Below are 72089 nucleotides of genomic sequence, written 5' to 3' on the forward strand. Positions count from 1 at the left end.
TTACAGTGAATTAGCCGTCTCGCATAATAACGCGTCGCACTTCCTACTCCCAAAGTCCCGCGTACTGACTAAGAGTGGCACGCTCAGGGACTGCAACGAGCTTTTGCCCACAATGTACAGATAGACGACGCGTGGTTCAAGTTAACGCCGCGCCCGGTAGAAGCACTACCCCCACCAACGATCCAGCCTCTAAGCAAACCGCAGTGGAAATATGTGAATCCAGCCAACCTCGCCACAAGCGGCATATACTCCACACAGGATCTTGATCGCCTCCGCAACCATATAATGTTCCCATCGAGAAGCCAGCAATGATCACACACTGGTACAAGGAGGCGATGGGCCGCAACATCCCACGCGGAACTGTTTCGCTGTACAACTTAATGGACGAGGAATCGCTAGAGAAGATTGCGGAAAATACCGGACAGCAACTGTGGAATGGGTTCGTCACATTCGGCTCAGCAAGTGCCGGAGTATTGGCTATTATCCTCCTATTCCGATTGGCCAAGCTGATAATCGACTCGATCATCAGAGGCTATGCGCTCCACTTCCGTCTACGGCTGGAGCATGCACCTCCTGGGAGCAGTGTGGAGCTCCGTCACCCACCTACTCCTGCATCTCAGCAGCAGGACGCCCACCACCGAAGACACCGACCCGGAGGCACCACCTGCCGAGATGACCACACTAGTCACCACAAAGGAGGAACCCAGCACGAGCCACGGCAGCGTCAAGGAAAATGGATTACGGCGAGCTCAGAAAATACCTACACGGTAGTAAATAGTTACGAAGTAAATATAACCTTACTAATAAGACGATCGTACTTTAAAAACTTGTAAGATATCCCAAAGCAAAATGTTGGAACAATGTCCAACATTTTAAATAAGGAGGGAGGTGTTACGTCCACCCCCCACCACACTCCGGGAAAATTTAAAACATTTCTTTATAAGAACAAATACCAGATAAGCTGGGACCTGACCAAACCGCGTCCCGGATCTGGCATCTTAACAGTAGATAGACTATATGAGTTCTAGGCCACTAACGAAAAGTTACCATTTACCATAAGTAGAAGTTACCACTTACCGACAGTAGAAGTTATCATAACTAAAAGTTACCATTTACCATAAGTAGAAGTTACCATAACTAAAAGTTACCATTTACCATAAGTAGAAGTTACCACTTACCGACAGTAGAAGTTATCATAACTAAAAGTTACCATTTACCATAAGTAGAAGTTACCATAACTAAAAGTTACCATTTACCATAAGTAGAAGTTACCACTTACCGACAATAGAAGTTACCATAACCAAAAGTTACCATTTACCATAAGTAGAAGTTACCACTTAACCGACAGTAGAAGTTACCATAACTAAAAGTTACCATTTACCATAAGTAAAAGATATCATAGATAAAAGTTACCATAGAGTAGAAGTAAGACCGCGTAAGTAAGATCACTTATCATCAACCATCGACTACCCACCAATAGATGTACACGGTAGATTTAACATAAACAATAAGTGTTCACAATATCCTTCTCGAAAATCCACCATAAGTATCTAACTCCCAAATCCCCGTAATCCTTCTTCAGACCCTTCCAGAAAACTCTCGGCTCAACGAGTCATACGACTGCACAAAAGAGAAAGCGAAGGTGGAAGCAAAAAACGCAACCCTTCCCTCGAACACGAAGGAAGACGGAAAACATGACCATATAAGGAGATAAATCAGGGACCGATGACGCAACACGGTCCTTCCATCTCTCAACCCTTCCACTTTACCACCCTCGCCACCGAGGATGGAAAAACATGACCATATAAGGAGAGAAATCAGGGACCGGACCGATGACGCAACGAAGCCCCTCCACTTCTCAACCCTTCCACGCGAGCTTTTCCCGCCGCCAGGAAAATGGAATATAAGGACGAGCATCCCGAGGGACGCTCGCAGTCTTAGTCTCAGTCTCAGTCGCAGTCAGTCAGCCAGTGCTTCTCTCAGTTATCCTTCGGACGCAGATTCGATACTTGTCTCAGTGAGCATTACCACGTTCTTCTATATCCTTCTATATCCGAAAACTTCCATATCCTCCTATATCCGAAGCCTCAAGTATCACGCGTATACTCGATAATGTTAAGTGTCTGATATTGTAACAGTTGTAGAATTATCGTGTGAAACTATAAGAATATACCAGTGTTTAACGAATTTTCGTGTGATCTCTCATCAACCTTAACACGCCCCACTCCCACTGGGTAGCGCTAATTCGTTGGCAGTATTAATTACTTAGTACCAACAAGGTACCACGTCACCGGTCCTCCCCTTGCATTACATCTGCATACGAGGCAGTGCTATACGAGTGGCACGCTATCGTCCGTAGGTGTTCGGAAAGAGGCAGTGCTATACGAGTGGCACGTTTTCTCGCCGTAGCAACAGGGAATAAACCAAAGACGTTTCTTTTCCGCGAATATTTATATTGTTTGGCTAAAGCAAATGCCAAGGTGTCGCCAAGGAGGAATTAAGTGGCGTACCCGCCGATTAAACCGTCTCCTACATACACCTCCCTCTAACACCATACTGGGAGTCGAATTCGCGGAACAACCCGAGTACGAAGCGTATTTCGCCGCGAATTCCGCGCGCAAGGCGGACGAAAAACTCAGTGTTAACCGCGAACACCGGCACGCGAGTGTTAACGATTCCTCAACATACATTCCACTCTCGAAAGAGGAATCCCGAACGAACTACCGTGCGCTTAAAAGGGAGTCTCACCCGAGTTGTCAAGTGAACCTCGAAAGCCGCCCGTACCGGTTGACCTGCATTACGGATGAATCTGACCACCTCCCGTCGGAGGAACTGATTGAGCGCATCAGGAAGGACGACCCCCGCCGGAGCTACTACTCGCGACGCCGCGCGGAGATCCTGTATCTATACGGCGCCGCCACACCTGAGCATTGGGGGACCGCGGACCACCCTCTAGAACTCGAGTAAAGGTAAGTGCCGACGCCCCTAAATTTAATTAACTGACATGAGTGAGCCCCCATCACGACCTGCTACCCGGCGACTCTCCCCCTTAGTCTCTCGAATCACGCGCCGGAATTGGTTATCCCGCGCGATCTGTGTATTTACGTTGGGTTATCAGAATCGGAATAGTAAACATTATCTCTGCGAATCGTGCTACCGCGACTTAACCGCGCAACAGCGCAGTCACTACGAACTCCTGATCCGACATTACATGCACATCGGTTTCCGGTACAGATTGGAAGAGTGCGACGCGTGTGACGTAATAATCGGCGAGATCCGGGAACCCTCGGGGTGTACCACGTGCTCGGAAATATACCTCGACGTGACGCGCTCGGTGACGCACGAGGGAGGGCAGCAACATTTAGATATAGAACCCACTATTATAGCCATCTCCCAAATCAGGCGTTAAGCTCGAGAACGCTATTACCAGTATTCCACGGTCGGTAAATCGAGAACGCTATTACCAGTATTCCACGGTCGGTAATTTGAAAACACTATTACCAATATTCCACGGTCGATAAATTGAAAACGCTATTACCAACATTCCACGGTCGGTAAATCGAGAACGCTATTACCAACATCCCACGGTCGGTAAATCGAGAACGATATTACCAACATTCCACGGTCGGTAAATTAAAAACGCTATTACCAACATTCACACGGTAGGTAAATCAAAAACCGCCCTTACCGACACCCTACGGTCAATAAAGAGATGATCATTGTTATCAATGCACGCTGTTACTGATGTGCCCCAGGCACCCGGTCAGTCGTCGCCCTCCGGGAGTAATATCCCCCCCCTAGTCCGCTCAAAGTTTGGTTAATGAACGGGATTTGTGAATACACGTTGTTCTTCCTAAATAAAACTACCGATACGATTATTTGTGAGGATTGCCTACTTAACAATCACCAAGCCACGCGATCAGAATTCGAAGGCACCCTCTGGCACTACGTACAGTACGGTCCGCGGACGGAATTTAATACGTGTTCCGCCTGCAACAAAACCTTGGCCGACTACCGCCCCGCGCTCGAGTGCCACTATTGTACCGAAGTCGAAGAGATATTCGAACGGTACCTTTTAACATCACGCGAAGAACCGCATAACCAAGCTTCCCCAGTAAGAATTTGAATTGGAGCGACTCGTTGGTAACGGGCCCGGATAGCGAATTACCCCGGTCGCGGGTATCCCCGGGTAGAGCCCCTCGGCTTAGCGACCCGACAAAGCGACCTGCTCCCGTCAGAGATCCGAGTACCGCGCCGCGGCCGCGATCCCTCGGGACGTGACATAAATTTGGTGACAGCGGTGGGATACGAAAATTCGCGATGCCGGAAACCCGTTCCAAAACCGGTGACCCTCCGAGCGAGGAAGAGCTCACAGCGCGCCGAGCCGCTTTGGATCACGAGTTTACATTGCTAGACAAAGAGAAAAAGAAACGGAAAGCAGACGAAACAAGACTGCTCGAAATACAGGCAAGGATTACGCGCGAGGCCGAAGCTCTCGAAAGAGCTAAGCAAGACCTGGAGAGAATAAAAATCGGCATGGACGAAGAGCGCGCCCAGTACGAAAAAACCGGAGCTAGCTCAGACCCCCCTTTGGGACCCTCGCGACTAATGCTTATTTCCCCTTCGCGCCAGCATACACGTTTTTTCGACGCGCAAACATCGGCGATATTTCCCCCCTACGACCCAACAACGGAGAATTATGGGCCTCGCATCTCCTTCAGAGAAGCGCTCGAAACGGTTCCCCATTTCGACGGACGCAATATCCCCGTGTCTCAATTTATACGAGCATGCCGACGTGCCAAAGAGATCCTCCCTCCATCGTCGGAAAGGAATCTAACCCGCCTCCTCCTGACCAAACTTTGCGGAAGAGCCATATGCGCAGTAGAAGACGAGGCTTGCGAAACGATAACTCAACTTTCGGACCTGCTAAGCAGCGCTTTCGGTTCGCCCCGAACAATAGATCAGTACCGCGGAGAACTCAGCACCATATACTTAAAACCGGGAGAACATATCTTAGATTACATAACCCGAGTGAAGGACCTTCGTTCGTCCATCATTGACGAAGAGAGACGCCGCCGCGGGGCCTTGGGCAATACGACGACCGAAGCAGACGCCCTGACCGCGCGTTCTTTTTGCGAAGGGTTGCCCCTCAGCTACCGTATTCAGCTCCACCCAGAGCATTATGCTAACCCGTTCTCAGCATTCTCCCACGTGAAGGCACTAGCAATGAGGCAGGAATTAGACAATTCCCGTTTCGAAAACCCTCGTAGAAACGACAGAGAACGAAGCCTCGAGAGGAACGTTTATAGCGCAGGGCGGCCCTTAGCCCATTCCACACCGACAAAACCCTTTTCCGAACGCGTCGAAACGAACAGATACGGACCGCCTAGAGTAACCTTCCGAGACCAGCCCGACAATCGATACACAACAAATAGGCCGCGCTACGAAAGCACGAGCCCGTCGCGTTACGGGAATCCGGGTAGACCACGTTATGAAGGAACAGAGAGGAACCGTGTCGACAACACGAACAGACCGCGTTACGAAAATGCGGAAAAAGGTCGCGCGGAGTATTCAGGTAGGAACGATAAGGTTTGCCGATACTGTAAGAACCCGGGGCACGAAATAGAGAAATGCCGTAAACGTCAGTACAATAATTCTCGGCAAGCGCAGGGAAACTCCCCGCACCCCCCGAGGACCGCGGACGAACCTCGGGTGGGAACATTTCGGGAAACCAACCGTCCAATAAGAGCGATAGTAGAGACACAAAGCGAACCACCAGAATCGCAATAATGAACCCGCCGGAGTTCTCACACGCGCCTAGCGTAAATCTAGCAATGGAGGGACTAAAGAACGAATCAAAATTCATGATAGACACGGGGGCCGCCCCGAACGTGATAAAAATAGGCCAACTCTCGTCCTTGGGGAATATAGAAACTAACGCGGGAATAACTATCACGGGAATAACTGATGGGAAAATCGACACGCTCGGAGCCATAGAAACCGAATTCTTAGGACACCGGATTAGGTTCCAAATCGTGACCGACGATTTCCCAATCTCGCAGGACGGAATCTTAGGATCAGACTTCCTGCGCGACACCTACGTGATAGACGCTACCCAAAACCTCCTAACGTGGGAGGGAATTCAGATACCGCTAAACAGAAAAGATACCACATCCGCGGTAACCTCGACGTTCCCGGTAACCCAAGTCGACGTGAATCGGTCAAACAAAACCACTGTATTTGACGACAAAACCGCTGTATCCACTGTATCCGACGACAAAACCGCTGTATCCACTGTATCCGACGACAAAACTACTGTATCCGACGACGACAAGATCACCGTACCCACTGTATCCGACGATGATAAAACCGCTGTATCCACCGTATCCGATCGGGCCGACACGAATCAGCCAGCCGAAAACCCCGAGCCCTCCGTAGTCAATAATAAGGAAACCGACAGGGCACGACCCAACGAAACCTTCAAAATACCGGCAAGGACGCGCACCACCTTGCCCCTTCGAATTAATAACCCAGAAATCGAAACGGGTTACGTACCGCGAATACACGTGCACGACGACATCTACTTAGGAGACGCTGTTGTCACGAATCGCGGCGGCATTGCCTACATCGGCATCATTAACACCGGCGAGCGAGATATCGAAATCTCGTTACCGACGGTCGAGCTTCAGGAGATAGAGACTCTACCTCCGGGCCACCTCATACCTCTGTATCCTCCTTTGAATCCGACAAGGGTCATAAAAGAACCCTCCTAACCCCACCTGGCCGTTCCGCTTTAGGGCCGAGAATGACCAGGAGCGACAAAAAGGCTCGCCGAATAATGGCGACATTCCTAAGTAAATCGCGCGCCGACAAGATAAAAGAGTTACTTCGTCTAGACCATCTGAACGACGAAGAGAGAGAACACGTACATAATCTTATCGAAAAGTACAGCGATCTATTCCGCTTGCCCGAAGACAAGCTACATCACACTGACAAAATAACACATAAGATACCGACCACCGACGACATTCCCATAAATACCAAACAGTACAGGTTCCCGCCAATGCACAAGGAAGAAATTGACAGACAGGTCAAGGACCTTCTAGATAACGACGTGATTCAACCGTCAACTTCGCCCTACAACTCTCCCTTGTGGATTGTGCCCAAGAAAGCCGACTCTAAAGGCAACAAAAAATGGCGCATGGTCATAGACTACCGCGCTCTTAATGAAAAAACCGTGGGTGACGCGCACCCTCTCCCTAACATTGTAGAAATACTAGATCAACTAGGAAGCGCGAAATATTTCAGCGTTTTTGATCTCGCCTCGGGGTTCCATCAGATTCGTATGGACGAAACCGACGCACATAAAACGGCATTCTCCACGCCGTACGGCCACTACGAGTTCAAGCGCATGCCATTTGGGCTAAAGAACGCGCCATCGACCTTCCAAAGGTTAATGAACCAAGTACTGAAGGGACTCCAAGGCGTGGAATTGTTTGTATACTTAGATGATATTATCATATACTCTAGCTCGCTGCGGGAGCATCTGATAAAATTCCATAAATTAGCGGAACGCCTTAGAGACGCGGGTTTGCGATTACAACCCGACAAATGCGAATTTCTTTGTAAAGAAGTCACTTACCTCGGCCACGTAATTTCCGAAACAGGAGTAAAACCCGACCCAAAGAAGGTCGAGGCCGTCCGACACTTTCCCCGTCCTCGGAACGCGAAGAACATCAAGCAGTTCCTAGGTCTGGCGGGTTACTATCGCCGGTTTATTCCGAACTTCTCAAAGATCGCGAAACCACTCACGAGCCTTCTAAAGAAAGACGTCGCGTTTATTTGGAGGGAGGAACACGAGACGGCGTTCTCCCACCTGAGGGACCTATTGTGTTCCGACCCTATCCTGCAACACCCCGACTTCACAAAGCCCTTTGTTGTAACCACGGATGCCTCAGGTACCGCGATCGGGGGCATCTTAAGTCAGGGCCCCGTAGGTAAAGACTTACCGATCGCATATACATCGCGACTACTCAATGCCGCCGAACAGAATTACTCAACGATCGAAAAGGAGCTGCTTGCTGTTGTTTATTGTGTAAAACATTTTAGGCCATATTTGTTTGGTCGCAGATTTCAGCTAATTACTGACCATAAACCTTTGATCTGGTTAAACTCAGTGAAAGATCCTTCGTCGCGCCTGGTCCGTTGGAGGTTGAAACTCCTGGAATACGAGTACGACTTTGCTTACAAAGCAGGAAAAATCAACGCGAACGCAGACGCTCTCTCTCGTAACCCCGTCCAACGACAAGTCCTCCCCCTCGCGAAAACCACAGAATCCTCCGACTCCGATGAGTCAATATTCTCCTCCAATCCACGCACGAAACGGAAGCGGCACCATTCCCCCGACGTCAACGAACCAAGCACTTCAGCTCAGAGCATGGAAGCCGCCCCCGCCGCAAACGAAGAAAGGGAGACCACTGAGGAAAACGTATCGGATAACGACAGTAACTCAGACAGAGACGAGGAGCGCGAAGACTCCGATCCAGGGATAGCGCTGACTAGCGACGAAACAGACGCTACCGACAGCACATCCTCCGAAATCTTCGACAACCCGAACGAGCCTTTCGACCCCCACCCCGCAAAGGCCCAGATGACAGAAATCAAAGACCACTTCCTAGCACAAAAGGAATACCTAGTGGTGTTCGTCTCACAACGGGGAGAACCTTGTGATCCCGGCAGCAGGATGCTCGAGAACCATGGAAAACTACCGACAATCGTGGACCCAACGCTCGGCAGAGCCCGGGTGCTAACACGAGGAAAAACAGGAATCATCGCACTCCCAATTAAAACGTGCGTATCGGAAGATACCCAGAGGAAATGGGTGAAGGAAGCCATCTCCTCCCTACTCGTAGCGTGCACCGAAATGGAACTACCCACCGTCGCCATATGTAAGGGAGGCATAGACGGTATGATGTTCCCGACAGTCCGCCGGATATTGGAGGACACGTTCCGGGACAGCCCCACCCGCATCTTAATATGCAAAAACCATATTTCAATGCCATTCGACGCCGAGAAGCCCGACATCCTGAAGGAAGCACACGCTTCAGCAGTCGGAGGACACAAAGGAGTCACCAAGACATACAGAAAACTCAGGGAAAAGTACCACTGGCCGGGGATGAAGGCCGACGTTCAGAAATTCATCCAGAACTGCAGGAGCTGCCAACTAAAGAAGCTAGTCCGTGTAAAAACACGACAACCAATGGTACTCACCGACACGCCAGGAGCAGCCTTCGACAAAATATCCATGGACATCATGGGACCGCTGCCCACCACCACCACGGGGTACTCTTACATCCTCACAATTCAAGACCTCCTAACAAAATATTCCTTAGCCATTCCCCTGAAACAGGCGTCTGCCGTAGACGTAGCCGACGCGTTCGCAAAAGACTTTATCTGCATATACGGAGCCCCCAGAGCTTGGCTCACGAACCAGGGAAGCCACTTCATAAACGCGCTCATGCGCAATATTGCAAAAAAATTCCGAATCACCCAATATAAGACGACAGCCTACAGGCCGCAATCAAACGGCTCCGTCGAACGCTCCCATCACGTGTATGGGAGTACTTAAAACAATTTTGCGAAAAGGATAATTGGGACGAATATCTGAAATTCGCGACCTTTTCATACAACACTAGCGTTCACGAGGGCACGTTATACACACCACACGAGCTGATTTTCGGGAGAACTGCGCGTGCGCCGTCAAACGACCCACCGCTAGACGATGAAATCAGTGAAACTTACACCGACTATTTGAAACAACTATTCGAAAAATTGCATGACACACAAAATCGGGCCCGCGAGAACCTCGACCGCGCCAAAGCACGATCCAAAATCTACTACGATAAGAGAATGAACGTGCGTACTTTTAGAGCGGGAGACCGCGTGTACCTCCTAAAAGAGCCCAGTAGAGGGAAATTGGACGATCAATACGTCGGCCCATATGAAATACTGGAGGTATTAGAGAATAATAATGTAAAAATTAGGCTAGAGAATAAGGACAAAACCGTACATATGGATAAGTTAAAGATAGCTAGAAACTAAGACCCCCCCCCCCGCACGTAGAACTTAAGACCCTTTCCCCCACTATGTATCCATCCCCCACCTTACGTTGTCGTAAAAATCTAGTATATAGTCACGACCCGACGACCACCGGCAACAGTACAGCCCGAACTACCGCACAGTCATGGGGCCTCTCGCTGTATGCATTACCATAATAGCTTTAAGCGGCACCCCAGTATACAGCCTACTAGGCTTCGACTGTAGAGGCAAGGGACTAAACGTCACGACCCTCTCACTCACCGACATCGGGGATTGTGAGCTAGAAGACTTGGAACCAGTCACCGAGGAGACATACCTGCAACTCCTACAATTGAGCGAGTTCGACCATACCGTCGGGATACAATGTAAGATAGAGATCGATCGAGACGTGCAACACTGCGGATGGTCCTCGTACAATTCAGCCGTACAGGGTGGAAAATACGAATATATCCACGAGATCCCAAGCGACGCCTGCCGCAAAATGCAGGACAGTGGAACCATCTACCTGGGCGGAGCAAGCGGGATCATAGCCGGCATTAAGGTAAACGCCACTACCACACGAGCGATCACCCTAGCCGGATCTTTAACCATGGACGGAGATTGCGAGGGAGCACAATACAGCGACCCCATGGGCACCTGGAGCAACGTGTTCGTACAAGCAACGGTGAAGATAACCACGCGCCGGATGGAGCTGCCCGTAAAGCATTCAACGAACAAGGTCACACTCCCCTCCGGCATCCGCTGTCCAGCTATGGAAGGGGAATGCTACGACGCAGATGGAACAATGACCTTCTGGAAGACACTCCCCACCGACACCTGTCAATTTAACAAATATGACGTACTTTACGAGGGGAAGGCCCACCGAGTCTCACCGAAACCAGGCCAGAAGGAAACTCCGGTCATCTATACCCTGACAACAAGAGATATTACCTTCGCCCTGGCCAGAACCACGGAGACGAGCCTCTGCGGTTACAAAATAATCCAAACAGAACACCCGAAACTATTCATCCTCGAGACCCAACCAGGACGGACATTCAAGATACAGACTGGAATCTCGATCGACAATCTCGACATCTTCTCATACGTAAACAGCAAGTTCATCTACGTCGAGAAACATATGAGGACGCAACTGACACAAATGTACCGAGATATAATGAGTCAGAAGTGCGCCCTAGAGAAACAGATATTGGAGAACGCTCTATCCCTCGCCAGCATCGCCCCCGACGAGATGGCATACAGGATTATGAAGTCACCAGGATACACGGCAATCACCGCCGGAGAAGTAATATACATAGTGAAGTGTGTGCCGGTCACGTGTAAAGTGAGACAGACTGAAAATTGTTACAGTGAATTAGCCGTCTCGCATAATAACGCGTCGCACTTCCTACTCCCAAAGTCCCGCGTACTGACTAAGAGTGGCACGCTCAGGGACTGCAACGAGCTTTTGCCCACAATGTACAGAATAGACGACGCGTGGTTCAAGTTAACGCCGCGCCCGGTAGAAGCACTACCCCCACCAACGATCCAGCCTCTAAGCAAACCGCAGTGGAAATATGTGAATCCAGCCAACCTCGCCACAAGCGGCATATACTCCACACAGGATCTTGATCGCCTCCGCAACCATATAATGTTCCCCATCGAGAAGCCAGCAATGATCAACACACTGGTACAAGGAGCGATGGGCCGCAACATCCCACGCGGAACTGTTTCGCTGTACAACTTAATGGACGAGGAATCGCTAGAGAAGATTGCGGAAAATACCGGACAGCAACTGTGGAATGGGTTCGTCACATTCGGCTCAGCAAGTGCCGGAGTATTGGCTATTATCCTCCTATTCCGATTGGCCAAGCTGATAATCGACTCGATCATCAGAGGCTATGCGCTCCACTCCGTCTACGGCTGGAGCATGCACCTCCTGGGAGCAGTGTGGAGCTCCGTCACCCACCTACTCCTGCATCTCAGCAGCAGGACGCCCACCACCGAAGACACCGACCCGGAGGCACCACCTGCCGAGATGACCACACTAGTCACCACAAAGGAGGAACCCAGCACGAGCCACGGCAGCGTCAAGGAAATGGATTACGGTGAGCTCAGAAAATACCTACACGGTAGTAAATAGTTAACGAAGTAAATATAACCTTACTAATAAGACGATCGTACTTTAAAAACTTGTAAGATATCCCAAGCAAAATGTTGGAACAATGTCCAACATTTTTAAATAAGGAGGGAGGTGTTACGTCCACCCCCCACCACACTCCGGGAAAATTTAAAACATTTCTTTATAAGAACAAATACCAGATAAGCTGGGACCTGACCGAACCGCGTCCCGGATCTGGCATCTTAACAGTAGATAGACTATATGAGTTCTAGGCCACTAACGAAAAGTTACCATTTACCATAAGTAGAAGTTACCACTTACCGACAGTAGAAGTTACCATAACTAAAAGTTACCATTTACCATAAGTAGAAGTTACCATAACTAAAAGTTACCATTTACCATAAGTAGAAGTTACCACTTACCGACAGTAGAAGTTACCATAACTAAAAGTTACCATTTACCATAAGTAGAAGTTACCATAACTAAAAGTTACCATTTACCATAAGTAGAAGTTACCACTTACCGACAATAGAAGTTACCATAACCAAAAGTTACCATTTACCATAAGTAGAAGTTACCACTTAACCGACAGTAGAAGTTACCATAACTAAAAGTTACCATTTACCATAAGTAGAAGATATCATAGATAAAAGTTACCATAGAGTAGAAGTAAGACCGCGTAAGTAAGATCACTTATCATCAACCATCGACTACCCACCAATAGATGTACACGGTAGATTTAACATAAACAATAAGTGTTCACAATATCCTTCTCGAAAATCCACCATAAGTATCTAACTCCCAAATCCCCGTAATCCTTCTTCAGACCCTTCCAGAAAACTCTCGGCTCAACGAGTCATACGACTGCACAAAAGAGAAAGCGAAGGTGGAAGCAAAAAACGCAACCCTTCCCTCGAACACGAAGGAAGACGGAAAACATGACCATATAAGGAGAGAAATCAGGGACCGATGACGCAACACGGTCCTTCCATCTCTCAACCCTTCCACTCGACCACCCTCGCCACCGAGGATGGAAAAACATGACCATATAAGGAGAGAAATCAGGGACCGGACCGATGACGCAACGAAGCCCCTCCACTTCTCAACCCTTCCACGCGAGCTTTTCCCGCCGCCAGGAAAATGGAATATAAGGACGAGCATCCCGAGGGACGCTCGCAGTCTTAGTCTCAGTCTCAGTCGCAGTCAGTCAGCCAGTGCTTCTCTCAGTTATCCTTCGGACGCAGATTCGATACTTGTCTCAGTGAGCATTACCACGTTCTTCTATATCCTTCTATATCCGAAAACTTCCATATCCTCCTATATCCGAAGCCTCAAGTATCACGCGTATACTCGATAATGTTAAGTGTCTGATATTGTAACAGTTGTAGAATTATCGTGTGAAACTATAAGAATATACCAGTGTTTAACGAATTTTCGTGTGATCTCTCATCAACCTTAACACGCCCCACTCCCACTGGGTAGCGCTAATTCGTTGGCAGTATTAATTACTTAGTACCAACAAGGTACCACGTCACCGGTCCTCCCCTTGCATTACATCTGCATACGAGGCAGTGCTATACGAGTGGCACGCTATCGTCCGTAGGTGTTCGGAAAGAGGCAGTGCTATACGAGTGGCACGTTTTCTCGCCGTAGCAACAGGGAATCAACCAAAGACGTTTCTTTTCCGCGAATATTTATATTGTTTGGCTAAAGCAAATGCCAAGGTGTCGCCAAGGAGGAATTAAGTGGCGTACCCGCCGATTAAACCGTCTCCTACATACACCTCCCTCTAACACCATACTGGGAGTCGAATTCGCGGAACAACCCGAGTACGAAGCGTATTTCGCCGCGAATTCCGCGCGCAAGGCGGACGAAAAACTCAGTGTTAACCGCAAACACCGGCACGCGAGTGTTAACGATTCCTCAACATACATTCCACTCTCGAAAGAGGAATCCCGAACGAACTACCGTGCGCTTAAAAGGGAGTCTCACCCGAGTTGTCAAGTGAACCTCGAAAGCCGCCCGTACCGGTTGACCTGCATTACGGATGAATCTGACCACCTCCCGTCGGAGGAACTGATTGAGCGCATCAGGAAGGACGACCCCCGCCGGAGCTACTACTCGCGACGCCGCGCGGAGATCCTGTATCTATACGGCGCCGCCACACCTGAGCATTGGGGGACCGCGGACCACCCTCTAGAACTCGAGTAAAGGTAAGTGCCGACGCCCCTAAATTTAATTAACTGACATGAGTGAGCCCCCATTACGACCTGCTACCCGGCGACTCTCCCCCTTAGTCTCTCGAATCACGCGCCGGAATTGGTTATCCCGCGCGATCTGTGTATTTACGTTGGGTTATCAGAATCGGAATAGTAAACATTATCTCTGCGAATCGTGCTACCGCGACTTAACCGCGCAACAGCGCAGTCACTACGAACTCCTGATCCGACATTACATGCACATCGGTTTCCGGTACAGATTGGAAGAGTGCGACGCGTGTGACGTAATAATCGGCGAGATCCGGGAACCCTCGGGGTGTACCACGTGCTCGGAAATATACCTCGACGTGACGCGCTCGGTGACGCACGAGGGAGGGCAGCAACATTTAGATATAGAACCCACTATTATAGCCATCTCCCAAATCAGGCGTTAAGCTCGAGAACGCTATTACCAGTATTCCACGGTCGGTAAATCGAGAACGCTATTACCAGTATTCCACGGTCGGTAATTTGAAAACACTATTACCAATATTCCACGGTCGATAAATTGAAAACGCTATTACCAACATTCCACGGTCGGTAAATCGAGAACGCTATTACCAACATCCCACGGTCGGTAAATCGAGAACGATATTACCAACATTCCACGGTCGGTAAATTAAAAACGCTATTACCAACATTCACACGGTAGGTAAATCAAAAACCGCCCTTACCGACACCCTACGGTCAATAAAGAGATGATCATTGTTATCAATGCACGCTGTTACTGATGTGCCCCAGGCACCCGGTCAGTCGTCGCCCTCCGGGAGTAATATCCCCCCCCTAGTCCGCTCAAAGTTTGGTTAATGAACGGGATTTGTGAATACACGTTGTTCTTCCTAAATAAAACTACCGATACGATTATTTGTGAGGATTGCCTACTTAACAATCACCAAGCCACGCGATCAGAATTCGAAGGCACCCTCTGGCACTACGTACAGTACGGTCCGCGGACGGAATTTAATACGTGTTCCGCCTGCAACAAAACCTTGGCCGACTACCGCCCCGCGCTCGAGTGCCACTATTGTACCGAAGTCGAAGAGATATTCGAACGGTACCTTTTAACATCACGCGAAGAACCGCATAACCAAGCTTCCCCAGTAAGAATTCGAATTGGAGCGACTCGTTGGTAACGGGCCCGGATAGCGAATTACCCCGGTCGCGGGTATCCCCGGGTAGAGCCCCTCGGCTTAGCGACCCGACAAAGCGACCTGCTCCCGTCAGAGATCCGAGTACCGCGCCGCGGCCGCGATCCTTTGGGACGTGACAGTAGTGTTTTATTTTATTCAGTTTAGCAGTTAATGAAGTTATTCTTGATCGTATTTCGCAGTGTGAATTGTGATCACCGCATTGTTGTAATATCGAGTCTAGTTGTTGCTCAAGTTTGACTGACGTGTCCTTAATATCGCGTAAGTCGATGTAGATTATCATTTTCCAAGAATTTTCAGATGTACGCATCTGTCCAACGTCCTCGAAAAATATTCCAGGATTATCTTTTAAACCAGTAATTGTGTACTCTTTTTCCTTCATCCCTGATCTGCAATCCGAGCAGGTTTAGTTCGATCCGTATGTATAATTTTAGTCCTATTTTGCGCAATTAGTATCTTAATATTATTCTTTTCTAAAATTTCTATGACTTGGTATGGTCCTGTATATTCGTCATCAAACTTATTTTTCTTTTTAGGTTTTAATACATATACAAAATCTCCTGCTGTATACGCCTGCGTTTTTAATTTCCTATCGTAATAATGTTTGTAACGTGTTTTAGCTAATCCTAAATTTGATACGGCTAATTTTCTTAAATCGGTTAGTTTATCAATTAGTTCGCTTACATAGTCGTCGTATGTTTCTACCGAATCGTCTATTTTTATTTCAGAAGGTAGTCGCGCAGTTTTACCGAACACCAACTCATAGGGTGTAAATTTCGTACCTTCGTGCACACTAGTATTATATGAAAACATGGCATGCTCGAGCCAATTATCCCAGTCGCGTTCATCTGAGATATAATGTTTTAAATATTCAGTTAGCACGTGATGACTTCTTTCTAATGAACCATTGGATTGAGGATGAAAAGCAGATGTACAATATTGTTTTATTTTGAAGTATTTTGCAAATTTCTTCATCATTGAACTGGTAAAATTTGAACCTTGGTCCGTCAAAATTGCTTTGGGACTTCCAAATTGACAAATAAATCTACGGGTAAATGCTTTTGCAATTTCTTCCGAATTTGCTTGTACGAGAGGTACGGCAATCGAATATTTCGTCAATTGATCCTGTATCGTCAATATATATTCATTACCATTGTCAGTAATAGGTAATGGTCCTACTATATCCATTGCAACTTTATCGAATGCATCTACGGGAGTGTCGGTTATAATCATTGGTTGTTTAGTTTTAACGCGTACTAATTTTTTCTTTTGACAGCTACTACAGGTTTGGATAAATTTTTCGACTTGACTTTTCATATTTTCCCAAAAATATTTATGACGTATCCGCGCCACTGTCTTTGCAATTCCTTTATGTCCTCCGACACTGGATTCGTGGGATTCACGTATGATACGCGGTCTATCTTCGGGCTCGGGTATGCACACTTGGCCCTTACATACTGTAATTCGAATGTCTGTATTCATAAATGTGAGCCTTATAATATTGCGGATTTTGAACCATGGGATTCCTATATTGTTACTGCTTTCGGATATACTTGCGTGAAGAATGTTTAATCGTATCATTTCATTTTTCAATTCTTTGAATCCTTGTACTATGTGTTTTTCTTGAATTTGATCATTTAATTCTTCTTTGATTATTATTCCAAAATTTTTCTTGTTATTATTTTCCGTCATTAATACATGTCCTATTATTCCTTTAAAATTTTTCGGTGCCTGACATATTAATAAGAATTCATCTATTTCATCTACCGGGTCTCCTTTAGTATCTATAAAATATATTATATTATCATTTCTCATCCATATGTGATCTCGGGAATCTACGAGATTAACGGGTATGGTTTCCAATTCACGTATTCTTAGTTTTGACAATTCTTTCGACGGTGTTTTTTCTTTTAAACTTACTTCCTTTATATTAGGTTTTTTATTTACTTTCTTGCTAATTCTTTTATTCGGGGATCTTTTGTTTGGTGATCTTTTATTAGGAGTAACGTTTTTTATTCTTTCAGGTTTTTTATTAATTATCGGTAAAGGTTTAGGAACTGCTTTATACGAAGGAGGTGAAAATATTCTATTCATACGACTTTCGTCTGTTGAGTCGTCGCTTGGTGTCTTTTGTTCACGATATTCTAATGGTCTTTCATTTATTTCATACTCCATTTCGTTATCGGTATCTACTTTCATTTCTTCTAATTCTCGTTTATTTAATGGTATATTTTCTTCTAATATTTCGATAGCATCATCTGGTAATTTCTGTGATTTTTTATTGTCTTTAATCTTTGACTTTGGCATTGTTTGTATTTGTGAGGATGGTTTATGAACATTTGCCTTTATTTCGATATTGGTATGTGCTTGTTGATGATCGCTAGATTGTGGCGCTATATCCATAGCTTCATCTTCTGATTCTTTTTGTTGTTCATGCATTTCTTTTTTGTCATCAAATTTTTTATTATTGATTCGTTTTTTCGGGACACCTGTTGTGTGACTTTCGCTTGGTCTCTTGCGTGAAGCGCATGCGTCGTCCGGAGCGTTTATTTCCTGCGGCATCTCACTGGCGGCGTTGTCATCGCTGAGGCGCTTTTGCGGGCCGCGCCCTTCAGCCTCATTCACTTGTCCTTCAGCTTCATTCACATGTTGTGTTATGTCTTCATTAATGTTGTGGGATTCGTCAATCTCCTCTGGACTAGAATCTTTACGATGCTTCTTTGTTCTTTTATGTTTTCGTTTTCTACGTTTTACATGAGCGGAAGAGCTACTTTCATGTTTCTTTTTTCACCTTTTTGACATATTTCTGAATCGTCGGTATCGTAATCGGTTTCATAATAATATGAAACTGTTCCACTGTCACTGCTACTGTCAAAAGCTTTTAAAAATTTACTTTTCGGTGATATTTCTTTTTCGCTATCTGAATCTATATAAGGAGATAATTCGTCAGGTCTGTTCTTTTTATGTGGCGCTGGATTTCCTGATCCTTCGCTTTCCCATGCTCTTTTGAAACTTGGGTGGAATGTTTTTTGTTTTTTATGTTCTTGTTCCATGGAAGCTTCGCTTGAAGATGATAATGCTCGTTTCGCGTGTAAAGGATATACGTGTTTAATTTCTTCAGTAGGATTTCTAGATAAGGCGTCGGCGTTTTTATTCCTTTTTCCTGGTTTATATTTTATTTGATAATCGTATTCCGCTAATTTTAGTCTCCATCTCATTAATCTTGACGTAGGATCTGATACTGAATTTAACCATTCTAACGGTTTATGATCCATTACTAATGTGAATTTATGTCCATATACATAAGGTCGAAAATGTTTTACGGCATATACCAAAGCTAATAATTGTCTTTCCGTAGGTGAGTATCTTGTTTCTGCATCATTCAAAACTCTTGACGCATAGGCGATAGGCAAATCGCTTCCTATTTTACCTTGACTTAATATTGCACCAATGGCGTATCCTGATGCGTCTGTGGTTATAATAAATGGTTCGTTGAAATTAGGATATTGTAAAATTGGTTCCGAACATAAAGCATGTCTTAATTTATCGAATGCTTCTTGCTGTTCTTGTTTCCATTCGAATGCAATGGTCTGCTTCGTTAGGTCAGAAAGAGGTTTGGCGATTTTCGAAAAGTTTTCTATAAATCTTTGGTAATATCCTGCAAGACCGAGAAATTGCTTAATATTTTTTCGTGTTTTCGGTGTCGGAAAATTCTTCACGGCACTTACCTTTTTTGGATCGGGGCGTACACCATTTTCGGTTATCACGTGTCCAAGATAAGCTACTTCTTTCTTTAAAAATTCGCATTTATCAGGTTGTAAAAATAGATTTGCTTCCTCTAGTCGTTTCATTAGTCGTTGGAATTTAATCTCGTGCTCCTCAAGCGATCTGGCATATATTACAATATCGTCGAGGTATACGAATAATTCAATTCCTTGCAATCCCGTTAATACTGGGTCCATTAGTCTTTGAAAAGTAGCGGGAGCGTTTTTTAATCCAAACGGCATGCGGTTATATTCGAAATGTCCGTACGGTGTTGAAAACGCAGTTTTATGCTTATCAGTCTTGTCCATTAATATCTGGTGAAATCCAGAGGCTAGATCAAATACTGAAAAATATTTCGCGCTGCCAAGCTGATCAAGTATATCGACAATATTGGGCAGTGGATATGCATCACCGATCATTTTTTCATTAAGCGCTCGAAAATTTATTACGAGACGCCATTTTTTATTACCTTTAGAATCATCCTTTTTTGGTACAATCCACAAAGGAGAATTATAAGGCGAGTTTGACGGCTCTATAACACCTTTTGCTAACATTTCGTCAACCTGTCGTTGTATCTCTTCTTTATGAACTTGAGGATATCGATATTGTTTAACGTTGATTGGTCTGTCGTCAGTGGTAAATATTCGATGCTTTGATACGCTGGTTGAGCCTAGCGGTTCTCCTGACAAATGAAATCGTTCCGCATAATTTGTTACTAGTCTAGTGACACTAGTTTTTTCTTCCGCATTTAAATGATCGAGTCGCAACAACTCTAATATTTTATCAATTCGCGTTTTATTACTTACCGCTTCTTCCTCTGTATTATCTGTATTTGTTTCCTCGTTTTTTAATTCTTTGAATGGATATATTTTTACAGTTGGGAACGCTAATTCTATGTCTTCGTCCGATGAGTTAATAACATATAGATGTGCTATCCCATCACGATTTGAGACAACGGCGTTACCTAAGTACACCTGCGGTCCGGCATCTAGTTTTGGAATATATCCGTATTTAATTTCTGGATTGGCTACATGAACAAATATTTGTTTTCGCGTTCTAGCGGGAATAGTAACGATTTCGTCGTTATGGAAATAGTACGGTACTCCGTTTACAACCAGACAAGCCCTCGGGTAGTCAATAGTTGCTTTTTGATTTTTGAAGAATTCCGTGCCTAGTATTCCGTCTGGCTTAATTGGAAAATCATTAGGGACTACATGAAACCATGCATCAGCATCGAGAATGCGTAATTTAGCTACGCCTATCGTGCGAGTTCGTCCTTTAGTTATTCCACTAAGTTCGAATACTATTTTCTTATCAATGGGCACATTCTCATGGAGCGAATTCTCCTTTATCAAATTTATATCGGATCCCGTATCTATCATGAAGCTAGCGCGTCCGTCGAGAAGATTTTTGCTTGGTAGGACTACAGAAGGTTTACCGATAATTTTGTTACAGATTTTTATACTTGCGTTCCCTCTTGGGATTCCTCCGGATTGATTAAGCGCACTCGCGGGCGTTCGTTCAGCGCTGCGCCTGTTCGCTGGGCCCGATCTCGGTTTCCCGGATTCTCTTGGGCTCTATCTCGTCGCACATTTTCTATTGCTCGATTTTCTCTACTAAAATTTTGATTTCCTTGGTTCCGCAAATTATTATTGTATTGTCTCTTTCGACATTGCTCAAGACTGTGACCAGGAATCTTACAGTAACGACAAATTAAACCCACGTTTCGCGGTGTGGCTTGATTTAGGCGATTAAAACGATTATTATTATTAAAATTCATATTTCGCGTAGCAGCATTAAATAAAGTGTTTCGGGTGGTATTCGGAAATGGATTTCGATTTAAGATTCGCGGTTGCTGTTGTAAAGCTCTACACTCCGCACGCGTATGTCCAGAATTTTTGCAGTACGAACATACCTTTGGTTGCCATTGTACGTGAGATACTTGGGCAAGCGGATTAATAGTGCTGCATGAATAAGTATCATGACCATATCCAAGACAATTATTACATCGAATTGATTGCATGAGGCCTTCCGTTATTCTCATACGTTGCGCGTGGTCCTGATATTCCGTTTCAGCTTTTATTGCGGATTCTATCGCAGTGTTTAAGGTAATTGGATCGCGTGGATTTATTCTCGTAAAAATATCATTTTTCAAACCAGTCAGGAAGTTTCTTACGGCATTACCTTCAGCAGAATTTAAAAATTGTATTGCTTGAGCTGGGTTTTCAGTTTGGTAACAAGATTTTAATTGTTGCAAGATCATTGACACTCGGCTACCGTAATCGACTACTGATTCGTCAGGATGTTGAGTTACTTTAGCAAGTTCTCCATGCAATTGTGACGAAGAATAAACAGGTGCAAATCTAGTTCTTAAGACTGCCAATAAAGATTCTATATCATTATATTCTCCACTCAATGCTACCCTCAATGCAGGTCCAACTAATTTATTCTTTATCATTTGAACAAGTCCATATTCCGCGGTAGGAGAAATCATGTTTTTAGCGTGCATGCAACTGTTAGTGAATTGTAAAACTGGCATATTTTTTCCATCGAACGGGAGAATTGTCTCGGCTGCATCTCGCAAACTTATATACGGCGCATTTACAGCTCTACGATTCGCGTTTGTGTCTTCGATAATAATTCCGCCTATTTGTCTAGTTAAGTCGTTCATTTCGTCGACAGCCATTTTTATTTCTTGTTATTGAATATTTATTTATTGAAGAGTATATAATAGTAAGGCTTGCAATATTAATAAGATCGCACTTACATGTATCGCATGGTAAAAAGAAGAAAGGTGAGAGTTATGTATAACTCCATGAACCTTGTCCAAAGGATAAAGGACAGCCTTATCCCCGCAACTGCTTCTCCGGAAAGGATCCTTTTCTCTTTGTAGAGACAGGATACAGTAGAATGAATTCAGCAATCGGCTTCTTCTTCCGCTACTGGCTCGTTCTGCTTCCAGAGAATTGAAGTGTCATCCCAAGGGATGCTTCTCAGAGATGTCAGATGTCCAACTCCTTCAGCTATCCCACGGAGATCACCTTTTTGGCAATCCCACCGCTGCCACCAAAAATTTTCAGCCTGTGACGTCCTGGGTGATGCGACCAAGTCGATCCGGCAAGACGTCCTTTGCTGATGGGTTCTTCTTCGTGCTGGTTAAGGGAGTGAAATCCCAGGATAAGTAACTGCTCCTCATTGACGTAGACTGTGGTTCCTCGAAGTCAGGATATTGGGTAGGTAGTATTCAATAATCCATCCAACTCTTTCTTCAGATATTATTTAGGTTTCGAATATGATGTTTATTGAAGAATTTAGAATACAATTGGTTACTTATGGAAGAGCGGGGCAAGTATAAGATGTGATCTGGCTCTAAGCTTGCTCCATTCTCCGGCTGGAGGTACAAATTCACAAGCTTTTATACATTTCTGGAAATAGTAGTAGGGGTAGTCGATTCTTTGTTACGAATGAGTCATGGGGCGTTGTCTAGGTGTTGCCTAGCGATGTGAGTCTACTTCTACCTGTATGGCTCGCTTGCCAGCTTTCGAATTCATGGAAATAGTATTCGTGGAATGTGTCATAGGGCGTTTCTTTTACGGATGACTATATTTTACTCGCATGAGTCACTTAGTGACCTCGGTTATTTCTATTTCTTATTCTATCAGCGTTTTTGTAATGAGAGCGATACCTTCCTTATTATAGAATTTCATTATAAGGTTTTTATTGAAAGGAATATAAAAGTAATAATTCAATATAATAATTCAAATCTGAAATATGCAAATATATGTTAAATATTATTCAATTTACCTTTAGACATACTTTACATAGAATAGAATGTTCAATTATACAATTAAAATTATCAATAGCATGTCTAAAGTGTGAGATGTATTGCTCTCTTTGTCTTGCGGTTACTAAAGCATATGTATCTCTCCTTCTCTCTCTCCTATGTATCATACGATATTCGCATCTCGCTCAGATTCGTGTTTCTACACGTCGCATAATACGATTCTATCCTTTTCAGGTTTGTGAGTAACGCTTCGGCGCTCATCGCTCGTTAATAACATTAATTTCAAGTAGGTATATATTTGTTTATAACTATGTTAATGAAAGCGTTATTAGTGGTAGTGATAATCATTCTAATATTACGTTAGTGTTATTACGTGTAAGTAGAAACAGTTAGCATTCTCATGAGTACAACTGATCTTCGAAATTAAATTGTTCATATAACAATATCTTGTCATTTTTATATCTCACGAATGGTTAGGAATATGATAGTGGTGTATATGAAAGATTTTGTAGGACTTTTACTAAGGTATAATGTAACGTTGAAAGATCTTATTGTTAATATACGTGTTTGTTAATAACAATTTATTCGTTAAACAATTTGGCATCTTTTAATTCTTATTTTGATGTTGTTTAGGTTTGACTTAATTACGCGGTTTCGATTCTATGATGGAGTTATTTGTTTTTTGTATCATTTATTTTATTGTTATAAATATTTTGTGAATAAACAATTGGAGAAATAAAAGTTATTACTGTTTCTTGTAGGTGTACTGATGCAGAATATTCGTGCGTGGTTGAACTGAGTGTTTACCAGAACGGATTTTATTGTTATACAAGCAGTTCGATCTGCGTTGCCAGATTGGGGAAAAAAACTATCTTTTCTCGTTGTATTTTGTCATCCGACTGTACCTTCCTTTGGAATTTTCTGTAGGCTTTATTAATAGAGTAACGAGGTTTTCCTTTATATAAAAATTGTTGGGCATGATCTGGAGTATGGTTTAAAATTACTTATTAACATGATTAATTATTTGTTTATTATTGTTTATAATAATATCTCTTGGGAATGATAATAAAGTAATTATTATTTTAATGTGATAATGTTCTTTAAACATTGGGGAATATGTTTTTATAATTATTTTATCTCCATCTATTTGTCCTTATTTTAATTTTAATTTATTACGATTCTATATGACTGTCCTTGTCCTCATGTGCATTGTGGTATAAGTCTGTCTCTCTCAGATTCAAGAGGGGAATGTTCAATTTTCAATCTCGTTTATTAATTTAATTAATTTAGATACAAAGTCGGGGTTAACGATATTGATGTTTAGGGATACTGAGGAATCCATTTTTATCATAATAATCAAATGTCAAAATTTTCGCTTGGAAATGAAATTTGTCAGGTCCAAAACGTATAAAAGACTAAGAATATTAATGTAAAAGTGGTTTGGTCCTTCTAAGTTTAAATGGTAAGAAATTCAAAATGGCGGACATAAAACTTTAAAATTTCATAACTCGAAAACGGTAAGAGATAGAGAGATGGGGTTTCTTTTGTTGTATTTGAATAATATAGGCCTTTATTTTAAGGTTTAGAATTTTCGTATTTTATGGATTTCTGTAATTTTTATTTATATCTCGAAATTGGGAAGAGATACTAAGTGATAATCATCGTGGGGTTACTTGACATTCTCTGCTGAGTAACTATGATAGTTTTATTATTTATTTTTAATATTAATTTTATAGTAAATTTTATTGTTAATTAGTTTATTTTAAAAGATACGAGAATGCCTTATAGACATTAGTTATTTGACTTTTCATAATGGTTATAATGGTCATATTAGTTAGGTCTGTTAATGACATATTTTAATTGTTTATAAAAATGATGTTTGGAAAACATTATTTAAGTAGTTATTATTTTGATGCGGTAATATTCTCCAAGAGTAAAGGGTTAGGTTCTCATGATAGGTTTGTCTCTAATTAATTAATTTATATTTTATTTCGATTTTATTAATTTATTCATATAGAACATACATTTATTTCCGTTAGATCCATGAGTTAAACTGAATTTATATTGCATAAAGGATCTTATAAAGTTCATATGAGCAATGAATAGCAGTTTTTAATTAGCTTAGTGACTCTAGGGAATTTTAATAAGTAATTGTCCAAAAGTTCATATGTGTAAATGGAGCTTAAACTTGTGAAAGTGACTTAAGGTGGTCATTAGCTGTTTTGTGAACGCGCATATTATGTGTCAGCTGCTTGGTACAGTGTTGTGACGTTAACGAAGTGATATTATATTTATTAATTATTTTCAGGTTACACAGCAGTTGAAAGAAAAATTTATGCAGCGAAAATCTACCGGTGATGTGTCGTGGTGTGTCGCGGGACGTGACAATACCACGTATACCAAGGCTGGTGATCAGCGTCGATGATCCGAGAGGAGACGATGGAGAATGGGCACCCCGGTCGAGAATCTGAAAAGGGGATTGTTTAAACAAATTAGTTGACCATACACTCACAAATACTTACCTTCTCGGTGGATTGAGGACAAACCGAGTGGCGACCGATGACTTAGGGTGCATTCGGGGAGACGCTATTAACGCTATAAACGCAAACGCTATGAACTTCGTTCGAGGAGCCAATAGCGCGATAGCGATAGCGCGCTTCCCGAACGCAGCCTAAGTGCCAATAGCATTTCGTGCCTCACCTCGAAAATAATAGCGAAAATAGCGCGAGTGATGACGTCACGCTGCCTTTACAGTGACGTCATCATCGTATATCACAGCGCCACAAAGCGTCTCCTCGAACAGTTTTGGACGATAATTGTGCTAATAGCGTGCTCCCCGAATGCACCCTTAGAGGGCATAAAAGAGCGTTCCGTGACCCAATGTTATACCGTTCGGTTACAACCTATTATAAGAACATAATCCTTTACTCTTAAAGAACATTACCACATCAAAGTAACAATTGCTTTATTAGAGTTTTCCCAACTGATTATTGTAAATAATTAAAATACAATATCAACAGACCTAACTAATATGATTATTAGAACCATCGTGAAAGGTCAAATAACTAATGTTTATAAAGTATTCTCATATCTCTCAAAATAATCTAATTAACAATAAAATTTATGATAAAATTAATATTAAAGATAAACAATAAAACTACCACAGTAACTCAGCAGAGCATGTCAAGTAATCCCACAAAAATCTTCACTTCATATCTCTTCTCAATTTCGAGATATAAATAAAACTTACGGAAATCCATAAAATACGAAAATTCTAAACACCCTAAAATAAAGCCCTCGACCACCTGATTACAACAAAAGAAACCCCATCTCTCTATCTCTTACCGTTTTCGAGTTATGAATTTTTAAAGTTTCATGTCCGCCATTTTGAATTTCTTACCATTTAAACTTAGGAAGACCAAATCACTTTTACATTAATATTCTTGATCTTCTATACATTTTGGACCTAACAAATTTCATTTTCAAGCGAAAATTTTGACATCTAAATATTATGCTAAAAATGGAATCCTTGATGTCCCTAAACCCCAATACCGTTAACCCCGATTTTCTATCTAAACTAATTAAATTAATAAACGTTGAAAATTGGATATTCGCTTTGCGAATCCGAGAGAGACAGACTCATGCCATGTCACGTCTCGCGACACACCACTTGTAGATTTCCGCCGAATAAAATTTTTCTTTTCTCTACCTAACCCTTGCTGCACAGGATCTGAAAACAATTAATAAATATAATAGCATCCTTTAACTGAACCGTCACAACACTAAGCAGCTGACACATAATGTACGCATTCATAAAACAGCTAATGACTACCTTAAGTCACTTTCACAAGCTTAAGTTCCATTTACATTTATGTAACACACTATAAACTTTTGGACAATTACTTATTAAAATTTCCTAGAGTCACCAAAGCTAATTAAAAGTTGCTATTCATTGCTTATACAGATCTTACAAGATCCTTTATGCAATATAAATTCAGTTTAACTAGTGGATCTAACGGAAATAAATGTATGTTCTATACGAATAAATTAATAAAATCGAAATAAGATATAAATCAATTAATTAAAGGCAAACCTATTATAAGAACGTAATCCTTTACTCTTAAAGAACATTACCACATCAAAGTAATAATTGCTTTATTAGAATTTTTCCAACATGATTATTATAAATAATTAAATTATGATATTAACAGACCTAACTAATATGACTATCAGAACCGTTATGGAAGGTCAAATAACTAATGTTTATAAATTATTCTCATATCTCTCAAAATAAACTAATTAACAATAAAATTTATTATAAAATCAATATTAAAGACAAATAATAAAACTATCACAGTCACTTAGCAGAGCATGTCAAATAATCCCACAATAATTATCACTTCATATCTTTTCTCAATTTCGAGATATAAATAAAAATTACAGAAATCCATAAAACACTAAAGTTCTGAACACCCTAAAATAAAGCCTTCAATTACCTGAATACAACAAAAGAAACCCCATTTCTCTATCTCTTACCGTTTTCGAGTTATGAATTTTTAAAGTTTCATGTCCGCCATTTTGAATTTCTTACCATTTAAACTTAGAAAGACCAAATCACTTTTACATTAATATTCTTAGTCTTTTATACATTTTGGCCCTAGCAAATTTCATTTTCAAGCAAAAATTTTGACATCTAAATATTATGCTAAAAATGGAATCCTCATTGTCCCTAAACCCCAATAGCGTTAACTCCGATTTTCTATCTAAACTAATTAAATTAATAAACGTTGAAAATTGGATATTCGCTTCGCGAACCCGAGAGAGACAGACCCATGCCACGATACACATGAAAAACAAGGACAGACATGTGAACTCACAATTGAAAAATTAAAATAAAATTGAAGACAAATAGATGGAGATAAAATAATTATAGGAACATATTCCCCAATATTTAAAGAACACTATCGCATTAAAATAACAATTACTTTATCATTTTTCAAGAGACATTGTTATAAACAATAATAAACAAATAATTAACCACGTCAACAAATATTTTTAAGTTATATCCCAGGTCATGCACAACGACTTTTATACAAAGGAAAACCTTGCTACTCTATTAATAAAAGCTGTATATTACAGGCAAGTTTTAAAAGAAAATCACTTACAATTTTATTATTTACCCGAAATCCCGATGTGCTGGGATTAATCTGACGACGGATTCGTGTTCAGCGGGTCAAAATACATAAAGATAACCTAGTGAGGTATCCAGATCACACAACTTTTTTTATTTTGTGTGACAGTGCAGGTAATTTACTAGAAAAGCGGGAAAAGTTTTGTCCTACTAATCTTTACAAAGCCCGTTCTGGTAAATACGAATTTCGCTTGCACACATATACTCTGCATCAGCACACCTACAAAATAGTAATAATTTTTATTTCTCCAATTGTTTATTTACGAAATATTTATAACAATAAGATAAAGTATCATATAAAGGAAACAATTTCATTGCAGAATTAAAACCGCGTAATTAAAAAGAACCTAATAAAATCGATATGTAAATTAAAAAATGCCAAATTATTTAACAAATAAATTGTTATTAACAAACACGTATATTAACAACAAGGTTTTTCAATGATATATTATACCTTAGTAAAAGTCCTACAATATCTTTCTTATACCCTACTATCATATTCCTAACCATTCGCGAGATATAAACATAACAAAATATTATTATATAAACAATTTAATTTCATTGATCTGTCGTACTCATGAGAATGCTAATTGTTTCTACTTGCACACAATAATACTAACGTAATACTAAATCATTATTACTACTGCTAATAACACTTTCATTAACATAGTTGTAAACAAATATATATATATATATATATATATATATACTTACGAAATTAATGTTATAATCGAGTGTCCAGCGCCGAAGCGTTACTCACGAACCTGAAAAGGATAGAATTGTACTATGCGACGTGTAGAAACACGAATCCGAGCGAGATGCGAATATCGCATGATACATGGGAGAGAGAAAGAGAGGGATACATGTACCACAGTAGCCGTAAGACGAAGAGAGCAATACGTTTTATACTTTAGACACGCTATTAATGATATTAATTGTATAATCAAATATTCTATTTTATGTAAAGTATGTCTAAAAGTAAATTTAAACAATATTTAACATACATATGTATTTACATATTTTAAATTCAAATTATTAAAGATTTCTTGTATTTTTTGCAATAAAAATTATGATAAGATTCCATAATAAAGAAGGTATCGCTCTCATTATAAAAACGCTGTTAGAATAAGAAATAGAAATAGAACGAGGTCACTAAGTGACTCATGCGAGTAAAATCTAGTCATCCGTAAAATATAAAGCTGGCAAGCGAGCCTCACAAGCAGCAGTAGACTCATATTACTAGACAACGCCCTATGACACATTCCACGAATATTATTTCCATGAATTAGGAAGCTGGCAAGCGAGCCATATAGGTAGAAGTAGACTCGCACCGCTAGGCAACACCTAGACAACGCCCCATGACTCATTTGTATCGAAGAACGGACTACCCCTACTACTATTTCCAGAAATGTATAAAAGCCGTGAATCTGTACCTCCCGTCGGAGAATGGAGCAAGCCTAAAGCACGACCACATCTTATACTTGTCCCGTTCTTCCATAAATAACCAATTGTATTCTAAATTTTACAATAAACATCAGATTCGGAAGTTAAATAATACCTGAGGAAAGAGTTGAATGGATTACTGAATATTACCTACCTAATATCCTGACTTCGAGGAACCACAGTCTACATCGACGAGGACCAGTTACTTATCCTGGGATTTCACTCCCTTAACCAGCAAGAAGAAGAACCCATCAGCGAAGGACGTTTTGCCGGATCGACTTGGTCGCATCACCCAGGACGTCACAGCCACGATACACATGAAAGACAAGGACAGACGAGTGAACTCACAATTGAAAAATTAAAATAAAAATGAAAACGACCAGTTAAAGATAAAACAATTACAGAAACATACTCTCCAATATTTAAAGAACACTATCGCATTAAAATAACAATTACTTTATTAACATCTTTTAAGAACAATTGTTATAAACAATTAAAACAATATCATTACCCGTCCTAACTAACTAGATTATCAGAATCCTCTTAAAAAATCAATCAACTTTTGTATACAAAATATTTTCATACCTTTTAAAGGTCAGTTCATACCTTTTAATTACTTGCACACAGTAATACCAACGTAATATTAGAATCATTATTACTACTGCTAATAACACTTTCATTAACATAGTTATAAACAAATATATATATATACTTACGAAATTAATGTTATTATCGAGCGTCAAGCGCCGAAGCGTTACTCACAAACCTGAAAAGGATAGAATTGTATTATGCGACGTGTAGAAACACGAATCCGAGTGAGATGCGAATATCGCATGATACATAGGAGAGAGAAAGAGGGATACATAGGAGAGAGAAAGAGGGATACATGTACCAGTAATACATGTAGCCGTAAGACGAAGAGAGCAATACGTTTCATACTTTAGACATGCTATTAATGATATTAATTGTGTAATCAAATATTCTATTTTATGTAAAGTATGTCTAAAGGTAAATTTAAACAATATTTAACATAGGGGAGACCGGGGCTAAACAGTCCGTTTTTTTTCGATGCCGATTTTTAACAACAAAATAAATAATTGTAGTTAAATGTGGTATACCACTGTAAAGAGTGAACCTTTAGCTACAAAATTTATATAGGAAATTTTTGTCTACGTCGCTTTGTTTAACCGGTATAGAGCAAAAACGACAACGGTGGAAAAATTGAAATCTCAAAAATGCCGGGGTATAACAGTCTGCACTGCATTTTCAATACATATACGTACATCTAATCCTAAAAAATAATAGGATACATGCAATAATTGTTTTTTAAGAGAAAAATATAAAAATTTATTTAAAATTTTTATGCGAAACATTATTAAAAAATAGTTACGAGGGTTCCTCTTTCCGCAGAAGTCACTTGCCCGACTTGTTTCACTCCTCGACGTCCGATGACTCTATTCGGTGTCTGAACGGTTGTAATTCCCGTCTCATCCATATTCCATATGCAGTGAGCCCGAAAATGCCTTGGAAATGCACCCGGACTGCTTACTGACCGATTAGCCCCAAACACAAGTTTCAGGTTTGATCACCCACGAAATATTAGACATCAACGATAATGAAAAAACTACACTGGATTCGTGTTCAGCATGCATTACTCTTTATAATCACGTATCTCGAGATTTGGAGAGCAAATATTATTGCAGATATTACAAAATTTCCACGCGCAGAAAATGTAACTTTCACCTTTCAAAAACACGTTTGCCCTCGTAAAAATCATAACACGGCAGGTAACCTGCCGAAACTCCGTTGGTCACATGGGTACTATAAGCAGCGTTTACAATGTTAATAGCGAGTTCGCACAATATACAGGTTCCGAGATATTTGATTAGACGTATTTACCCCGTAGACGTTTGAGCCCCGGTCTCCCCTACATATGTATTTACATATTTTAAATTCAAATTATTAAAGATTTCTTGTATTCTTTGCAATAAAAATCATGATAAGATTCCATAATAAAAAAGGTATCGCTCTCGTTATAAAAACGCTGTCAGAATAAGAAATAGAAATAGAACAAGGTCACTACACTTAGTGACCTCGTAGCTAAAGGTTCACTCTTTACAGTGATATACCACATTTAACTACAATTATTTATTTTGTTGTTAAAAATCGGCACCGAAAAAAAACTAACGGTCTAGCCCCGGTCTCCCCTATGTCAAAAGGTAAATTAAACAATATTTAACATATACATATATATATTTGCATATTTTAAAATTCAAATTATTAAAGATTTCTTATATTCTTTGCAATAAAAATCGTAATAAAATTTCAGGATAAAGAAGGTATCGCTCTCGTTATGAAAACGTTGTTAGAATAAGAAATAGAAATAAAATGAGGTCACTAAGTGACTCATGCGAGTAAAATCTAGTCATACGTAAAATAGAAAGCTGGCAAGCGAGCCCCACAAGAAAAAGTAGACTCATATTGCTAGACAACGCCTTACGACACATTCCACGAATGCTATTTCCATGAATTAGGAAGCTGGCAAGTGTTACATCCGCCCCCAACACACTTTCGGAAAATTTTAAACTTTTCACTATAGGTAGAAGTTACCATAACCAGAAGTTACCACTTACCGACAGTAGAAATTACTATAACCAGAAGTTACCACTTACCGACAGTAGAAGTTACCATAACTAGAAATTACCACCTATCGAAAGTAGAAGTTACCATAAGTAGAAGTTACCACTTACCATAAGTAGAAGTTACCACGTACTGAAAGTAGAAGTTACCATAAGCAAAGGTTACCACTTACCGACAGTACCTGCAAATTAAATCCCGCACCCGCACCCGCACCCGCACCCGCACCCGCACTCGCACCCGCACCCGCGCACGCACACACGCACACACACACACGCACGCACCCGCGCACATACACACACACACGCACCCGCGCACACACGCGCACCCGCACCCGCATCCGCGCACGCACACACGCACACACACACGCACGCACGCACACACACGCACACACACACACACGCACCCGCGCACACACACGCGCACACATACACCCGCACACATACACATGCACACACACACGCACACAAAACACTCTTTCTTCCCCCTTTTCCCTCTCCCCATCAAATCTTTCACCAGTACATTTTATGATATAGCATATATCTCATCCGAATTTCTGTAAATACACCACGTTTATGCTCAATTTTCAAGGTGTTCCCCAAGCACCACGAACTTTTTATTAGCTTTATCGTATTCAGGAGATCAAGATCTACAAAAAACACTATTTCTTTTACTTACACCTTTTTGGGCGAAATTCGTCCCTTTTTTAACATCCTCCTTTTTTGCACTTTATTTAACTTACCAAAATATATTTAAATCAGTTCTGTGACCGCATTTTGATGTTATACTTTTTCTCTTTCTTTGATGTTATACTTTTGCTCTTTCTTTAAATGTTTATTTCAATTTTCACAGATTTTCCGCTATTTTTCTCGATTATCTAAAAATCTAGACGTGATGGAGCAAAACGGTTTACGAATTCGAATTCAGTGACCCAAAATCTATAAGAAACACCTACTCTGATCCCAGTTGCTTTTCAAAAAAAATTTTTTGTGGTCCTGTGTAATTATAGGTAAAAATTGGGAGATATATTTTAAAATCTACTTATCATGGAAATATTTTAATAAAAATTAGCAGTTATATTAATATTTACCTTCAGGCAGTAATTCTGATGGCTGATAATGTAGATTAAAGCGTTCAAACATACGTAAAAAATGTTCTAAAGAAATATCACCATTCATAAGAGCACTTTGTCCTTCTTTAATTTGATTATCTCTCTTCTTATTATGTTGTGTGCGTGCACGTCTCACACGTATATTATTTTGCAAGCGAGAATAATCAAGTTCTTGGTTTGTTATGATTTCTGACAAGTGTTCTGTAACAAAAATTATCAATGTACATACAATGTGTATATGTAAAAATATAAAAGATTACTGTGTGAGGAAACTGTAAAAATATGTATATATTGCAGAAGAAACTTAAAAAATAGGTATATACCTAAAAACACCCATAGATTTGGATTACTTGTACCAACTTTTTGATTGGCAACATGGTGGAAACTTTCTACTAAATTATTTGTACGAACAGGACAATTGTGTACAGAAACTTTGGATGCTATAGGTAGCCAAGTGCCACGCAAATAAGCCATAAATAGTAATACATTTGGATACGTTGCAGAAACATCATCTGCAATATTTTGCATTATATTTAATGAATCCACAAATAAGGAGCTAGGTGCTAATGCCATAGACATGGCCATGGATAGCAATTCGCGAGGTGCACGATTTAGCTGTAGGCGTTGCCATTTTCTATAAAGTGCCTAAGACAGAAGAAAATATTTCTTATTAATATAATGCAACATTATTTACTTTTCTTTATTATACTAAATATACCTGTGAGTAGTGAAACCAACAACCATGAATAGAAGCAGCTGGAAATTGCTGACTCATTACAGTTATAGCTGCCTTTTCATAATCCGCCATAATAAATTTTAGATTTTCACTTAGACCAGGTGCAAGTGAAACAATTTTCTCCCACATTGCCTTATACAAAGAGGCAGAACGTACTTCACATAGCACAAAAACTACCGCTATACCCTATATTAATAAAATATAGTTTTAAAATTTATATGTTTATAAGTACAATTCAGATAAAGTCGCTAACGCAGCTCTTTGGTTGTTTACACTGAGCAATAAAGAAAAAAAAGTAATAAAAAAAGAATAAAGCAATTAAGGTAAAAGTATCAATTTCTAAACATATTTGTTCCTATTTCTGGATACTTCATAGTTTTAAGTTTGGAATAACAATAAAGTATATAATATCCTAAAAACTTAAAACAAAGCATGTGTCCATACTGTAAAAAGTTACAGAAACAATTCGCAAGACATTTGGAGTTTGTACATAAAAATGAAGAAGATGTCAAAAAATTTCATTTATTACCTAAAGGTGCAGTATATGTAGAAGATAGTTTAGAAGTTTTAATTATTTAAAATCAAACAAATAATAGGCTAATGAGAGTCAATACGGTTAACAGAGCGTGGATATCAGTAAAAACATATTTTCTTTAATCCATAATAAGTAAACGTTTTGGCTAACTTTTAGCCTTCCTCAGTACAATTTATTTCTACGATTCAATACTTAACGCCTTAAAAAATATTTCATGCTGGGCGTTAAGTATTGAATCGTAGAAATAAATTGTACTGAGGAAGGCTAAAAAGTTAGCCGCACGTTTACTTATTATGGATTAAAGAAAATGTTTTTACTGATATTCACGCTCTATTAACCGCGTTGACTCCCATTAGCCCATTACTTGTTTGATTTTGAATTTATCGGGAGTCTTGAGATTGTTTTTATTTTTGTTTTAATTATTTAGTCTTACTTATGTACTTTGTAATTTCAGGTAATTCAGAACGAAAGGAAATTATTACAATACTTAGACGAAGAGGAAATTTCATATACAACACTGATAGTAATTTGAATAAAGGAGATATGATTGTATGCCGTCGTCCGATGAAGTAGTTAAAAAGAAAAGCTATCGATTTTATTCCATGTGCAAAATGCAAAGGATTTTTTTCGAAGAACAACATTAGACATCATTTTAAAGTATGTACGAATAAGAAAGAAAATCATCAAAGAAATGTAAAAGTACTAGGGCGTACTGTGGCTTGCCGCATACACCATACTGCAAGCTCATTATTAAGAAAAGTAGTATTCCCAGTCATGAGGGAGGACACTATAACACTGCTTATTAGATATGACGAGCTCTTAATTGCTTATGGCAATAAAATGTGCTTAAAGTATAATTTACAACACCAACATGATATGATTAGAGCACGACTAAGATTACTCGGACGATTTCTTGCCTCCTTAAAAGAAATCGATAATACTGTGACCGATTTTACATCAATATATGATCCAAAAAGATATGATAACTGTATCAAAGTAGTACATAGTCTTGCAGAGTTTGATGATATAAATTATACATATAAAACACCGTCTAACGCATCAGCTTTGGGAACGTTGTTAAAACAAGTTGGCCAAATATTAAGGAGTATGTGCATTAAAAAGGAAGACGTTGACAGACAGACAATGTTAGAAAATTTTATAAAATTATTTGAAGAAGATTATCCTATAAGTGTAAACAAAGCTGTTCACGAAACTCAAGGACATCGAAATAGACAAAAACGTATCGTTTTACCAACTATAAATGATATCAAAATATTAAACACTTATCTCAGAGATGAACGTATAAAAGCTTTTAACACATTAAAAACAGATGGCTTTTCTATTAATGCATGGCGCATCTTAGCTGAAACAACATTATTATCCACCATGTTATTTAACAGAAGGCGTGCTGGTGAATTAGAGCGTCTATTAATTGAAAACTTGGCGAATCCTCTTGCAATTTCAAAAGAAGAAGCACCTGAACTATACAAATCATTATGCAAATATGTACGAATAGTTATACGTGGAAAACTAGCAAGAACAGTTCCTGTTTTACTACATGAAAACATATTACAATGTATGCAAATGATTATTAAATATCGTAAACAAGCCGGTGTTCGCGAACAAAATCCTTTCGTCTTTGGCATAAATACAATAGATAAGACCAGGCACAAATATCTAAGAGCATGTGTGTTAATGCGGAAATATTCTTCTGTCTCTGGAGCAAAACTACCATCTTCCTTACGAGGAACATTATTACGAAAGCACATAGCGACAGTGTGTATTACGCTCGATATATCTGAAAATCAAGTGAGTGATTTAGCTGACTTTATGGGTCACCATGAAAAAATACATAAATCACATTATAGGCAATCTGTAGCAACAAAAGATTTGGCTATATCGAAGTTACTTAAGTATGCTCAAGGAGAAGACACAACAGATGAAAGTGATGAAAAAAGTGAAAATAATGAATCAGACGAAGAAAATAGTACAGATTTAAACTCAAATACTCCAAAACAAAAGCAGCGACCTAAAAGATGTATTGGTAAAAGAAAAGATAAAGGACATACAACTACAACAAAAGGAAAGAAAATGAAACGTAAGTTAACATATAATCTTTTTATATAATATTTTTGTTAGCTATTGTTAGAATTAATATAAAAACTTCTTAAATTGACTTATTATATTAATTATTTATTGTTTCAGTACAACACTCTAATTATAAAACAAAACCACATCACGAAAGTGAAATTGAATCAGATAATGAATGTAACGTGGATTCCAATGCAAACAAGAGAAAAAGTACGTATTTTTTTCTGTTTATTATATTCATGTGTAAGATAAAACTTGTTTTACTTGTATAATTATGTGATGTAAAATATGCACAATTTTTAATAAAAATTAAAATATTCTTAAATTGAATTAAAATATAAAAAAATAATAAAAATTAAAAAAAATATTTTAATAAAAAGTTGTAAACTTTGAAAAGAAAAGCAAAATGATAAATATTGTCTTGGATAATATCTCAAATAGACCTCCGAAAAAATCATGTAAATGATGTCTTAAATGTTGTAAATAGAAACTTTTAGTTTTTAAGGATATTTATAGCTAAAGCCTCGTCCAGACTGAAATATTTGTCGCCGACAATGTATCCGGCAAAATTCAATTTTAAATCCAAGAAATTGTGGGATACATTTTTTGATAACATTTTGTCGGATACATTGTTGCACACAATGTTGCAAATATTAAATGCAACTTAAAAATGTAGGTAACATTAATGACAATATTACTTACAAATTCATTCTTGAGGCGGTAAAGATCAAAGAAATGTTGGCAACGAATGCATGTGAAACTTTTGTTGACATGGTCTGTAATCGCTACATTACGTTCAGTTGTTGAGTAATTAGTCTATACAGTTTTTTGTAAAGTTACTATTTTTATGGTAAAGTGGACACAAAATATTCTACTGTAAAACTTACAGAGCTTACAAAAATCTGTACTATAGAATTTCATATATCCTGACTATATTGATATTCTAAATTAATAAGTTGTAACCACTTGTCGTTTTAATATAAAGTACATATTATATCAATAACATTTAAAAAATGTGATAGCAAAAAGTAGTTGACACTATTTTCAGTTACGTTGTCGAATATATTACGTTGGATACAAATTAAGTAATGAATTTTCATTACTTGATTTGTATCCGATGGTGAAATGGTAGTTACTAAATTTTTGTCACCTACATTTGTTTGCTACATTTTTGTTATCTACAATGTTTCTTGGTTTAGACAAAGATTAGATCAAACAATTTTTTCAATATTAAATAAATAGTTTTTAACTGTTAATTGTATTTTTAAAAAGTAATTTGAATTATCAGTTTATTAAGAGACTCATAAAGTAAAAGAAATTTTATAAAAAAAGTGTTCATTGTTGCTATATTAAAAACTATTATATATTAAAATTTGATATTTACAAAGGTAAAGAAGTTCTCTACTCTTAAAAAAGCCGTATTAAATCAATAATCAAATTTATTGCCCCTTTTCCGTGACGTTAATTGGTATTCTCGTTGTGTATTATACTTCGTACTGCAAGAGTAAAGCGGGAGCACACACTTCTGCACAACGCATAATGCGTAAGCATAAGAAAATTTATTGGTCTATTTCCTTATAGGCACATGTGTATGGACCAATCAATTTTCTTATGCTTACGCATTATGCGTTGTGCAGAAGTGTGTGCTCCCCGCTTTAAAGCGGGGAACACACACTTCTGCATAATGGAACGCATAAGGAAATGAACCAACCAAATCCTTCATTTCTATCCCCACGATGAAAATGAAGGACTCCGATTGGTTCATTTTCTCATGTATAGTATTATGCATTATGCGTTATGCAGAAATGTGTGCTCCCCGCTTAAGTATCAGCGCAGGGATCGTATTTTGACAGCTCACAAACATCAGGTTATCGTAATTACGTGATTGATATTTATACTTGTTGTAAAAAGTAAAAAAATAAAAGTAGCTAAATAATTAAGTAGCGCGCGTCTGTGATGTCTAGTCTGTAATATAATTTGGTCAATTATAATCTATAAAACTTAAAGTGGTAATATGATCTTCAGAGGTTAAAATCATAAATTGATATTTTATCGCACATATTTACTTTTTCTTTATATTTTTATACAATGTTACATTTTTTTCTATAAGCTTGTTTAGAAAACTTATTTAATTGCAGTATCTCCTTTAGTTATATCGAAGTTACATAAATACACTCAAAAAGAAGGCATACCAGATAAAAGCAATGAAAGTAATCAAAATAATGGAAGTAACGAATCGAGCGAAGAAGAAAACAGCGAAGATTCAAACTCGTATACTTGTAATACTAAGTCAAAGCAAATATCAAAAAGAAAGCAGCGATCACATGATGAAAGCAAAGATGAAAGACATTCAACTATAAAAAGAAAGAAAAGAAAACGTAAGTTTACATCCTACAACGTTTTTATATGCATTATTTTTTTTTATTAATTGTGTTTCAAATTAACATAAGAACTTTTGAAACTAAAATATTATATTTATTATTGTTTCAGTACATTACAAAACAATACCAAATCACGAAAATGAAAACGAAACAGACAATGAATGTAATATGGTTTCCAGTACAAAAAAGAGGAAAAGTATGCATATTTTATATATTTATTATTCATATACATATACAAAATACATTTTTTAAATTGTATTTAAAACTGTAATATAAACTATACTGTTTTAAAAAGAAATTAAAATATTTTAGTTATGAATAGAAATAAAAAAATAAATAATCTATATTGTAATAAAAAGTTGTAAGGTTTGAAATAGAAAAATTAAATGGATAAAAAAAACTTCGGATTAAGCTCTGAAAAGATAACATAAATATTGTCTAAAAAAAATAGAAATTTTTACATTTATTAAGTATTTTTATAGCTAACACTAAACAATTTTTACAATATTATTACATGTTAAATAATTTTTAAATATTAAATACATTTTTTATTTTTAAAGAGCTATTTGAATTATCAGTTCATTGAATGATTTATAAAAGAGAACAATTTTAAAAGCGTATATTTTTGTTTTACCCTTAAAAAAGCGCATATTTTTGCTATCATAAAACCGATTTGATAATATTTATCAAAGTCTGTAAACATTAGTTGATTACATTCTACAAAAATTTAAATATAATAATATGATAATAATATGATCTTAATGTAAACTGATATTTTATCACACATCTGTATCTTTCTTACATATTTTATATATAGTCTGTTGTTTAAATAGATTTATATTCCATTTCACTCAAAGTTATTTTACCGTTTCTTTTCAAATATGTGACACTCTTTCTATAAGTTTATTATTTAAAAAAACTAAAGTAAAACAATATTTTAATTATATTTTAGTTTCTCCTTTTGGAATTAAAAGAAGAAGGACTATTAAAGTTCCATGGACAAACGATGAACGCAGAGCGGTTTTATCTTCATTTCCTAACGCTATAGAAAACTACAAACTAAATAGAAAACTACCATCTTTTCGTGAGATCAATAAAGCAAAACTGAAGTATCCAATATTAAAAAACCGTACCCCTGCACAAATAAAAATTTGGATATGTAACCAGGCAAAAAAATAATATGATGTTAACTTTGTTAAAAAAGCACTTTGTTAAAAAAGATTCCCAAAACTTGTTTATAAATGTTGTTATTTTGGATCAAAATACTTTTCCCTTAAGAGGAAAAATGAATATAATAGGTATGTTCATTTTTCATCTTGAGAGAAAAGTATTTTGATCTAAAATGACAAAATCTATAAACAAGTTTTGAGAATCTTTTTTAACAAAGTCGATAACTAAGCACAATTAGTTTTTCCCAGTATTCTATATTTTACATTATTCATTATTCTACATTTTAACTATATATTTTTGTTCATTATTCTATATTTTATGTTTAATTTCCTCAATGTACATGGAACAATAATTTGAAAAAAGTGATTTAAAAAATACGATTATGCCTTGTACAGTTGTCTAAAACAAACAAATCGAAATGCATTTTATTCCTTGGAAGTATAGCCGAAATAAACTTATCATTATGAACAAAGAATAACACAAAGCCTCTTAATTAATAAATATAAGAAATAAATTTTCAAAATAGATAAGAGACTGTGATTTATTCCTTTGTTTATAATAATCATTTTAGTTCAAATAAAAATTACATTTCTACAAAATAAATTGCACTTTGATTTGTCCGTTTCAAATGACTATAGTTATTATTGACTAATTAGTAACTTATATTTTTTAAATAACTTCTTGCAATCTATTATTACATATATATTATAAAATATTGAGGAACTCAAATTGTAAAACTTTATTCCAATATAGTAGAAGTCTTTCAAAAAATTATATTATGTAACTTGTAGTTTTTAATTTTGCAGAAAGACTTCAAGAATTTTCATATATCTTTTTTGTTGTAAATGAGAATACGTGCGTCTTTAAGAGAAACAAGTATAATAAACTTTTATTTTATTAGCTTTGAATTTAGGAAAAACCTAATGGTTTCTTCTCAATAGACAGTAAAACTATTGCAAATAAAACTACTTTGAATAAAATTTCGGTACTTTCTTATATTTCGTGTGAACACTCAGTGTGAAGGGGAAGTACCTTATCCAAAAGCGCTTCTTTGCAGTAGTATTACTTCTCGCTAATGTGATTTCTCACTGTCAATCAAAAAACAAAATATTTTCTTTTTGTTTTATATACTTTATAACATTTGTTTTCAACCTTTAATCTTTTGGAGCAATGTATATGTATATTCTATATGTATACCTGTAGTTCATAAGCTTACAGTTGTTTATATTAGGTAGTTTTGACAAATATTATAGTGAACATTATAATGAAATAAACATTATAGACATTATAGTGAAATTTCGTATACAAAGTTTCTTTTCTTAACACATATTTTTAAAAGGAGCATGCCTTCTTTGCATATATTTAAACTATTTCCGTTATTATGTCCGATATTCATTCATTCTAATATAAGACTATCTTAAATACAGTCTTAAGATGTTGTAGACCAATCATAGAGCTGTATATTAGCATCTTAAGCCATTATTTCAGATGATCTTGAAATAAGAACGGACTATGAATACCGGCCTATGAACATGCTACATATGTACATACAATAAATCACAGTATATACTGTGTACATACTTTGGATAAAATTATTAGGTACTTTTATATCCTGCGTTCATTTTCTCTGTTTTCTCCCGCTGGGACCAAAAATGGTATAGTGTACATGGCGTAAACTATATCATTTTTGGTTCCAGCGGGAGAAAACAGAAAAAACGAACGCAGGGATAATCATTATGTGTACTTTACTGAATCTAATACTAGGAAAGACTTATATTATTTAAAAGTTACTACTACAAAGTTCATTTAGAGCAGGCCTGCCCAATTTCGGCTCCGCAAAATTATTTCAAAGAAAAACGATGACAATGACATTATTTTCAAAGCTTTATTTTAATAAAATAATACTTTCTTTCAATATGAAACACTCCGCGAGAGGATGGAGAGGGGAAGTATCGCGGCTCCGGAGCTGAAGTTGGGCAAGCCTGATTCAAAGCCTAAAGCTAGTTTAGGTAACATTACCTAGCTTGCTAGTATTTTAAACACAATTTATTGAATCTTTAATTTAAATCGGGTAATTAATAATTTTGGTCAATAATACATCTATAAATACATATAGCTTTAAGAAATACAACAACGTAAGTTATGGTAATGAAATATATCATTTCATGCATAGTATTATGTAGTCATAAAACAAAGTTCTCATAAAGTTTGTTACATCCTCTTTTTCTGTGTTATAATAATTATGGCATCCTTTCAGAAATCACATTTTCTCGCAGAATGTTTCTTTCGCCTACATTCGAGATCAGATTATTCAAATCTCTCACAAGGTATAGATCGCCCTTACGCAGGACATAAATTGTCTCAACATTTTCGCACCGTGTTGCTTTCCAAAGGAGAACGATCACCAATTTTAAGATTCTCGCCATGTGTTGCTTTCAAAACGAGAGCAAAAAGAATCCTTAAGAATCTGGCGGCGCGTTGCTTGTAATAGAGAACAATCACCACCTTAAAGATTCTCTCGGCGTTCTACTTTCGAATTAAAAGCAAACTCGACGTTAAGATTCTCGCGATATGTTGCTTTCGAGAACGAACAGCGCTTCTAAGCCTCTCACAGAGTGTTTGCTTGATAAACGAAAGTGATAACCACTTCTAAGATTCTCAAGGCGTGTTGCTTTCAAAATTTGAGCTAATAGCGTCACTTAACCCTTGTGTTCACGATGCTAGAAATAGCTTCGAGATCTCGGACAGAGAAATAATTGACCAATTGCATTGCTCAGTTGGCCGAATTGTTCCAATGCGATTGATCAATTCTTTCTCTGTCCGAGATCTCAGAGCGATATCTAGCATCATGGACACTAGGCTCAAGATTCTATCGGCGTGTTGCTTTTGAAAAAAGAGCGACCATCATCTCCAAGATTCTCATAGTGTTTGCTTTCAAAACGGAAGCGAACACTATTTCGAAAATTCTCGTGTAGTGTTGCTTTCGAAACGAGAGCGAACAACGTCACTAAGAATCTTGCGGCGTGTTGCATTCGAAATAAGAGCGAACAGCTTCACTAAGAACCTTGCGGCGTGTTGCATTTGAAACGAAAATCGAATATATTGTCTGTTCTTTGTGGCGTGTTGCTTTCGAAATGAGAGCGAATAGCATTAATAAGAATCTCGCGGCGTGTTGCTTATAAAATGAAAGCGAACATCTCTAAAACCTTATGTGTCTACCATGTTAGCAATAACTCCGATACCCTGAACGGAGAAAGAATTGACAAATCGCATTGGTCAATTGGCTGAATTGTTCAAATGCGATTTGTTAATTCTTTCTCCGTCCGAGATTTCAAAGCGATTTCTAGCATTACGAGACAATACTTCAGAAACTCGTAACAAGAATTCTAAGAAATGTTATATTTTAAATTAATTTCTAGTCTGGAAGTAAAGCAATCCTTCTTATGCCCGTTCTAGACCTGAGAATGATCCTACTTGTGGCTCATCCTTCTTTCTATAATGTACGCGTACAGAGATATTCGCTTTCATTTCAAAAGCAACACGTCGCAAAAATCTGAAGCCTTGTGACTATGATGCTAGAAATCGTTTCGAGATCTCGTACAGAGAAGAAATTGATCAATCGCATTTGAACAATTCGGCCTATTGATCAATGCGATTGGTCACTTCTTTCTCCGTCCGAGAGCTCAGAGTGATTTATATCGTGGACACAAGGCCTTAGAAGATGTTTTCGCTAAGGACAGTTTTTGACGACAGTTTTTGCACCATGCAGTGTCATTGGGAGCTTTCCAGCAAGCGACACAAGTTGACACAAGTGTCGTTCCGTCTTTGTTATTCATTGAATGCGAAGAAAGACAGAACGACACTTGTGCCGACTTGTGTCGCTTGCTGGAAAGCTCCCATAGTAGCCTCGATATAAATACATTCGAGTGTACTAGCCTCGAGGCTATAATGTGTAAACATATTCACTTCTTTGTAATTTTTAAATAAAATATAAATAATAAAAAAATGGCAGTTTCAACGATATCTCTTACCTATTGGCAGATTTTTATATACAGCGTGTATAAAAAATATATATAAAGGCAGTTTTGACGTATCAGTTTATAAAAAAATTTATAAAGGCAGAGAGTGAGAGAGAGAGAGATTTGACTACTGTAAAGCAAACTTTGTAATGCCCGATCTAGATCTAAGGATGATCCTAATTGTGGCTCATCCTCCTTTCTATAGTGTACGTGACATAAACTATACATAAAGTATAGATTTTTACCCGTCTACACTAGAGCCACAAGTAGGATCATCCTCGGGTCTAGAACGGGCATTACAAAGTTTGCGTTACAGTAATCAAATTTCTCTCTCTCTCTCTCTCTCTCTCTCTCTCTCTCTCTCTCTCTCTCTCTCTCTCTCTCTGCCTTTACAAATTTTTTATAAACTGATACGTCAAAACTACCTTTATATATATTTTTTATATACGCTGTGGTCGAATCTGCCAATAGGTAAGAGATGTCGTTGAAACTGCCATTTTTTTTATTATTTCTGTTTCATTTGTAAATTACAAATAAGTTTACGTATTATAGTCCCGATGCTGGTACACTCGAATGTATTTACATCGAGGCTATTATGACACTACATGTTACAAAAACTGTCGTCAAAACTGTCTTTAGCGAAAACATCTAAAGCCCTGTGTCCACGTAACTAGAAATCGCTCCGAGCTCTCGGACGGAGAAAGAAGTAGTCAATCGCATTGATCAATAGGCCGAATTGTTCAAATGCGATTGATCAATTCCCTCTCTATACGAAATCTCGGAACGATTTTTAACATCGTGGACACAAGGCTTTAGATTCACGATTAGTCTCACAACGTGTTGCTTTTAAAATGAAAGCGAACATCTCTAAAGCCTTGTGACTATGGTACTAGAAATCGCTTCGAGATCCCGAACGGAGAAGGAATTGATTAACCGCATTGGTCAATTAGTCGAATTGTTCAAATGTGTTAATTATTCTTCCGTCCGAGATCTTGAAGCGATTTCTAGCATATTGCACACAAGACTTAAGATTCTCGCGGCGGCGTTGCATTCTGAACACGAGCGAAAAGCATCTCTAAGGCCGGTATTCATAGTCGGATCTTATTTCAAGACCGTCTTAAGTAATGTCTTAAGATGCTCATACGGCTCTGTGATTGGTACGTTACATCTTAAGATCGTACTTAAGACGGTCTTAAATTTAAGACCCGACTATGAATACCGGCCTAAGATTCTCACTGTGCTTGCTTTCAAATCGAAAGCGAAGACCACCTCAAAAATTCTCGCGGAGTGTTGCTTTCGAAATGTGAAAGAGAACATCCCTAAAACCTCGTGTCTACGATGTTAGCAATAATTCCGATATTCCGAACGGAGAAAGAATTGACCAATCGCATTGGTCAATTGCCAAATTGTTCAAATGTGATTTATTAGTTCTTTCTCCGTCTGAGATTTTGGAGCGATTTCCAGCATTGTGAGACAAGGCTTAAGAAACTCGTAACAAGAATTCTGAAAAATGTTATATTTTAAATTAATTTCTAGTCAGGAAGTAAAGCAATTCTTCTTAAACAAAGTTTGCGTTACAGTAGCCAAATATATATATGATACGTGACAAAGCTGTTTTTATATTTTTTCTATATACACTGTGATCGAAACTGCCAATAGATAAAAGATGTAGTTGAAACTGCCATTTTATAATTATTTCTATTTGACTTGAAAATTACAAAGAAGTAAATAAGTTTACGCATTGTAGCCTCGAGGCTAGTACACTTGAACGTATTTACATCGAGGCTACTATGACTGCGTGGTACAGAAACTGTCGTCAAAACTGTCCTTAGCGAACACATTTTCTAAAGCCTTGTGCACGACACTAGAAATCGCTCCGAGATTCCGGAAGGAGAAAAAATTAATCAATTGCATTGGTCAATTAACCGAATTGTTCAAATGTGATTTGTTAATTCTTTCTCTCGAAACGATTTCTAGCATGCTGGACACGAGGCTTAAGAAACAACAAGAATTCTGAGAAATTTTATACTTTAAATTAATATCTAGTCAGAAAGTAAAGCAAAATGTAGTCGGCAAAACTCTCTCTTACTTTCTGCCTTTATAAATTGTTGTTATACTTTGTGTCAAACTGCCTGTACATATATTTTTTATATACACTGCGGTCGAACTTGCCAATAGTTAAGAAATTTCGTGGAAACTGCCATTTTATGCTTATTTCCATTTTACTTAAAAATTACAAGGAATAAATAATTTTATACATATTAGCCTCGAGGTCAGTACATCTGAATGTTCACATAATATGTATTAGAATTTTAAGTAAGAAAATTTGCCAAAACTGTCTTTCGACATATTCATGTATATTGTAGATTTTTAACTATTTTTATTTTTTAGTTTTTGCATTTGATTGTATGATTAACTTTCATTACTAATTATGCCTCAAATTGTGTGATAAATGACAATTTGACGATATCTTTTATCTATTGGCAGTTTTGACATCAGTGTACATAAAATGGATATAGAGGCAGTTTTGACAACAAATGTAAAACGTGTAAAGGAAGTTTTGACAACAGTCGTCAAAACTGCTTTTATACAGCTTTTTAATATGTATCTAGGTGTCAAAACTGCCTTTATATTTTTTTTTATATACATTGTTGTCGAAACTGCCAATAGACAAAAGATGTCGTCGAAACTGCCACTTTGTCCTTATTATTATTTTAACTGAAAACTACGAAGACGTATATAAAATGGTTTATGCATAGTAATCTGGAGGTGAGTACAGTTGGATGTATGCAGAGTACAGACATTGTCGTCAAAACTGCCTTCTGACATAGATATATATATATATATATATATATGTCAAGGGGCAGTTTTGAGGTCAATTTCTAAGCATATAATTTTAGTGGATAATAGGTTAGTAAGCTTTGTTTAGAAAACTTTGCCGTTGACAAAACTTAAAAATAATGATTATTTTTCAAAATATTTACAAGTTTATACAGATTGGTAGTAATCAGGTCACTCTTATTTATTAATTAAAGCAACGAGTTTTTTTAAGTTAATGTTTACATTTTATAAGTTTGACACTTATTAGTAATGTTTGATCAATTTTGTGTTATAAAATGAAAAAAATCATAAAGATATGTGCAATTTTATCGCAAGTCCTTAATTTTGCCATTTAATTATATTATTGTTTAGGCAAAAGGCTGTTTTCAGACCCCTTATTTTTCTAATAAAAAGAGTAAATAATTTATCTCTGAGCTTTTTTTTTAATAGCACATGAAAAATTATGTTGACTGTAAGTCTAATACATTACTGAAATTCAGTATTAAGTGAGAATAAAGCAAAGTTTTGTGTGCAAATATAAGTTCTGAAAGCAACCATTCTGTCAAAATTAAATTATACTCCGAAGCAGTTTTCAGATCTTATAATTTTTTAAGTTATATACAGAATGTTTGGTGAAGATTTACCGCCACTTACCGAGCTCATTTCAGAAGACATTTCGAGCAAAAAATGTCATATAAACATGGGTCCTATTCTGAATATTTATAGTTACACTAATTTGAAGGTTGTTTATAAAAGACCTCTTTTTTAGTTTAAGGAGTAAAAGAAAATTATTAGAAATAAAGAATAAACTTTTCAGAAATAATCCTTTTTTTAATTGGCTAGTAATCTGAACTACAAAATTACATTCTTACTTACTTCTTAGAACGATTAATTACATTATCTAATTAATAATAATTACATTAATTACATTATTATTATTGTCATGTGCTCGCTTTGGCCAAGATCACGCGTTGTTCACAGTAATGCGTTTCCAATTGAAGAAAAGATTATTTCTGAAAAGTTTATTCTTTATTTCTAATTTTCTTTTACTTCTCAAACTAAAAAAGAGGTCTTTTACAAACAACCTTCAAATTAGTGTAACTCTGTAAATATTCAGAATAGGACCCATGTTTATATGACTTTTTTACTCAAAATGTTTTCAGAAATGAGCTCTGTAAGTGGCGGTAAATCTTCAACAAACACAGGACTTTTCAAGTCGCTCAGTTTATGACAAGGGGAGAACCAAAGTAATTATTTTACTTAAATGACCACATTAATAGAGAGTTACCCATTGTAGTAAAAAACAATTTCTGTAAATTTCTAAAATAAGATTCAGTTCTTCTGAATTCTTTCTGTGTAATCAGACAAACTTTGTTCCCAAAATCGTCGGAAGCTGTTTGTATTTATATTTATAAAGTTGCGAATCGTTAATATTGAAACGTGTCACGATGAAAATCAAACAAAGAGCAGAATTTGTTATTACATCTATATTTAGGTCGGAGCACACATATTCAAAGCCGAAATATTAAAGTCCTTGTTTAAGTGATAGTTTTCAGGTCTCTAAAGAGCAGGGAAATGGCAGTTTTCAGGTTGATTAGCTTTATACAAAAATCCGATGTCATTTTTTTAAAGATTACTTTTATTCCAGTAATCGCATTGATAGAGATTTATCCACCAAAAAAAACTATTTCCGTAATTCTTTAAAACAAGATCCAGTACATAATATAGTATATATACTGAAGGAAAAAATCATGGAAACTGGATCTTGTTTTAAAGATTTACTGAAACCACTTTTTTATGGTGGATAAATCTCTATCAATGCGATTATTGGAATAAAAGTAATCATTTAAAAAATGACATCAAATTTTTGTATAAAGTTAATCGACCTGAAAACTGCCATTCCGCTGCTATTTAGAGACCTGAAAACATACCACTTAAACAAGGAATTTAATATTTCGGCTTTGAACATGTCCGCTGAGACCCAAATGTAGACTTAATAACAAATTTTGCTCTATGTTTGATTTTCATTATGCCTCGTTTCAATATTAACGTCACCTATGGCTTTAAGTTTGAATGCTTGTTTCCGTCGATTTTTGAAACAAAATCGATTAAAACAGAGTAGAAAAAATTCATGAAAATTGAATCTTGTTTTAAGATATTCGGGAAAGGACCATTTTTATGATGGATAAGTCTCTATCAATGCGATTGCTATGGAATAAAAGTAATTATTTAAAAAATGACATCAGATTTTTGTATAAAGTTAATCGACCTGAAAACTGCCATTCCGCTGCTATTTAGAAACCTGAAAACATACCACTTGAACAAGGAATTTAATATTTCGGCTTTGAACATGTCCGCTGAGACCCAAATGTAGACTTAATAACAAATTTTGCTCTATGTTTGATTTTCATTATGCCTCGTTTCAATATTAACGTCATCTACGGCTTTAAGTTTGAATGCTTGTTTCCGTCGATTTTTGAAACAAAATCGATTAAAACAGAGTAGGAAAAATTCATGAAAATTGAATCTTGTTTTAAGATATTCGGGAAAGGACCATTTTTATGATGGATAAGTCTCTATCAATGCGATTGCTATGGAATAAAAGTAATTATTTAAAAAATGACATCAGATTTTTGTATAAAGTTAATCGACCTGAAAACTGCCATTCCGCTGCTATTTAGAGACCTGAAAACTACCACTTGAACGAGAACTTTAATACTTCGGCCTTGTGTGCATGTCCGTTTCAACTTAAATATTGATTTAATAACACGTTTTGCTCTACGTTTGTTTTTCATGCCATGTTTCAATATTAACGTCACCTACGACTCTAAGTTTGAATGCCATCAGTTTCCGTCCATTTTTGAAACAAAATCGGTTAACAGAGTAGGAAAAATTCATGAAAATTAAATCTTGTTTTAAGATATTCCGGAAAGGACCATTTTTATGATGGATAAGTCTCTATCATTACGATTGCTATGGAATAAAAGTAATTATTTAAAAAATGACATCTGATTTTTGTATAAAATTAATCGACCTGAAAACTGCCCTTCCGATGCTATTTAGAGACCTGAAAACTACCACTTGAACAAGGACTTTAATATTTCGGCTTTGAACATGTTTGCTGCGACCTAAATGTAGATTTAAGGATGTTCGGGCATTACGACTAAAATAATGAAAACTTTTAAATAAATCCTGCAAATTTTATCATAAAAAAAATTATGTCCAAAGAGGCTGTTTAGGAAGCTTGTTGTTGAGTAAATAGTAAATAATAAATAAGTAAATAATAAATAATAATAAATAATAAATAATAAATAAGTAAATAATAAAATTACACGTAGTTTTATAGAAAATGGTGAAAAATTATTATCTCAGTGAAAAATAATGAAAAAAATATGAAATTTTGCAAGCAGAACGAGTAAGACTACATAATTATCTATACCAATTTTCAGCTTTATTAGATTTGTTTTTTTTTAATTTAATAATGTTTCTGAAAAATTTCTCGGTTAGGTGAAGTTAGCTGAAAAGTACGCTCAATACATACTCAATTTCATCGTGCCACGTTTCAATATTAACATCACCTATGGCTTTAAGGACGTTCATCCAGTGATGTGATACCGGCCCGGTTTTTGGCGCATGCGCCCCCCTCCACTACGCACACAAAGTGACGCTCGGTCTATCGGTGTGTCGGCAGCGCTTGGCAGTGCCGAGCGAGAGGGAGAATATTACTCCCTCCTTGTCGCTCTCACTTAGCTCGCGCGCTCGACTGTCTACAATGCGACCGTTGGGCGCAAAAGTCTCGGGTCTTGGCGCGAAAGTGACGGGTTCGTCGAAGGAGGTTAGAGACCAACAATACCTACACAAGGTAAGTTAATAAGTATAACACTTATTTATATATTTGTGCAAGCTGCATGATGGATTCTGTTAGTCAAGGAGCTATTAAGAAACGTAGAAGTAGAGAATTTCAAAATGCCTGGCTAGATGAAGATATCTTTAAAGGATGGTTAGCTCCTCATCCTGCAGAAAATAAAGCATTTTGTATTGCATGCAATAAAACTATCAGATGTTGCAGAACAAATTTAGTTGAACATTCACAAACGGTCAGACATATCGATAACATAAAATCTTGTAATTATAAGACTGCTGATAATATTGATACCGAAAATAGCTTGTCACATAAAGATAACGTTAAACGCACAGAAATTAAATTATCAACTTTTTTTTCCGAGCATAATATAGCCTTTCAACTCGCGGATCATTAATCACCTTTGATAAAAGATATTTTTAAAGATCCCAAAGTTGTGCAAGATTTTTCACTAGGTCGAAATAAGTGCGCAAGTATTGCTAAAAATGTCACTGCAAAACGGGAAATTGAGACAATAGTAAAATATTTAAAAACTTGTAAATTTTCTATTCTAATAGATGAGAGTACGGATATCTCAGATACTAAATTAATGTGCCTTCTTGTTCGATATGTATCACCTTCGAATAAAAAAATTACAACTCAATTATTAGAATTATTATCTTTAGATGCAAGAGATTGTTCCGCGACTAAAATTTTTGAAATATTTAAAAAATGCTTAGAAGAAAAACATATTCCTATAAAAAATATTGTTGGAATGGCATCCGATAATGCGTCAGTTATGATTGGACGTAAAAATTCTTTTATGAGTCGTCTTAAAGTAGAAGTTCCAAATTTAGTAACACTGAATTGTATTTGCCATTCATCCGCGATTGTAGCCAGTAAAGCTTGCAAAAAGTTACCTTCTTCTTGCGAAGATTTGATTAGAGGAGTTGCCACTTACATTTCGGGCAGTGCGAAGAGATGTGCAATATTGGGTGAATTCCAAGATTTTTTTGAACTTGAACGAAAAAAAATATTAAAATTGTCAGAAACTAGATGGCTTTGTTTACAAAAGTGCGTTGTTAGACTCTTAGAAAATTGGGAAGTCTTGAAAAATTATTTTTTGTTAGCAACAGTAGAAGATAAATTAAAATCCGCGGAAAATATATTACAATATTTAAATGATAATTCCATTAAAGCATATTTGTTGTTTCTCAAATACGCATTAAATTCTTTTAATAATTTTAACGCACTATTTCAATCGCGTAACATTTTAATCCATAAATTATACGAAAGCAGTCAACAAGTAATTCGTCAATTAGCCGACAATTTTTTAAAGTACGATAATGTAGAAAATATTTCAATTTCAGAGTTAGATAATAATGTACAACATATAGATAACATACGTATAGGACCGGAATGTGAAAGTTTTTTAGAAACATTATCTTTGGAATGCGCGCAAGAAATTAAATTGAAATGTTTGGACTTCTATGTTACGGCAGTTCGATAAATGCTAAAGCGTCTACCTTATAACGATGAATTTTTTAAACAGTTAAGTTTTCTAGATCCTAAAATTGCTCTTTATAAAGAAGGTAGAAATAAAATTAAATATCTAACTCATATTGCTAAGCAAGTAGAACATGTTAACATATCAGATTTAGCTTTCAAGTGGGACATATTACCATCAAGTTTTGACGAACAACAAAAAATACAGTTAGCTTCTTTACAAATAGATGAAATGTGGAATAATATATTACAATGTAAAAATTTTGACGGGAAAAAGTTGTTTCCAAATTTAGAATTATTAATTGAAGTAGTCCTTTGTTATCCTCATTCCAATGCCGAGGCTGAAAGAATATTTTCTATTGTTACAGATGTAAAAAGTAAGAAAAGAAATCAATTGTGTAATAATACTCTTTCTTCAATTTGTGTAATTCGATCAAGTCTTCAAGCTAAAAACATTAATTGTATTAACTTTCAACCTGACGCGAGGCATTTTGAACTGCATAATGCGCAAAATTTATATAAAAATCAATGCACATCTGATAATGCTTAATATTTTTTGTATTATTTTGCACAATACTTTTGAATTTTTACATCTAGCCCATCTAGCCTATATTTTCTTTCTGCATGCTGCACATTATTATTAATTTTTATTTTATTTTTCAGCGTTCAATTACTATATACATATTAAATGTTTATTTTGTTTTTCAGAGTTTATTTTTCATATATTATCTATATATTTTTAATAAAATATGTGATAAAAATGTGATATAAAATAGTAATAAGTATGTGATAAAAGCCAAAGATGCAATATTTTATTTTGTAAATTATTCTTTATTTCTGTTATTGAACATGTTTTAAAAATTTATTGTAACATGTTGATTACAAATAATTTTTATTTTATTACTAAATGTGCTATTTCTCTGTATTAATTTGCAAATTTTTCTACTTATATTAATTTATGACAATATTTATAAAATATGTTTATTTTGTACTTTAGAGAAATGTATTTTTTTTAAATGAAAACTGGTAAGGTTTTTGGCAGTTTTCCTTACCCTTGCAACGAATGTTGGTTTTCTTTAATAATTCTGCAAAATTAAATATCCTATTTTGAGTCATTATTTGTTTTCTTTAAATTATTTCAGCTCCCTTTCCCTTCTTTCAGCGTATCTTTAAGTCTATTATTATTAAATATACATTATATTTTATAATAAAATATAAGTTGCAAATATATTAAACTTTTTGCTTTCGTGAAAAAAATTTGTTTTCAGGTATCTTTGGCAAAGTGTTTAGAATGTTCTAATCTAAAACGTCGAAAAATCACTTATGTACAAAATGTCCGTGTGTATGTATGTATGTGTGTGTGTGTGTGTGACGCTTTTGTTGTCCGTTTATGCTCTAACTTTCGTAATTTTTGAGATATCGGGATGCATTTTTTTTAATCGATAGAGTATCATGTCCTTGGAAGGTTGGGATTGAATTTGGCGATGATTGGTAAAACTGTTCTTTTCTAATAAAATTTAGAATTTTTGTTGAAATGTTTGTGGTTGCTCTAACTTCCGCAAATTTTAAGATATTGGGCTGTTTCTAATTTTATTATATTCTTCAGTCTTTTCTACCTCTATTTTATATACAATTTAAGATTTATATCAATTAGAAACAAAGCCATGCGATCCAAGCCTAGGTCTTTTTGGCAGCCTTATATTAGTTTGTGTATACATATATACTATATACTATATATATATATACACATAAATTTTCCAAACTACTGCGCGCCGATTAAATTTTCGGACTTAAAACACAGTAATTGTTAGAATTAAAAACTCTTCCCTCCCCGGAATTAAATCGACTCGATTTAATTAATCGGCGCGCAGTAGTTTGGAAAATTTATATGTGTATATATATAGTATATATGTATTCACAAACTAATATAAGGCTGCCAAAAAGACCTAGGCTTGGATCGCATGGCTTTATTTCTAATTGATATTATCGTTACGATCCTATTTTTCTTATTATAATTTAAGATTTAGTTGATTAGATTCAGTTTTATACGCGATCAAAAAGGTCCATATGCAAAAGTCCATATATGGACCATGTATCCTGAACTCCCAAAGTTAATATCGATTTAACATTGCGTCAATTGTTAAATTCCACTTGTGCTACTAAGCTGACCTTTTTTCAATTCGTAAAAAGGTTAAATTTAAAATGAAAAAGAAATTGTGCAAATTAGAAATTTGCACTTTGCTTCTTCAACAAATTGAAGTGTGCGATTTGGAAATTTGCACATAGCAAAGTCACAATTTTGAAGTGAGAGAATAGGAAATTAGCAAATTGAATTCAATGTATTGTTACGCGTTTAAAGCTTTTTTCTGAGGAACCTTGTATTTTATTAGATGCATAATTTTTAGTTTGGCTTCCTCATAGAGGAACCTTTTTGCGCGTAACAATACGTTGTGGATTCAATTTGCTAATTTCCTACTCTCTCACTTCAAAATTGTGACTTTGCTATGTGCAAATTTCCAAATCGCACACCTCAATTTGTTGAGGAAGCAAAGTGCAAATTTCTAATTTGCACAATTTCTTTTTTAAAGTTTTTCATAAAGTTTACAGGCTGCATCTTCTTCTTGCCGTCTTCCTGTAAGTCTATCTGCCCCTGTCCTTCCTTAACTTTTTTAAATTATATTTTTTCGTTTATATTAATTTTATTCCGGAATAAACCAAATTTGACGAATTTTTTGCAATCATTTCTAATCAACCAAATCTTAAAGAATTATATATGAAATAGGGGTAAAAAAGACTGAAGAATATAATAAAATTAGAAATATCCCCCGCGAATGCGCTGTTAGTTCGTTCCGGCCATCCATGTGAAGACACTGCGCTCTGCAAGATTTTCTGCTTATTCACTATAATTTTGCTGGTAGTTTCGATAAGAGGTGAGTAATATAATATTTATATTACATAATTAAATTTGACGCATTTGATAGGCTAAAACACTATATACGTATGGGGTATTTTTGTTAACAAATATATTTATATAAAAACTATATTTTATATATTTATTTATGTCGAATAACCTGATATATATGTATATATAAAATTAAATATTTGCAAGATATTAATTAACTTAAAAGTAACAGTTACCGACAAATGCAATTTCTTACAAATATTACACTCGGAAATATTAATTGTAGGCCAAACAAAAAAATACGTGTCTTTTCTTTTACGGAATTTTTTTCGGAAAGGAATTGTCAAAATAATAGGATCGTATAGGTCAAAGCATGAAAATTTCTGCAAGAGGGATCAACATAATTTTTTACTGCAATTTTTTTTGTTTATTAATTATTTTTACATCTCTACATTATTCCAAAGATTGTTCTTTGATTATCGTGCAACGGCAACTCAGATTCACGCCGAGATACCGAGGAAGCATTTCCAGCGTAAAAACATCATCAATCGCGCGAGCTAAGTGAGAGCGACAAGGAGGGAGTAATATTCTCCCTCTCGCTCGGCACTGCCGAGCGCTGCCGACACACCGATAGACCGAGCGTCACTCTGTGTGCGTAGTGGAGGGGGGCGCATGCGCCAAAAACCGGGCCGGTATCACATCACTGCGTTCACCGGTTATAATCGTAGCCAAAATTTTATACTCTAAATCGTCGTGAAAACATCCGAATATATACGGTTACAGGTTGAAAACTTTTGGACAGCTCTGTCTCTCACACACAGAACAAAAGACTATTCTGTCATTTTTCTCCTGCAGTCGCTTCTTTACGTCGAATAATCATGAAAATCGAGGTCTATTTATTATTGTATTTCTAAATCTAAACGGTCAATAATTTCGGGTTTCTTTACTAGCATTCCTAAAGTGCCCTTCTACTATATATCCGTTTTTCATCACTTTCCATAGATTTGTTCTAATAATTAAAATTCAAAATACGAGATTTCTGTCTGCTTTGTGTATCTAATACATGTAAAAAATACAATTTTTGATAGCGAATATTTCGACTTTGGTACGGGCACAGTTCTTACAATTGAGGAGGTATAGCTAACACCATTAATAGCATATGGTCCAAATTTTAAGCAAATACATAGAAAATCAATTTACCGGTAAACGTCTTTAAGTTTGAATGCTTGTTTCCGTTGATCTTTCAAACAAAATTGATTAACAGAGTAGGAAAAATTCGTGGAAAATAAATCTTGTTGTAAAGAATTACGGTAATCACTTTTATATTATGAATAAATCTCTATCAATGCGATTATTGGAATGAAAGTAATCAGTAAAAGAAAATAACCGGATTTTTGTATAAAGCTAATTGACCTGAAAACTGTCATTCCGTTACTATATATAGACCTGAAAACTGCCATTCTGCTGCTATATATAGACCTGAAAACTGCCATTCTGCTGCTATTTATATACCTAAAAACTACCACTTGAATACAAACTTTAATACTTCGGCCTTTCACACATATCTGCTGCAACCTAAATAAAGATTTAATAACACGTTTTGCTCTATATTTAATTTTCATCGTGCTACGTTTTAATATTATCGTCACTTACGACGTTAAGGTAGTAGTCTCGTAAATCGCAATTCTTAAGAAAAATTTGAAAATTTTACTATATGTTAATAAATGTGGTATCTACACGTCTGCACAACCTAAAAGTAATTGACCATCCTGAACGCGAGATAATTGTTATCAAAAATTGAATTTTTTTCATGTATTGCATACATGAAGCATACGGAAATTTCGTATTTTGAATTTTAATAATTAGAACGAATCTTAAGAAAGTGATGAAGAACGGATACATAGTAGAAGGACACTTTAGAAATACTAGTAAAAAAACCAAATTTATTGACCATTCAGATTTAGAAATACAATAACAAATAGACCTCGAATTTCACGATTATTCGACTAAAAGAAGCGACTGAAGGAGAAAAATGACAGAATAGTCTTTTGTCTTGTGTGTGAGGGACAGAACTATCTAAAAGTTTTCAGCTTGCAACCATAAATAGTTGAATGTTTTTACGTCGACTTAGAGTATAAAATTTTGGTTGGTATTGTCGCGATACTACTACATAAGTTTGAATGCTAGTTTACCGTCGATCTTTGAAACAAAATCGGTTGACAGAGTAGAAAAAATTCATGGAAACTGGATCTTGTTTTAAAGAATTACGGAAATTACTTTTTTTATGATTTAAATCTTAATGCGATTATTGGAATAAAAGTATAATCATTATAAAAGTGTGTTTATTGTTTAAATGTAAATACTGCTTTAAAAATTTTAAAATTATGATAAAGCTAAGTTTTAAGAATACTTTTAAGTTCATATCGAAAAGATACTTATAGAATGCATTTGTGAGATAAAGGAATTTGAAGATAGAATATTCAATGGCAATAAATATTCCGGTAGAAATGCTATTTACTTTTATTTCAATATATGTCAGAGCTATAAGCAATAAACATTGTATGAGAAAAGATTCTAATTGAAAGAAATGTTTCGATATTTAACTTGCAAATAACTTATATAGTATACCATAAACATTTTGAAAATAAATTGGTGTCAATATTTTTTTGTATTACATCAAATACATTTATTACATACATGTACATTGTACTTACAAATATCACACTGAGAGAAATGTTTTGGTGATTATAACTATACTCATTTTGTGAGACGTAGCATAGTGAACTTGTATGCGATATGTGGTTCATACATTCAAAATTCTAATAACGGCGCCTTAACGCGTCGATACATAGTAGTCGATACAGAGACATTTAGTCATTGAGCCGTTATTAGAATTTTGAATGTATGAACCACATATCGCATACAAGTTCACTATGCTACGTCTCACAAAATGAGTATAGTTTTAATCACCAAAACATTTCTCTCAGTGCACAAAAATGTTTTTTGTGTAACTTATAAATAATAGCTTGTATTGTCTAAAAAAGCTTAATTTTTATCAACTCTTATATAATACATTTCCCAAATCTTATATTTATTACAAGAAATCTCTTTTGGTACTATATAAATCACTTTGCAGTCTTATCGCGCTCTTATCTCTTTCATATCGCAGAAATATCAAATATTGCAGAGAAATATTATATGTATTTTGTCAAAACTTAATTATTGCTTAACATGCTATTTAAAAAACTAGAAACTCAACTGCATATATTGTAACTTAATGTGGAATCTATAAATCAGCGTACCTAAATTCTATTACCATTTTTAACTTATAAATCTACCTTATTGTTAGTTTAAAACAATTAGACTTAATTTTATCGTTTTATTAATTGCATAAAATTTATGCAAAAAGAACTTTTGCATTAAACGCATTAATCATAAAAATAAAAATTAAAAAAAGATTTTGCTTACATATTTTTGGGTTAAGTATAATTTTATACCTTCAGTTATTAATAATTTCTTACAAATAATATTGCGGTGTAATATATTAATGAAATTAATTAAATCTTTGGTATTTTTGTTGTATCACACAATGTTGTAAAGCCAAGTCTAAGGTACTTTAGGGTTGTGTAGACATGGATGTTTTGTCTTAAAATCTCAATGTCTCTTGCAGAAGGTAAACGTGATTTTTCTATTTTCTGACGAAAACTTGTTAATATTAATTGCGCTTCTCTCAAATCCATTGCTTTCTTTTTGTTGATCCAAATAGAGAATGCTGAAAGAGATCATGTAATTAATTTATTGAAAAAATTAGTGTCAATTTATTTACATATGAATAGGGGAGACCGGGGCTAAACCGCCAGTTTTTTTTCGGAGCCGATTTTTAACAACAAAATAAATAATTGAAGTTAAATGTGGTATACCACTGTAAAGAGTGAACCTTTAGCTACAAAATTTATTAAGGAAATTTTTATCTACGTCGCTTTGTTTAACCGGTATAGAGCAAAAACGACAACGATGCAAAAATTGAAATCTCAAAAATGCCGGGGTTGAACCGCCACCCCCCGGGGTTTATCCGCCACACTGCATTTTCAATACATATACGTACATGTAATCCTAAAAAATGATAGGATACATTTTAATAATTGTTTTTTAAGAGAAAAATATAAAAATTTATTAAAAATTTTTATGCAAAACATTAAAAAATAATTGTTTTACCTATTCCATAAAACAATTTAGGCACGTGAATACAGAGGTTAACCAAATCGTAAACTCCCCAACAGCACGTCACATTGTCAACGCGGGCAACCACGGGGAATACGCGTGACGGCGTTCCGGTGCCATAGGATCAGCGCGGACCCTCGAGCAACCTAACCAAGCCGCGTTTCTCGCGGAGGAGCGATAAATAGCGACAGGGGGATTAGAAAAGCTCGCGGTGGAGCGCGACCATTTTACCGACTCGACGGCGTCCTCGCGCCGATTCCTCGACGCGCCGACGACGACGACGACGACGACGACGGCCATGACCACCACGACGACGACGGCCACGACCACCACGACGACGACGGCCACGACCACCACGACGACAACGGCCACGACCACCACGACGACGACGACGACGACGACGACGACGACGACGACGACGACGACGACGACGACGATGACCACCACCACTACAACGGCGGCGACAATGACGCCGAGACGATGCGGCGAACGCTGGACGATGCGGCGAACGCTGGACGATGCGGTCGCACGCGCGACTGTCACTGACACAACGACCAACAACGACGATTTACCGCGGCCGGGAGTCGGGACGATCTACAGCGCGCGCGGCATGTCAACTCTCGCGCGGAAATCGCGGGATCTCAGAGCCGTGCCGTGCCTCGCCGTACCTCGCCGACGTGCCGTGAGCGTAAGCGATCTCGAAAACAACGGTCCGCCATCTTTTCGGTCGGCCAAAACACCCAAAAACACCCGTTTTGCGACGATACGTGCGTACCATTTCCCTCCTACACAAACTGACGCACGTGCAAGGGAAGACAGAATCACGCTCGAGGGAAACCTAACCTGAAATCGCCGTGAGCTGAAGTCGTGCGCCCGGCGCGCCACAGTGACGAGACTGGCGGACCAACCCCGGGTGCTTACTGGCGGATAAGCCCCAAACATAAGTTTCAGGTTTGATCGCCCACGAAATATTAGACATCAACGATAATGAAAAAACTACACTGGATTCGTGTTCAGCATGCATTACTCTTTATAATCACGTACCGCGAGATTTGGAGAGCAAATATTATTGCAGATATTACAATATTTCCACGCGCAGAAAATTTCACTTTCACCTTCCGAAAACACGTTTGCCCTCGTAAAAATCATAACACGGCAGGTAACCTGCCGAAACTCCGTTGGTCACATGGGTACCATAAGCAGCGTTTACAATGTTAATAGCGAGTTCGCACAATATACAGGTTCCGAGATATTTGATTTGGCGGTTTAACCCCGCTGGCGGTTTAGCCCCGGTTTCCCCTACATGTATGAGTAACTCATAATTTAAGTATCAGTAATATGTAAGTATAACTTTTCTTTAACACATATTTTAAACAATAGAAATAATATTAGAATTAATGCAGACATTAGTTAAAATAAATATAAGAGAAAATATCACCATTTTAATTAGTAATAATTACTAATTTTTTATAAATATTACAAATATATTATAAAAATATATAAAGTATATAAAAGAAAAACTAAAAATATCGTAATAAGTGAAAATAAGACCGATAAAAATAAATCAATTAATACACAAATAACCATTTTCGGTATCTAACAATAAGCTGGATGTCTTGGTAGCCTAATAATATTTAATTAGGCGCGAAATTTACGAAGTTGAAAAATAGTATATAATGTTCACTTGAAAATATTATTAGGCTACCAAAATCCAACTTAGTGTTAGACCGAAGATGGCTATTTCTCTAGTTATTTTAAAATATCGTATAATAGAAAAAATTATTTAATATAAAATACATGCTTACTACTTTAGCGTTTTTTTTTTCAAATGTTTCTGACAATGGTATTTTTATTAGTTTCAAAGTCATTGGAATAGAAGGATTCGGAAGAGCCAACTAAATTCACGAAAATGAGATTTTACTCAACTTCTTCATTATCATTGTCATTCTCCTCATTATTAAAAATAGCTAGAAATCGAGAGAATTTTGGAATGTCTGTATCAGAAATTGACTATCAATGTGATTTATGTGTACTCTTATTATAGTCCATAAAGTTTCCTAACTCTGTGGTTTCTGACTTTAAAAGTGAAGGGTGATGCATCTTATGGCAATATATTTTCGCAATTTTTCCTTAACTTAAATTATAAGAGAAACTTAATTTTATTGTTTTTATTGTGTAAAATTTGTGCGAAAAGAAATCTTGCATTAAACACGTTAATATTTTATTTCGGAATTTGGTGCCTCGCAAGAGGTTTTGCTGCTCGACATTTTGAAGAACAGCCCTGCAAAAGTTGACATGTTTTCATCAAATGTTTATATTAATGTTTGCCGTATCCAGGAATGCCAAAGAGAAGGGTTTCGTGATTCTATTTATGCATTTGATTATAACAATTGCTTTATAACTTTGTGACATTGCAGTTGTAATAATAATTTACATAGTTTACCTTTAATGTCAAATGTGACCAATTTCTTAATAACCTAATGCAGAAAAGAAAAAAATTAAATAAAAAATGAATTACTGAAGAATACATTTGACAAAAGTATTTTTATTTTTGCATTTAAATTAATCAAATGTAAAATAATTTAAAGAAAAAAGAACATTAATTATTAGGTGTAAAATATGCTTAAATACAAAAAAGGTTAATGAACAATTATTAAGAATAACAATATAATATTACCTCTTTTCCAGTTTCTGATAATGAATTATACACTTCTGGGTATGTATACTCTCCAACACTGTCATAACATTTGGAATCTTCTATTAGAACTTTTACTATATCACCTGCTCTTCGTCTGTTATAAATTTGCTTAGAAATAAACGTTACTCCTAATGATTTTAACCATGTACTGTATTATTTATTGCTATTATCCATCCTTTAGTTTTCCTTTTCTTGTTTGTTACTTTGCATGTATTTTTATTTTTGCTCAAAGAGTAAAAACTGTATAAACTGTATAAACAATTTATTATTTTATAGTTATTTATACTCACTGAACTATGTACATACTAAAACGTACCTTTTTATATAAGGTCTATGCATATAAGTCTTGTATAAGCACATGGGATGACGACGAAAGCAGCTGTAGAAGTTAAGTCCCTTGCACAATAGGCGATAGCGATAGCGATAGCGATAGCGACAGCGACAAAGTTGCCGACAAAGGTATAGCTTTGTCGGCAACCTTGTCGCTGTCGCTATCGCTATCGCTATCGCTATCGCTATCGCTATCGCTATCGCTATCGCTATCGCTATCGCTATCGCTATCGCTATCGCTATCGCTATCGCTATCGCTATCGCTATCGCTATCGCTATCGCTATCGCTATCGCTATCGCTATCGCTATCGCTATCGCTATCGCTATCGCTATCGCTATCGCTATCGCTATCGCTATCGCTATCGCTATCGCTATCGCTATCGCTATCGCTATCGCTATCGCTATCGCTATCGCTATCGCTATCGCTATCGCTATCGCTATCGCTATCGCTATCGCTGTCGCTGTCGCTGTCGCTGTCGCTGTCGCTGTCGCTGTCGCTGTCGCTGTCGCTGTCGCTGTCGCTGTCGCTGTCGCTGTCGCTGTCGCTGTCGCTGTCGCTGTCGCTGTCGCTGTCGCTGTCGCTGTCGCTGTCGCTGTCGCTGTCGCTGTCGCTGTCGCTGTCGCTGTCGCTGTCGCTGTCGCTGTCGCTGTCGCTGTCGCTGTCGCTGTCGCTGTCGCTGTCGCTGTCGCTGTCGCTGTCGCTGTCGCTGTCGCTGTCGCTGTCGCTGTCGCTGTCGCTGTCGCTGTCGCTGTCGCTGTCGCTGTCGCTGTCGCTGTCGCTGTCGCTGTCGCTGTCGCTGTCGCTGTCGCTGTCGCTGTCGCTGTCGCTGTCGCTGTCGCTGTCGCTGTCGCTGTCGCTGTCGCTGTCGCTGTCGCTGTCGCTGTCGCTGTCGCTGTCGCTGTCGCTGTCGCTGTCGCTGTCGCTGTCGCTGTCGCTGTCGCTGTCGCTGTCGCTGTCGCTGTCGCTGTCGCTGTCGCTGTCGCTGTCGCTGTCGCTGTCGCTGTCGCTGTCGCTGTCGCTGTCGCTGTCGCTGTCGCTGTCGCTGTCGCTGTCGCTGTCGCTGTCGCTGTCGCTGTCGCTGTCGCTGTCGCTGTCGCTGTCGCTGTCGCTGTCGCTGTCGCTGTCGCTGTCGCTGTCGCTGTCGCTGTCGCTGTCGCTGTCGCTGTCGCTGTCGCTGTCGCTGTCGCTGTCGCTGTCGCTGTCGCTGTCGCTGTCGCTGTCGCTGTCGCTGTCGCTGTCGCTGTCGCTGTCGCTGTCGCTGTCGCTGTCGCTGTCGCTGTCGCTGTCGCTGTCGCTGTCGCTGTCGCTGTCGCTGTCGCTGTCGCTGTCGCTGTCGCTGTCGCTGTCGCTGTCGCTGTCGCTGTCGCTGTCGCTGTCGCTGTCGCTGTCGCTGTCGCTGTCGCTGTCGCTGTCGCTATCGCTATCGCTATCGCTATCGCTATCGCTATCGCTATCGCTATCGCTATCGCTATCGCTATCGCTATCGCTATCGCTATCGCTATCGCTATCGCTATCGCTATCGCTATCGCTATCGCTATCGCTATCGCTATCGCCTATTGTGCAAGGGGCTTTAGATGTATGGCAAAGGAAACATATGGCCGCGTTCGAAAACTACTCGGATGCACACCAGCATCATACTGTCCTTGTTCAATTTTCAGTAAGTAACAAAAGGTCTGTTCGTTTTCGCTGCACTTCTGAACTAGTGCAATAAGTTAGAATAAAAGAAAATATATTTGGCTCATTTTAACTTATTGCACTAGTTTAGAAGTGCAGCGAAAATGAACAGACTTAAAGACAGAACGACGCCGTGTGCACTCGAGTAAAGTTTTCGACGCAGCTTATCTAACCTACACAGGAAAGAAATACATCTAGAATCTAGATTGTCCACGGTCTTACATACGTAAAACCGTCGGATTGTTTGATAAATGCCCGGTCTACAATCAGTCGTATGTTGGAGTCGGAAGACGCAACGTAGCCGATGATCCAATGAGGAAAATTCGTTTCCGAAAAAGAAATTTTCTCATTGGACCATCGGTTATGTTCCGACATCCGACTCCGACATACGATTGATTGTAGACCGGCCAAGGCGCGGTCTACAATGGGTGTTGTAAGTCGTAAGTCGTAAGAATTGACCAATCACAGTTCATTATTTTCCTTGCGGTCGAAGAATAATGCACTGTGATTGGCCAATTCTTACGACTTACGACTTACAACATCCATTGTAGACCGAGCCTAAAAAGAAAGAGTTAGCAAACGATCATGTGACCGGAGATTTGGCGTCTATGACCAACTAGAGAAAATGAGATCACTTAATCAAGTTCGTCATTTCTTTTCTTAGGCCGCATCTACAATGAGTCGCAGTCGTAAGAGTCGTAAGAAATTGAACAATCACAGTTTACTATTCTCTTTGTGGTCGAAAAATAATGAACTGTGATTGGTCAATGTCTTACGACTCTTAGGCTGAGTTTCCACTGAGCACGTCACGCGTCGCGTCATGTATCGTTAACCAATATGAACATCCCGTCACAAATAATGTAATAAAACAAGATGTTTTGATTGGTTGCGATGGATGATGCGACGCGTGACGCGCTCAGTGGAAACTCAGCCTTATGGCTTCTGCACACAGGACGCGGAAACGCTTGCCGCGCGGCAAGAAGCGACGTGGTAGCCAATCAACTTTTGGTTTTTACGGAAAAACAACACGTTGATTGGCTACTGCCTCGCTTCTTGCCGCGCGGCAAGCGTTTCCGCGTCCTGTGTGCAGAAGCCATTACAGTTGCGACTCATTGTAGACCCGGCCTTAGGCTCTCTACATGTTACCAACTGCCTTCGTCGTCATCCCACCTCATCCCACGTGATCGTCGTCTCCACGCGCTAATACAAGACTTATGTGAAAAGATACGTTACAGTGTTTATATAGTTCAGTGAATATAAAGTATTGTTTTGCATAAAATAAGTTTCTAAGATTATAGGAAAAGTTGATTATTGAGAGAAATATACAGTTAAATTCAGAGAAACAGTTATAATGTACTCTTTAAGCAAGACTAAAAGTACATATAAAGTAACAAAAAGAAAAAGGAAAACTAAAGGATGGATAATATGTAGCGGTAAAGTATAGATAAAATACAATTATATATAGTATACTTGTATAACAATTTATATATAGTATACTTGTATTTCAATTTATCTATAATTATTTTGTTTTAAGAAAATTATATGGATCTCAAAAAAATTGCGCAAAATCTCACAAATGATGTTCCAAAAATATATTTAAAACGAATAAGTTTGTCAGACACCACTTCAAGTTCTATCGAAAATGACAGTAAAGGTAACCCAAAACATTTAATGTATTTTATATGTCTCTTTTGTTTCTTTTATAAATCTTTTAAATACTAATGTTAATTTGTTAATAGGTGAAGTTCTAGATGAATCTACAGAAAAAATCCGTCAGCAAGGTACGTGTTTTATTTAACTTTTATATACCTAAATTAATTGTTTCTTCATAAAAGTTGGGATATTTGCATATTTTTCATTTAATTTTTTTCATAAAAATATCAGTTATTGGCCATTTAGTATAATTATAGTTCTTTTTCAGATGTTCAACCAAGTCTTTCTAAAATTACGCTTTGTGACACATCTGTTGAATCGTTGAACAATAAAATAGCTGATAGTACAGGTAACACAACTTATTTAAATATGTAATTGTATTTATATGAGTGTAGCATAATTTATGTGCACAAATACTTTTGGTTTTAGTTGTTAACAGTAATAACATAAAGCATTATCATTTTAGGAAAATCTTTGAAAGCTTCAAACAAAGAAAATGTCAATGAGAGAGGTAAATACTGTATACTTTTTAATTTTACATATAAATAAATATGTAATTATATCTACTGAAGTACAATATGTATAATACAATAACTTCTGTTAGATGTTGAACTAAATCTTTTCGGAAGCACTATTGTTAGCGATTCTGATGAATGGCTGAATAATAACGCAAAAGGTAATAAAATTTATACGGAAATAATGTTTGCATTGCTCATGTGTGTGTGTGTGTGTGTGTGTGTGTGTGTGTGTGTGTGTGTGTGTGTATACTTATATATTATTATTTTTGTAGGTAATAATCATAATTCTACTAAAAATGTTATATTGATGAGTCTTTGGAAACATCAATCAAAGAAAATAATGTCAATCAGCAAAGTAAATTTAATTCTTGTTTACCTTATATATAAATACATATTATTAGTTTTGAAATAAGTACAACACTTCCATCTACATTAACATAAATAATTATAGTTTTTTCTCTGTAGAAGTTTAACTAAGTTTTTCCATGACTAGTACCAAATCTTTGAAACCTCTGAATGTCAAAACTGTTCATGATAGAGATAATGTAATTTATTTAATTGTTGTATTTACATAAGCATGGCATGATTTTATATACGTAAATATTATTTTTCTTTTAGATAATAACATTAATTTTAAAACAAGTACACTTTCGGAAAAATTTTTGGAAACTTCAAATAAACAAGTCGATCAACAAGGTAAAGAGATCTATTTATTGTTCACATCTAAACTACAAACAATTACTATCATAATTGTTTAGTTAGCTCATTTAATTAATATTACCAAATATTTTTATTCGGTAGTTTTATTATAAATGTTTATTATAATGTTTATAAGTTTGATTTATCTTCAGATTTAGTTATTAGTTTCCCTGCAAACGAGATTTTAGATACATCTTTTTTAAATGCTTTAATGGAAAACACAAATTATCAAGAAGGTAAAGTATAATGATTTAATTTTTGTTTAAGGGGCCATTCATAAATTACGTAAGGCATTTAGGGGCGGGGGGGTATAAGCTCAATATTACTAATTCTTACTATAAGGGAGGGGGGTAAAGAATTTGATCTTATGTAAGTTTTTGAATTTAAAATCTACTACTTTCGCGCTAAGAAATAGCGCTATTGGATAGCGCCATCTGTACTTATGCCCGGTTTCTTTACCGTCGGATAACTTTATCCTTTTAGGATAAACTCACTCTTCATCTCTTTCTAACCTATTAGGTTAGAACTAGAGTTAAACTCTTAGAAAGAGATGAAGAGTTAATTGAACCTAAGGATAAAGTTATACAACAGTGAATTTTGAAAAATAATTGTCATTTTAGTATCATTTATTTATTATACCTGACATGTCTGGATATTTACATCCACTATTATTTAAAGCTTGGGTACAAGCTTTTCCAAGTAAAACTTCAAAGATTTGTCAAGAAGAGTCAAACATGTTTTGGAAAACTAATAAAGAAACTTTTAAAAATAACTCCAGTGCTTTTGAGACCTGTGTTTCTCAAAAAATTAATGAATTAAAACAACTTGCTGCTAAGAAAAAAACAAGTATGTTTGGTTATTTCTTTAAACAGGTTAGTTTATACTTTTTTATATACAGTCTTTTTAAAATTTTACTATCAATAGCTTAATCATTTTTGTAGTTCATTCTATTCATTAATTTCTACGTAGCTAAACTTATGAATTATATTTACAGTTGCTTGTATAATGAATTATAATTAATATCACCTTTACAGCAAAATGTGTCTGATGGTGGACCCAGACCTGTGAATGACAAGATACTTAACAATAACTTAAAAGATTCTTCTATGGCATTATGTATTAAAGAAGTAGACAATTCGTATTTACTTCTCCCAAAAGAATCTATTTCTGAGGTATGAATGAAAAACACTTATGTGATATTACTAAAAATTAATGTATATTGTTTGATTTACAGAAATCACAATTAATACCTCGTACAACTCCAGCACAAGAAGAAGTTAAGAAGAAAATTTCTGTGATGGAAAGTGAATTAAATACAACTATTTTACGACGCGATTCTGGTTTTGGAGGACCAAAAATCGATCGAGAAGTTACAAAAATGCAAAAAAATCTGAATGAGGCACAAAAATTACTGGTTAAAAAAAAACGCAATGCTGAATATCAAAAAACTTTCAGAGCAAAAAGACATGCATTATTAAATGAAGTCATCAAGAATCCAGCAGTTAAGCAACAATTGAATGTACACGAGGCAGTTGGCCGTCCTCGTTTGGAGGAAGCTCAACCTGAACTGTTAAAAGTTTTAACTGAAATTGCAAGTTTCGGAGGTGGTGCAGATGAAAAACGACGAACTGAAATGATAAGAAGCTGCAGAACACTAGATGATTTAGTCAAAGAACTACAGGCATTGAATTTTAATCTTTCAAGGAGTGCCACATATCTCCGTCTTTTACCTAGGTCCTCATCTACAATTCAGGGAAAAAAACATGTACTTACAGTACCAGTCAAGTTAGCTAGAGCAACAAATGATGAACACAAAAGTCATCCAGATGGTAAATTCTGTACTGCATCTATTCGAGCTATCGAATCTCTCGCTTCGATGCTTGGACCAGCTCAAGTTTTCTTTTTATCACAGGTAAATAATAAACTGAAATAAATTTTATAACTACAACAAAATGTAACAAATAATATCTTTGTTTTTTTTTCAATTACTTTATTTATAATATCTTTTTTAATATTGTATAACAGGACGATAAAGCGCGCATACCAATTGGAAAAACTGCTGTAGAAAAACAAGCTCCCTTTTTGATGCATATGGAATATCGAGTGCGGCTGCCAGATCACGACTGGGTTGTAGCAGAAAAACATAAGTTAATACCTTCAGTGTATGCAGGCATTAAAATTACTCCGGAAGGAATGGGCAAACCAGAAGCAGTAACATACAGTGGACCTACGTATATTGCTATCAGATCAGGAAAGCATTCGTCATCGTCTGCGCGCACTCATGATTTAGATTTAGAACGTCTCATGGAGTTAAAAGAATTTCAATCTTTAGCAAAAACTGACGATAATCGTGTGAAACCAGTTGTAATCATAACTGTTGATGGAGGACCCGATGAAAATCCGCGGTTTCCTCAAGTTATTTCTCATGCTATTTCTCATTTTCAAAAATTTGATCTCGATGCTGTATTTATTGTCACTAACGCTCCCGGACGAAGTTGTTTCAATCGAGTTGAGCGTCGAATGGCTCCTTTGAGTCATCAATTGTCTGGAGTTGTTTTGCCGTATGATTCTTTTGGGAATCATCTCGATGATCAGCGACGTACAATCGATGATGAACTTGAACTTCAAAACTTCAAAAAGGCCGGTGATATTTTGGCACAAATATGGAGTACATTAATTATTGATGAAGAACCAGTTGTCGCCGAATATATATCACCTGAAAGTGATAATATTGATGTAAACCAAGCGAAATGGACTCCCGATTGGTACTGTAGACATGTGAGGGAATCTCAGTATTTGCTGCAAATTAGCAAATGCACGGAATCTAAATGTTGTGGAGATTTAAGAAGCAGTTTGCGAATAATTCTACAAGATGGATTTATTCCGCCACCGTGTCCCCTTCAACAAACGAAAACTTTAGACATCCCACTTCCTAAAGACTCAGCAAATGCTAATTTTTGTCCTTTATTTGTGCAATTATCTCTAAACATTGAGATTCCTAGTCGCCCAGACTTTATTTTAACACCATATGACTTTTATTGTCCTACCGTCCAAACGCAATTGAATAAACGTACATGTCCAACATGTGGATTGTATTTCGCATCAAATAAAAATGTTAAAAGTCATTGTCAGTTAGTTCATAAGTATCAGTGTGCTCGAACTGAAAAACTTCAACCGATTAAGTTGATACGTCGTCGAGCTGGACAGAGTTTGTGTCTCACACCCTACACCAATAATAATGTTTACGATATAGAGTGGTACGAAGATGATGAAATTGATGTTGAAAGGTTGGAAGAACCTGAAGAACAAAATAATGAACCAGTCATCCCTGTGATTAATTCAATATCAGACTGGTTAGTCAGTCCATGGATAAATAAATAAGTAAAATTTGGATTAATTATCTATTTATATATTTTATTTATATATTTTATGCTATTTATATATTTTATTTGAAGTAATTTAATGCAGCAATGAAAAAGTTAAGACGATTAATCGAAGTATAATTGCAATAAATAATATTTTTTAATCAAACTGTCTTTTATTTTATCAATACGATTTCTTACGAAAATTTCTTATCAAGGGGTAGGGGGGGGGTAGTTGAAATCTTATGATATCTTACAATAGGGGGGGGGAGGGTCAAATTAGCTTTAAAAAAGCCTTACGTAATTTATGAATGACCCTTAAGTAAACTAGTATGTATCATATCAATTATTTGTAGGAGTGTACATAATGGTTATATTTCTAATTAAATACATATGTATACTTTATATATATATACATATATATATATCGTCTTGTAAATACTGCATATCAATATAATTATATTTTTTAGATATTATTTTTGGTTCACCTAATAATAGAGACTTGAGTTTTTCTTTTGAAATATCAGCTGAGCAGTCAATTGATCAAGGTAACTTAAATGTAGTTAATGCTAAATAATTATTATATTAATTTTATACACATGTATTGATTTTGTAAACATCAGTACAATATTTCTTTTATTCAATAAATGTTACTAAACAAATTGTCAAATAATTGCTAGTTAATGTAATATCATTTATTTTCATAGATCTTAACTCTTATGTTGCAGTTAACAATATTGAAAATAAATCTTTAGAACCCAGTAAAGAAGTTAATACAGTTAAAGCAGTCAATACAGATACAGCGGTTAACCAACAAGGTACAATACAATCTGTCTATTCTTCTTTTTAATTAAACGTTGTTACGAATGATTTCATAACGCACACATCTATATCTATATTAAAATGTAATATATGATTAATAGATAGATCAATAATAGATAGATTAAATGTAACTAAAAAAATTGTCAAATAATTGCTAGTTAATGTAATACAATTTATTTTTATAGATCTTAACTCTTATGTTGCAGTTAACAATATTGAAAAAAAATCTTTAGAACCCAGTAAAGAAGTAAATACAGTTAGAGCAGTTAATACAGATACAGCGGTTAACCAACAAGGTAACAATACAATCTGTCTATTCTTTTTAATTAAACGTTATTACGAATAGTTTCATAACGCACACATCTATATCTATATTAAAATGTAATATATGATTAATAGATCATATGTACATGATCTTTTCCAGAATTGTATTCCGATATTTTAAAACCTCGGAAAGATCCTTAAATGCTTTATATAAAGATAAAGTTAATCGGAAAAAAATATTTTATTTTGAATTATTCAGTTTTTTTTAAGAACTTAATGTGTTTGTAATGTTTCTTTTGTTTACAAATAATTA

At 36.8% G+C, this 72089-nt stretch overlaps 2 protein-coding genes, 2 long non-coding RNA genes and 1 pseudogene across 4 annotated transcripts; 4 read left to right on the forward strand and 1 right to left on the reverse strand.

Moving 5' to 3' along the window:
• Positions 1 to 771, forward strand: part of LOC139784914 (uncharacterized) — a 3138-nt pseudogene extending 2367 nt beyond the window's left edge.
• A 9472-nt stretch (positions 772 to 10243) lies between these two features.
• Positions 10244 to 12217, forward strand: LOC139784915 (uncharacterized). Its single transcript, XM_071724086.1, has one exon. The coding sequence runs from the start codon at positions 10244 to 10246 to the stop codon at positions 12215 to 12217; it is 1974 nt and encodes a 657-aa protein (XP_071580187.1).
• Positions 12218 to 25427: 13210 nt separating this feature from the next.
• Positions 25428 to 26798, reverse strand: LOC139784913 (uncharacterized). The gene is made up of 2 exons (XR_011721719.1): positions 25674 to 26798; positions 25428 to 25618 (listed from the first exon to the last, which is right to left on the reverse strand). It is a non-coding gene; the product is annotated as an uncharacterized lncRNA (long non-coding RNA).
• Positions 26799 to 35825: 9027 nt separating this feature from the next.
• Positions 35826 to 39111, forward strand: LOC139784912 (uncharacterized). The gene is made up of 3 exons (XR_011721718.1): positions 35826 to 36902; positions 37010 to 37105; positions 39034 to 39111. It is a non-coding gene; the product is annotated as an uncharacterized lncRNA (long non-coding RNA).
• A 27098-nt stretch (positions 39112 to 66209) lies between these two features.
• On the forward strand, positions 66210 to 70854 carry LOC139784917 (uncharacterized). Its single transcript, XM_071724087.1, has 4 exons — positions 66210 to 66239; positions 68363 to 68500; positions 68563 to 69240; positions 69354 to 70854. The coding sequence occupies exons 1-4, from the start codon at positions 66210 to 66212 to the stop codon at positions 70707 to 70709; spliced, it is 2202 nt and encodes a 733-aa protein (XP_071580188.1). The 3' UTR covers positions 70710 to 70854.
• The last annotated feature ends 1235 nt before the right edge of the window (positions 70855 to 72089 follow it).

Source organism: Temnothorax nylanderi, unplaced genomic scaffold (genome assembly GCF_030848795.1).
Source record: "Temnothorax nylanderi isolate EJ_2023f unplaced genomic scaffold, tnyl_v1.0 TNYL_tig0704_pilon, whole genome shotgun sequence".
In the NCBI taxonomy this organism is placed as follows: domain Eukaryota; kingdom Metazoa; phylum Arthropoda; class Insecta; order Hymenoptera; family Formicidae; genus Temnothorax; species Temnothorax nylanderi.

Excerpts from the sequence above, each read along its gene's own strand:
- LOC139784917 (XM_071724087.1), top strand. The coding sequence starts at position 66,210 with ATGAATCTACAGAAAAAATCCGTCAGCAAG. Across the intron at positions 68,501-68,562 it reads CAAAAGAATCTATTTCTGAG|AAATCACAATTAATACCTCG; the intron begins GTATGAATGAAA and ends TTTGATTTACAG. Across the intron at positions 69,241-69,353 it reads AAGTTTTCTTTTTATCACAG|GACGATAAAGCGCGCATACC; the intron begins GTAAATAATAAA and ends ATTGTATAACAG.
- LOC139784915 (XM_071724086.1), top strand. The coding sequence starts at position 10,244 with ATGGGGCCTCTCGCTGTATGCATTACCATAATAGCTTTAAGCGGCACC.